Source organism: Clarias gariepinus, chromosome 3, assembly GCF_024256425.1.
Source record: "Clarias gariepinus isolate MV-2021 ecotype Netherlands chromosome 3, CGAR_prim_01v2, whole genome shotgun sequence".
Lineage (NCBI taxonomy): Eukaryota > Metazoa > Chordata > Actinopteri > Siluriformes > Clariidae > Clarias > Clarias gariepinus.
The window spans coordinates 36,379,728-36,451,041 of NC_071102.1; the positions used below are offsets into that span (position 1 = coordinate 36,379,728).

General features: G+C 39.1%; 4 protein-coding genes and 1 long non-coding RNA gene across 7 annotated transcripts; 2 read left to right on the forward strand and 3 right to left on the reverse strand.

The window, feature by feature from the left end:
- Nucleotides 1-6,190: 6,190 nt before the first annotated feature.
- Nucleotides 6,191-22,688, reverse strand: LOC128518494 (NACHT, LRR and PYD domains-containing protein 12-like). Its single transcript, XM_053491634.1, has 13 exons — nt 22,637-22,688; nt 19,845-19,987; nt 19,464-19,589; nt 16,886-18,658; nt 16,266-16,439; nt 15,858-16,031; nt 15,015-15,188; nt 14,255-14,428; nt 12,246-12,419; nt 11,486-11,659; nt 9,472-9,645; nt 7,045-7,218; nt 6,191-6,619 (listed from the first exon to the last, which is right to left on the reverse strand). The coding sequence occupies exons 2-13, from the start codon at nt 19,895-19,897 to the stop codon at nt 6,613-6,615; spliced, it is 3,351 nt and encodes a 1,116-aa protein (XP_053347609.1). The 5' UTR covers nt 19,898-19,987; nt 22,637-22,688; the 3' UTR covers nt 6,191-6,612.
- Nucleotides 22,305-23,790, forward strand: LOC128518497 (uncharacterized). Of its 2 annotated transcripts, none has more exons than XR_008357733.1 (3): nt 22,305-22,428; nt 22,826-22,995; nt 23,123-23,790. It is a non-coding gene; the product is annotated as an uncharacterized LOC128518497 (long non-coding RNA). The 2 variants fall into 2 exon arrangements; XR_008357732.1 differs by having other exon boundaries at nt 22,342-22,414.
- Nucleotides 23,791-25,526: 1,736 nt separating this feature from the next.
- On the reverse strand, nt 25,527-35,324 carry LOC128518496 (TANK-binding kinase 1-binding protein 1-like). Of its 2 annotated transcripts, XM_053491637.1 has the most exons (11): nt 35,151-35,324; nt 33,107-33,192; nt 32,428-32,648; nt 32,194-32,319; nt 31,989-32,093; nt 31,726-31,891; nt 30,786-30,979; nt 30,639-30,700; nt 29,995-30,116; nt 28,282-28,673; nt 25,527-27,683 (listed from the first exon to the last, which is right to left on the reverse strand). In XM_053491637.1, the coding sequence occupies exons 3-11, from the start codon at nt 32,638-32,640 to the stop codon at nt 27,555-27,557; spliced, it is 1,509 nt and encodes a 502-aa protein (XP_053347612.1). In that variant the 5' UTR covers nt 32,641-32,648; nt 33,107-33,192; nt 35,151-35,324; the 3' UTR covers nt 25,527-27,554. The 2 variants fall into 2 exon arrangements, with proteins under 2 accessions (XP_053347612.1, XP_053347611.1); XM_053491636.1 differs by lacking the exon at nt 33,107-33,192.
- A 3,978-nt stretch (nt 35,325-39,302) lies between these two features.
- Nucleotides 39,303-56,405, reverse strand: LOC128519661 (oxysterol-binding protein-related protein 6-like). The gene is made up of 22 exons (XM_053493474.1): nt 56,343-56,405; nt 52,715-52,915; nt 52,493-52,621; nt 51,541-51,594; nt 51,336-51,449; nt 51,065-51,244; nt 49,028-49,163; nt 48,720-48,838; nt 48,541-48,615; nt 48,289-48,451; nt 48,051-48,184; nt 46,254-46,346; nt 45,575-45,737; nt 45,091-45,380; nt 43,840-43,977; nt 42,362-42,425; nt 42,136-42,214; nt 41,814-41,958; nt 41,550-41,697; nt 41,282-41,408; nt 41,062-41,184; nt 39,303-40,177 (listed from the first exon to the last, which is right to left on the reverse strand). The coding sequence occupies exons 2-22, from the start codon at nt 52,817-52,819 to the stop codon at nt 40,069-40,071; spliced, it is 2,688 nt and encodes an 895-aa protein (XP_053349449.1). The 5' UTR covers nt 52,820-52,915; nt 56,343-56,405; the 3' UTR covers nt 39,303-40,068.
- Nucleotides 56,406-61,811: 5,406 nt separating this feature from the next.
- Nucleotides 61,812-65,274, forward strand: 42sp43 (P43 5S RNA-binding protein). The gene is made up of 9 exons (XM_053493021.1): nt 61,812-61,972; nt 62,113-62,210; nt 62,291-62,387; nt 63,097-63,185; nt 63,262-63,335; nt 63,420-63,500; nt 63,633-63,862; nt 64,060-64,113; nt 64,730-65,274. The coding sequence occupies exons 1-9, from the start codon at nt 61,835-61,837 to the stop codon at nt 64,970-64,972; spliced, it is 1,104 nt and encodes a 367-aa protein (XP_053348996.1). The 5' UTR covers nt 61,812-61,834; the 3' UTR covers nt 64,973-65,274.
- The last annotated feature ends 6,040 nt before the right edge of the window (nt 65,275-71,314 follow it).

Sequence of the window (71,314 nt, forward strand, 5' to 3'; positions counted from 1 at the left end):
TACCCTCCGCCAAGGGGACAGCGGAACAATTAATACTCCACATCTTCTGACTTTATGGCCTTCCCACTGATGTCGTCTCAGATCAGGGCCCACAGTTCACCTCGCGGTTCTGGAATACCTTTTGGAAGCTCATCAGGGCCACTCCCAGCCTGTCCTCAGGATTCCACCCCCAGTCCAACAGACAAACAGAGCAGAAAAAACAGGCACTCTCTGGTGAATGACAATGCAGGACGCTACCTCTTGGAGCAAGTTCGTTCCGTGGGTTGAATATGCCCACAACTCCCTACCGTCTACCTCCATAGGGCTGTCCGCGTTCCAGTGCTGCCTAGGCTACCGACCTCCACCCTACCTAGCACAAGAGGCAGAAGTGAACGTTCCCTCAGCTCAACAATTTGTCCACTGCTGCAAATGAACATGTTAACAGCAGAGACGCACCCTGCTGCGATCCTGAAGTTCGTACAAGAGACAGGCAAACCGCCATCGTATCAAGGCCCTGAAGTATCATGTAGAGGACAGGGTCATGCTTGCTACCATCGACATCCCCCTAAAAACACTGTCACGCAAACTATCACCTTGTTTCATCGGCCCTAGACAGTGAGTGAGTGAGTGAGTGAGTGAGTAATATAATAATATAATTTTATTAAAAAAAGTACTTTAGGTCCTGGTGGCTGAAATACTGCCTTATGTAGCTTACAGTTGTTTGAGAATGTCAGTTGTGTAGCTATTCAGGTGTAAATGTAAATTGTAATGAAAAAAAGTATAAGCTGTTGTCTGACATGACAAAAGCTTGTGTTGTCTTTATGCATGGCCATTAATGTAAACATTTAAATACAACATTGTTGTTCAAAGTACTGTACAATGGTATACAATACACTAAATATAAAATAGACATGTAAAACAATGACGGACAATCAACAAAACATAAACAATAAAGCGTAAAAAATAATAAAGTAAATCAATGTCTAATTGTTAATTGGATGAAAAGCCAAAAAGCGGAATACGGGCATGGTCAATTCAACACGAAATAAAAGCATGGATGACCCTTTTAAGGTCTTTCTTACACAGGAAAGATTTTACCTTGGAGAACAGCATCAGCTGGACAAGTCTAGCTTGACTAAAGAATTTATTTTCTTATTTATTTATTTAATCATTGTCCAACAGTATCCCCAAGTAGAAGTCAGGGCTCTGGCTGGACCATTCAAGAACAGTCACAGAGTTGTTGTGAAACCACTCCTTCGTTATTTTAGCTGTGTGCTTAGGGTCATTGTCTTGTTGGAAGGTAAACCTTCGGCCCAGTCTGAAGTCCTGAGCACTCTGGAGAAGGTTTTCGTCCAGGATATCCCTGTACTTGGCCGCATTTATCTTTCCCTCAATTGCAACCAATCGTTCTGTCCCTGCAGCTAAAAAATACCTCCACAGCATGATGCTGCCACCACCAGGCTTTACTGTTTTGACTGTATTGGCCAGGTGATGAGCGGTGCCTGGTTTTCTCCACACATATCACTTAGAATTAAGGCTAAAAGTTCGATCTTAGTCTCATCAGACCAAAAAATATGTTCCAGTGTTTTTTAGCAAACTCCATGCGGGCTTTCATGTGTCTTGCACTGAGGAGAGGCTTCTGTCAGGCCACTCTGCAATTAAGCCCCTACTGGTGGATGGCTACAGTGATGGTTGACTTTCTACAACTTTCTCCCATCTCCCGACGGCATCTCTGGAGCTCAGCCACAGTGATCTTTGGGTTCTTCTCTACCTCTCTCACCAAGGCTCTTCTTCCTGGGTAGCTCAGTTTGGCCGGACAGCCACCTCTAGGAAGGGTTCTGTTCGTCCCAAACGTCTTCCATTTAAGGATTATGGAGGCCACCGTGCTCTTAGGAACCTTAAGTGCAGCAGAAATATTTTTTGTACTCTTGCCTAGATCTTTGCCTTGCCACAATTCTGTCTGTGAGCTCTTCAGGCAGGTCCTTTGACCTTATGATTGTCATTTGCTCTGACATGAATTGTGAGCTGTAAGTTCTTATATAGACAGGTATGTGGCTTTCCTAATTAAGTCTAATCAGTATAATCAAACACAGCTGGACTCAAATGAACCATCTCAAGTATGATCAGAAGCAATGGATAGCACCTGAGGTAATATATGAGTGTCACAGCAAAGGGTCTGAATACTTACAGTAGGTAGACAACCAGAATGCCTATTACCGTCGCGCTCACCACCGTGGGAAAACGGTAGCAGCCTAAATAAATCAGTTGCATTTTAAAGTCATTTGTGAAATGACCGCCAGGTGGCGCAAAGTCACATTTTTCACTCTATGCAGTTTTAAAGATAATTAAGTCATAAAAAAGTGTTAACAATATGTTGTTTCGAAGAAATACTACAGTGATTTCCACATCTGAGAACTTTATACAACGAAAATGAAAAATTTTAACCAGAGATATAGATATTTATTGTATAATAATGAGTCAAAAAAACAAACATTTATTAAATGTTCTTTGGACAGACGATCAAATTCGCTAGCTGATAAGTTTATTTGTACAAAGAATGAACTGTTATAAAGCCTATCTCTGTTTGTATCTGTTTATTGTTATTTAAAAAAATACATTTAAACATACATAAAACTTTAAATATAGAAATAACTGGTAAAATAGACTTTCAGAATAAAACATAACAATAACTCAAAAAGACGCACTAAAAATGCTGTGTTGTTTCTGTAAGCACATCGTTGGGTGGTTTATGCTAAAACCACGTGCCTGCACTTTCCATACGAATTACATAATCTAAAATGTATTTTCCATAAGTTTAAAAGCAGACATTTCGCTTTCTATAAGTATATATTTTTTCACTTCTGTGAGGGGAGTATACACGGAGTTTCGGTTCATTTTCTGACGCACTCACCGAAAACAATACAGATTAGCGCTCCCTGTTTACTTTAATTATTTCACAAAATCATAGTTTTTTTGGTCATTGTGACGCCTAAAAATAGCTGTAGAATAATTTTATATAGTCTAAATAAAACTGCTTTTTTTAACGTGGGCTATTATTGTTTATCTCCTCCTCTTTAATTTACTACATAGTCTAATCAGCGCAGGAATTTTGTTTTCCTAAATAATATTTATGCAGAGGCTCTTGTCCTGGGTTGTTATTCTTTTAGTGTTACTGTGTGTGCTTTAAAATGGCAGACAACATTCAAATGCAAATTATTCACCCTCCCCAGGTGTGAATCAGCTGTTCTCACCTACACATTCAGAGAAACTGAAATGAACAGATCATATTATGTTTTATATATATTTTATATATTTTTTATAGTAAATGAACAGCACTCTTCGCTCCAATCCACTGAATGAATACACACAGCGGAGACATGAGGGAAATCTAATACCGTATTGTGTAGTGTCCCTTTTTTCGGCAGATTTTTCCGCTACCGCAAATCATTTTATTAACTAGTAATATATTCATTTTGTGAGTATATTAACATGTGCTTTCTCAACATTTCAAATGTTTTATTTAAGGGGCCCCTATTATGCCATTTTAAAGGTTGCTACTATTGCTTAATAAGTCTCTTTAAACAGGTTTACATGTATGCAAGGTCGAAAAACACTTTAGTTTTCTCTAAAAATAGATTTCATTTTAGCCCATTTCTAAATGATTCGTAAACGACTCGTGTGAAGCAGTTCGAAGATTCAGTCTGTTTAAACCCCTTCTTTCCGCGAGCCCTCACTGCTGTGATTTGGATGGCGCGGTCCCTTATGACTGGTCTACCACCACAGCGTGGGTCGGAAAACGAAACATCCATTACCATAACTGAACGACGGCTCTGGGGACCCGTCAATACATAGAAAAGATGGCCTCGGTTTTACCGTGTAACGACCAGCTAATTTTATATTGACTGTGGCTACAAAAATCGAGAGGCCTTTTATCTTTGTGTCGGTGTTGCGTTAAAAGGCCAAACACAAACAAGTAGATAAAGCAATCGTGTATTATACAAAACTAAATAAAGTAAATGAAAAAGGTGCACCACAACCAAACAAAGATATAAACAATATTTACGAACTACATATAATAAACGGTATGTGTATGTGAATGCGAGTGAGTGGAAAATGTCCGAAGTCTGTGTTATCCGAGTATACAGAGTATGGTTCGATCTCACCGAGAGGCTGATGACGGAGTGTGAGAAGTCCGGGAAATATGTCCAGTCAAAGATAATCCAGTTAAATAATCTTCGATGCATTTTCCCCTTTTTTTGCGCCTTGCCACTTCACAAGTGTTAATTTCAGTTTTGATGAATGGTGGAAAATAAACAGTTAAAAAGGATTTTGTGTGCTCTCGTTTTCATTGTTTTTTTATATTACAAAGTGTTTAAGCCAACCCGGCATAAATGCTCGGACAAATTAACAAGTTTGTGGTAACGTTAATTGTAAGATGTCGGGCAAGTTGTTCGCTACGTAGAACGTGGGCGGACATTATGCAAATATGTTACTGAGTGACGTGTAACAGAGTAAAGATAAATTTTTACTCAGATCCGTAACAGAGTAAAGATAAATTTGCTAACGACTCGTTTAGGCAATGTGAGCCGACTTTTTTTTTTTTTATAGACAAAAACTTCATTTATCGTGCACTGTCAGCGTCACAGATAGTGCAGATAGTTTATATAATAACTACACTACAAGCTACATAACACACTGCATGAAAGATCATATTTGAAAAAGCATAATAGGACCTCTTTAATAAATCTGTAAAAATTCAAAAATTTAACAATTCTGTGTTTTTCTGTCAATATAGGATGCTGTGTGTACATAAATGATTTTAGCAAAAGGCTGCAATAAAACAAAGTGAAAAATTAAAGGGGGTCTGAATACTTTTCATACCCACTGTAATTGTCTATTTTCTATAGGGATTTAGTCAACACCTTTTGACAGCAATGTAGTGTACGCCATGTATAATAACTGGAGGAATAAAAGTGAGCATTTCCTGAACCAGTATTCCTTAATGGGAATCCCCTGACATTGTGAACCTCATTCGCTCTTGTGGATTTGTTTTTTATAACAACAGAAGAATTTGTCCATTACTCTTCACACAGACTATTCAGGTGCTTGTTCAGTCAGTTATTTTAAGAGTGGACTATTGCACCATACTCCTGGCAGGTCTACCTCTGTGGATCATTTGTCCTCTGCAGTTGATCTAGAACGCAACTGCACAACCTGGTTTTAACTTTTCTAAATTCTCCCATACCACCTAACTTCTCTGCTCCCTTGTCATCCCTGTTGAAAATTCCCTCCAATCAGGCCTGACCAGGTAGAATTGTTCTGATTGAGATATATACAGAACACTTCTACCTGAACAGTTTTTTCTAACTGAGTTATTCTTGATATTATTAGCAAAATATTAGAGGACATGTGAACACAATCAATGAAGATGAGTGACCCAGTACCTGTGGTAGCCATACAAGTTTAACACAGCTAGTGGTTTGGATATTGAAGTTTAGTCTCTGTATTTCTGTTCACAGTTTTCTGTGCAAAAAAATCACTTATAAATCCACACCTGCCCCTGAAGAGTTCTTCTATCAGACAAGCATATAGGCATCAAGGGGATTTTTCTGCATTATGGTGAGAATTCTACTCTCATCAGCGATGGAGGGCTTCCTTTCTAATGGGTATGAAGCTTACCAGCAGCCTCTCTTTACATTAGGTTTGGCCAGTGTCTCTTACTGTATTATTTTGGGCTTTCAGCCTTATAATGGCTTGTTTAACTTTCATTGGCCCTCATGTTGACAGACCACATAAGCTTGAAAGTGACCAAGAATTACAAAAAGTGCATTAATATCTCTGTGGGAAAACCAGATTGTTGTTTTTTTAAGGTGTAAATCTGAAAATGTGCATGTGGACCACAAATTATTTAAGTTCCAACAAAAATGAAAATGTGGAATACAACTGAAATAAAAAAATATATATATGCCTTTGTCCAAAACATTATGGAGAGCAAACTAAAGTAATAAAATAGCATTATATAACATTAAACGCACATACACACACACACACTGCTCTTGATTAGTGTTGTCACGATTTCGGAATAAACATACTGAGCAGATGTTTAGAACACTAAGATTTAATTTTTTGAGATGAAATAAAGTCAATTAAAACAATTAAATTCCTGGATCCTGATTGCAGAAATTTATTTTCTCAAAGTGCCATTTTCATGTTTTATTTTAATGATTTCAATTTCATGTATAATTATCCTCAATAATTTTCTACACAAACATTTACCAATTGAATTTTTAAAAAATGCTTTAAACAATGTAAGGTTATAAAAAATAACACTGTATTTTGCAACAGAAATCCACCATGCTTTTTGTTTATTGTATTTGTTTTTTAAAATACATTAACTGTTTTGGGTTTGCAAATAGTTTTACACATAGTATTATATGGATATGTAGTGACACATATACACAAAATACAGTCCTAAAAGCTGCAATATTATAATACATATATAAACTGTAGGTCTTTTTTGTCAAACATAAAAGTCTAGCTAGATCTTTTTAAACAATCATCTAACGGGGCACAATGGCTTACAGTAGCACTGTCACCTCACCAGCCCAGGCTTGGCATCACACTGAAAATCCTTTACACCCTAAAAATATATACACAAAAAAAACATATACATTTGTATTCTAAATACAATGTTCAGTATAGCACAATTAAACAATGGCTCAATAAATATGTTTTACAAATCAGTAACTCTTTGTAAGACTAGGAGCAGGTACTTCACTAAACAAAACATTCAATAATGTGTAAGGGGTTTGACCCTCTGTGCACGGGCGGCACCATAAAGCACGGACACGAGGCGAGGTCTTACGGGGAAAAAAAGGGAAAAATGGGGGAAGGAAAGTGTTAAAGGAGGGAGGATGGAAAGAAAGAGTAGGAAAGAATGTGCTCGTGCAGATCTGGCATGTGGGCACAGGCTGATGAACGGTGGACAGCGGGCAGACACAGGCGCACGCCGTGACAAATGCTAATTGGTCTAATCATTTGTATTAATTTATGTTTATAACTTACCTCAAGTCCTGGAGTTTGTAATGATCATCATATTGAAGACTAAAAAGGAGCTTCTTTCCTGAGTCTCCAATATTATTGAAACATAGATCCAGTTCTCTCAGGTGTGAGGGGTTTGAGCTCAGAGCTGAAGTCAGAGCAGCACAGCCCTCATCTGAGATGTCACAATACCACAACCTATAGAACGACCATGACACACCAAAACAAGATGACAATAGTGAGAAAAACCTGGCAATAAACAATTTCATGTGTCCTGAAAAGAAAATAAGTTTAAAAACACAATAATATTAATGAAAATAATGCTAAAGAATTTGATCATTATATTGCCTTGAACAGAACCAAAATCATTACATGCAAAGATTAAACACTAAACGAATAAAAACTTGTTCCAATGTGTGCCAAAGGACTCTACTGACATCAGGGGACACCATTTCCATTATGGGTTATAACTTAGCCAGCAACACTGTTTGGGTAGGTGTTACATGACAAAGGACATCTACATTAATGGCAGGACCCAAGGATTCCCATCAGAACATTGCATGTTATGAAGCCCCATACACAGGGGCTAACTTCCACTGCCCATATGGATTAGTGAGCCTTTAACACCCAGTTGTCTAGACATCACAGATTGAGATAAAAGAAATGTTTAATATTGTCCTGTATTGTCCAAACATTAAAAGAAATGACAGATAAGAAGAAAATAGATTATCATGCTAAAATAGGTGGGATATATTAGGCAGCAGGTAAACAGTTATTTGTCAAACTGGCCGATATATCTTGAATTGAAATCAATAAAATAAATTGAATTGGATATATCACCTTTTGTACAGGGGCCACTGCAGCGTGATAATCTTTGTTCTTCTCATTATCTATCATTGAACCTGACTGAGAAACCTGACTTTGACCCCTGTCAGCTGTCAAACTACATGATGATATCAAACATTTTCTTTAATATCCAAGATCCTAGAAAAGGTTGCACAGCACTTATGCCCATACCTAATGAATATAGCGTTCATAAAAGTATCAGTGATGAATTAAGCCCCATCAAATCAGACAATATGGGCTAAAGTGGAACTACTACTGGCCTTTGATCAGGGTTGTGTATCCTTGGTAGTGTTACTTAAACTTGTGTTACTTAAGCTTTTAACACCATCAATCATACTATTTTTCTTAATGAACTATGAAATATTGGTTGGAGTTAAATTTACATTTACATTTAGGCATTTGGCAGACGCTCTTATCCAGAGCGACTTACAAAAAGGAATTAATTAAATTAATGTTCCTCTTTTTACTCGGGTCGTATTGTCGCCTAATTATTGTAGTTTGTAGGCCCACTGCTCTTTGCTCTATACAGTATGTTACCTCTGGATAATATTGTTTGTATACACAGAACGTATGATCACTTTACCCCTATCTTATCCATACTGCATTTGTATTTTAAATACTAACATTACTAGTATTTGTATTTTCCGACCACTCACTCCTATATGGATCAAAAGGTGCAGGCCATTTGTTAGTGCCTCATATAATGGAACCTGCACTGAGGGGCAGAGCTTTTCCTTACAAAGCCACACATAAATAGAACAGCCTCCCAATTAGTGTACCCTGCCTTGTGCCCCAAGTCTCTTGGGATAGGCTCCAGGCCCATCGTGACCCTGAACACAGGAATAAGCGATATAGACGCGCAAGCGAGTGAGCCCTGGGACTGAAATTGCTACACTGCAATTTTGCACTAAATTATTTTCTCTTCATTGAACAGTGGATAAGTTTAACAAAATAGACTTAAATTAAAAACCATAATGAATTTAGAAATAACTCTGATGCTCCTATTCTTAAATTTCTCATAATTTTATAAGTTCCTATTTACACAATTCAAATTTTTAACAATATACTTTATAGCTATTAAAGGAACATTATTTATATATGCACAGTGATTGCATTTTTTTATCAAATGCATTATTTAGTGTCATTTTAATGAGGATGGGTTCCCTTCCCTTTGTTTTCTCCAGGTGTTGTGTCATCTCAGGGAATGAATAGTTAAGTACAGAAGATTATGGTACCTATGTATCTTCATCACCTATGTATTATAATCTGTGCAATAGGGGAAAAAGTGCAATACATGTAACTTAGTGCAATATGCATATATTTTGGTGCAATATGCATGACTGTCTCTTGTGTCATTTGTATAAAGTGTGCAAAGTGTAAATTGTGTAATGTGTAAAGCACCTAATTTCATTGGACATGCCACCTGTTTCAGTGACAATAAAGATATTCTATTCTATGTTATCACAAAGTCTGTGAAAGAATTCATATTAGGGTCATCTCATGCAGCATGAGAAGTTATAACTGCACAAGTCAACTGAAATTGTACAGTGTGAACTTTGTTTTACTCTGAAGGAAGCCATGTGACTCTCAAAGAGATGATCTTACCTTAGTGTCTCCAGTTTACAGTGAGGATTCTCCAATACAGTAGCAAGATATTTCATTCCAGAGTTTGTGAAATTATTATTAGACAGATCCAGTTCTCTCAGGTGTGAAGGTTTTGATCCCAGAGCTGAAGTCAGAGCAGCACAGCCTTCATCTGAGATATCACAATCACGCAACCTGCAAAAAGAGAGAGTGGCACAACGACACTCAGTTAGTACAGAGCACACAAATAAGTTGAGCAGGAACCTCTTAACCAAAGAGTCAAAGCAGACTTTAATCACTATTAAATAGAAAATATCAATCATTGTGTTATAGAATCAGTTTGTCTACAACACAACCATTGATTCAATAAAAAATTATATCATCAAATTATATCAGTTATTGTCATGAGCTTTATCAAGCCAGTGTAAAAAGTGGAAGAAGGCACTGTTTTGACTGGGTTACTAATATCAGGCACTGATGTTGGGCAAGAAGGCCTGAGTTGCAGTCTCTTTTCCTATTCCCGAAGGCATTAATTAGGATTAAAATGCCTTAATGCTGGCCACTTAAAAAAAATATATATGCCACAGTTTTTTGCTTCCCCTTTGGCTAACCATGTCTTGCTTTACACAGAGGGGTATTATTATGCTGTAACAGGGGTAGCTCAGTGGTTAAGGCATTGGACTACGGTTTGGAAGATCCCAGGTTCAAACCCCACAACCACCAAGTTGCCACTGTTGGGCCCTGAACCCTCAACTGCTCAGATGTATAATGAGATAAAAAATGTAGGTTGCTCTGGATAAGAGCGTCTGCCAAATGCCTAAATTTAACAGTTGGGCTAGGCCTCTAAGTGAAATTATAACACTATAGTAAGTTCCTGACTTACAAAAGTATTTGAATTATGAATTTCCGCAGATACGAACAGACTACAGGTCTATGAACATGCAAACATATTGATTTGTGAACAAATTACGGAAGTAGCTCACATGGATTGGACAAAAAAGGATACTGTAGTGCACCAGGTACCAGTAAATTGTATGTGTGTGTCCGTGTGGGGGTGCGGGAAGTGAATCAGTCTGGAAGCACGATGATAGAAAATGGGTGTCCTGTAAAGCAGAGCTCATTTCTTCTGCAGCCATTCCCATATATTGCCCACATGTTCAAAGAGCTCCTGGAACGTTTCCAGATTATCCATAGAGGCTATCTTGGCAGGTGTGTTGTGTGGAAAAGACACTACTGGATATACAGATGGCAGGGGGCACAACTGGTAATGTGGGGGCCTGCAGGCAGCTTCTTGAATACCAGCTGTTTTCTAGCTGCTCCTGCACATGGGCACAGATCAAGGAGCACCTGAACTTGCCTGTCTTGATCTCACTGAGTGGGAAGGCTTCCATGGCAGTGTCGGAGTTTTCTTCATATCCTGGATTTTGGCACCACTGGGGAACCCAGTGTATAAAGATGTAAAAGAACACGCAAGAACAGGTGAAATTTCACATCAACTTTCCACAACCTAACAAAACCAAAACGGCTCAACAGAAACAGTACCAGACTAAACTCAGCGACATGGCTACGTCAGTCTCAAATCGCTGACTAGTTAGCATGTTGTTTCTTTATATAGTCACTATGCTGCTGAACACATAGAAGATGCCCAAACCATCCCCCCTACAAGATCACTGAAGGTTTGGGCTATGCTTGTATTGCAAAAAGGGAGGACAACTTAGAGAAATATACTCTAAAGGACAAGGGACAAATATAGGCAAGGCAATCTTTAATTCTTAAAATTGAAAGCAAATGTATAACTTAACTGTCAGTGGTTTTCTTATTCAATATTTACCAGCACTTGCCACACAATAGTCACAATGTTCTAGGTACTGTACCTCATGGCTGTCTATGCATGATCCTCAGACAAGCTTGAATCAAGGAAAGAATATGGCCTATAGTAACGCTATTTTTTTTTATATCCTTTCATCTGTATTAAAACAAAAATGTGGCATTGTAACATGAGTTGTACTCTGAAAGGGAGATTATACTACAGTACCTCAGTGTCTCCAGTTTACAATAAGGATTCTTCAGTACAGCTGAGACACTCTTCACTCCTGAGTCTCCAATTTCATTCCAAGACAGATCCAGTTCTTTCAGGTGTGAAGGATTTGATCTCAGAGCAGAAGTAAGAGCAACACAGCCTTCAACTGAAACACTACAACCACACAACCTGCAAAATAATGAAAAATTTCACTCCTAGTTCAGGAGACACAGATCAATTCAGCTGGTACTTTTTAGTTATACTTAAATTTTTTTCATAACCACTATGAGATACAACATATTTGTCATTAAGTACAGGTATAGTACATCTTAATTAATTGGAATATCATCAAAAAGTTCATTTATTTCAGTAATTAAATAAAAAAAGGGGAAACTCATATTATGTAGATTCATTACACACAGACTGATATATTTCAAGTGTTTATTTCTTTTAATTTTGATGATTATGGCTTACAGCTACAGTAATGACAACCCCAAATTCAGTGTCTTAGAAAATTTGAATATCATTTAAAAAGTTTAATATTGGAGACTCGTGGTAGTGTTAACTTTGTCAGCTATTTTAAATTGTAGTCTTCGTCCCAGGATAAATGTTGGGTTTTATTATATTCAGTCAATCAATCTTATCCTATTTTTGTTAGTCAATTTTTGGTCGCCCAAAAGTCTGGACATTTTAGTCTAGTTTTAGTCAGAGGAACCTTTAAGTATTTAAGTCTAGTTTTAGGGTTAGGGTTGTCCCCTCAGAAAGATTGTGTTACCTCAGTGTCTCCAGTTTACAGTGAGGATTCTTCAGTACAGCAGAGAGACACTTTACTCCTGAGTCCCTGAGTTTATTTCTAGACAGATCCAGGTCCCTCAACTGTGAGGGATTTGATCTCAAAGCTGAAGTCAGAGCAGCACAGCCTTCATCTGAGATTTCACAATCACACAACCTGCAGAGAGACAATGACACACTCATCAGTTCAGCAGCAACTTTTTGGAACAAAGACTCACAGTACAGTGGAAGCTCGGTTCACAAACGCCCCCAAGTACAAACAAATCGGTTCACAAAACCAAAAGATTAGCCTAAAATTTGTCCCTGTTCAAGAACTTCTCCTTGGAACACGACCCAAGGGAGGAGCTGTGGTATTGTATAAGGAAGTCTGGAGTGGCAGAGAAGTACAGTATGTTAGAGTGGGGCAGGACATGTACAGTATGAGAGCGGGAAGACAGTGCTGAGATGTGCTGTAGGTGTGACAGAAGAGTTCACAGTGGAGGTGCGTCTGCATCAAGGATCGGCTCTGAGCATATGAGCTGAGCTTTATAAAGGAGCTTATACGGTAGACCAGACAAAAGTGAACTGCAATAATCAATATGGGAGGTGACTAGTTCATGAGTGAGAATGGCAGTAGATTATGGGGTGAGGAATAAGTAGAGACGGGCAATGGTACCAGACATGAAAGAAACATGACCTGGAGACTCTTAATTCGGGATTTAAATGATAAAGTACTGTGAACTCACCAAGGTTTTTAACCTGGGAGGGATAGAAAAACATTTACTTTAAATACAACCTAAAATTATTATGCTTGGACAGATTAGATTCTAAATCTATGAAGAAAACGTATTTTGTATTTAGTTGGTGAAATTTGACTAAAACCATGTTTTTATTCCATATATCCAAGCAGCTGGTGAGACAGAAGAGTGAAATATCTAAATATTTCTACAAGGAGGAGAAGATAAATGAAAAACTAAAAGGGAACACAGAACTAAGACATAACCTTGGGGACACCAATGTTGACTGGGAGAGACTAAGAGCGGAAAATGTTTGGCTGGTGTGGTCGGAGAGGTGTGAGGTAAACTAGGCAAGGGGTGTACCAATGATTCCACTAGCTCTTAATCATTATCTTAAAAAACAATAAAATTGCCATTTGAAAGACAATGTCTAAAGAGAGCTGTATTTTTTTGGAGACATATATACACTATGTTCCAACTGATCATCAGAATTTGACCAAAGTAAAAGCAAAAACAAAAAAAATCTAAATAGTGTTATCCTAAACAAAAAAATAAACAGAACAGTAATAAAGCCAACAGAACATAATATATGCAAGACCCAGACTAGCTAAACATGAAAGCTTAAATAATGACACTAATTATGGAACTAAACCAGGACAACTGTGACCTGAAGCATGGGACCCTGAGACATTGGGTCCTGCCCTCCAGGGGTTATCACTTACACTTTCACACACATACACAAAGGAGCATATTAAAAAACATTGCCAGAGAACTGGTCCTATTGATCCAAGGAAGACCTTTTATGTCCAAACAAATGATGAATGGACCTTTTCCAACTGTTGCAGATTAATTAGAATTGGACAACCATCACCACACATACTGAAGGTCTAGTAGAATCTAGTCTAGTACTGTAGGAGTCTAGTCTAATCTCCTCTTTAGAAGATTGGCAGGAGAGCGCTTGGCCATGGCCAGGGAGGTATAGGTGTAGTATGAGAAACCATCTCATTACTGCTTTATAGTCAAGTGGGTGTGTGACATGTCAGAGAAAATAAATGCCCATTGTTCACAGGTACGAGGGGGTCTCAAGAAGTTTAGAGATTCGCACGCCACAGATCCGGTCACAATTTAAACAGCAACTAGTATGTGCTTAGTAATTAAACATAATACATTTTAAAATTGTACCTTTAGTCACAAAAGTAAAACTATTCTGGCTTACTATTAGAAAATGTGTCTTACTGAGAAGCAGGTCGTGTGACTATCAGAGCGATGAACTTACCCCAATGTCTCCAGTTTACAGTGAGGATTCTCCAGTACAGTAGAGAGACACTTCACTCCTGAGTCTCTGAGTTTATTTTCAGACAGATCCAGTTCTCTCAGTTGATAAGGGTTTGATCCCAGAGCTGAAGTGAAAGCAGCACAGGCTTCATTGGAGATCTCACAACTACGCACCCTGCAGAGAGACAATGACACACTCTTCAATATCAGTTCTCCCCATTCCCACTTTCTAAACCATGAGTATTATTATGGAGTTGTTTCCTTGTTTATGCTTTAACCACATGTACTCTGGAAATGCCATCAACTAGATTTTGCAGCACAGCTGTGGAGATCTTAGCTTATCCAGCATTAGGCACAATAACCCACTTTCATTGTCCTAGCACTCATAGTCAAGTGACTAGGAGAAATGGTATAAGGTGTCAGAGTTCTTAGCAACAAGTACAATAGGCATGCACATTTCTGTTATGCGAGACATGTCAGGAATCATGACCAGTCTGCAAACTACAAGTGACACGCACATATGCTATCGACAACTTACTGTATGTCAGAACAACACATAGTGTGGCCCCTCCTAAATGTGTGTCCAACAGTTAAAGATTGCAGAAACAGAGTGCAGACATTATGCAGTGTGACATAAATCAGAGACTCAGAAATCATTTACATAAATATGCTGATTGGTTTGCTTCTGCTTTCAGAACTCATTTGACTAATAAAGAGCATGGTGGGATGTCAGAATTACAAAACAATAGGGTCACCCGTACCTCAGTATCTCCAGCTTACAGTGAGGATTCTCCAGTACAGAAGAGAGATGCTTCATTCCAGAGTCTCTGAGATAATTCCGAGACAGATCCAGTTCTCTCAGGTGTGAGGGGTTTGATCGCAGTGCTGAAGACAGAGCAGCACAGCCTTCATCTGAAACACCACAGTGCACCACCCTGCAAAGACACAATGACACTCTTTACTCTCTCAATTTAGGACGCACTGATCAGTTCACCAGGGGTCACTGCAGTCTTTAATCTCTAATCAGAGATCTTTTTTTTTTTCCTGATCAGACCTGAGCAAATTTTGAAGCTTAAACACCTGTTTAAATGCAGAGGACTGCTATCCAAGGGCGTTATGACCTTGCATGACAGAGCACGTTCGCACACTTCTGCCCACGCTGTCGACACTCAGCAAAAACTTTGTGTAGCCACCCTCTTTTAACCACTTGTGTAAGAAAAGGCTGATGGCTCTCTTAAGGCCCTCCACAGTGAACAATGGGACTTCACGGATCATCAGTGGCCAGAGAAGATTTGGAAGGATTTCATGTTGGTACGTAAATCCAAGCCTTGAACTTCCCTGCCAAACCAAACTTATAACTTGTAACCAGTAGTCTTACAGGACATTTTACTTCCTCTTTTCTTATATTGACTACCAACAAACACACAACATAGATGATGAAAACCACAGAAACTTAATGCAAAACTAAAACATTATTCAGTAATTGATAGATCTGACTATAACTAGTAAACTTCTGTTTCAATCACAAAAGACACTTATAATGCTGAAAACAGATTCAGATAATTCAGTAAATCCTGGAATAATTTCCAGAGAGACAATCTTACCTCAGTGTCTCCAGTTTACAGCAAGGATTCTCCAGTACAGCAGAGAGACACTTCATTCCTGCGTCTCTGAGAAAATTCCTAGACAGATCCAGTTCTCTTAGGTGTGAGGGGTTTAATCTCAGAGCTGAAGTCAGAACAGCACAGCCTTTAGCTGTGAAACGACAACTACACAACCTGCAGAGAGACAGAGGTTGTCTTCACTGTCTCAAAATAAACATATTAGATAAAATTATGGGCTTAATTATTTATATTTAACACTTATTATGTTAAATATAAGACATCACAGTAAAAAAATAGACAGAAATGGAATGGGACGACTGTTTGTAGTCGTAATTTATAAAACAATATTTATGTATAAGGTCTTAGGTGAAGGTCTTAGATGTAACTTTCAGAGAGAGATGATCTCACTTCATTGTCCTCAGTTTGCAATGAGAATTTCCAACTCCAGGAGCAAGATACTTCAGTCCTGAGTCTTTGAATCTATTCGCAGACAGATCCAGTTCTCTGAGACAACAGGATTCAGAGCTAAGCACTGAGGCCAAACCAGCGCAGCCTCTATCTTTTACTTCACATTCATTAAATCTGTAAAGAAATACAAAAACAGTGAAATTAAACTAATGTATGGTTATACAAGTTTTTAAAATGTTCCTAAAATACAAGTATTAAATATAACAAATCTAAGTTGCTCATTGTGTAACATGCTGCTTAATGAATTACGTAATGTGTAGGAAAGACATAAAGCATGAATAAAACAAATCAGTCAGATCCAAAAGTATTTGGACAGTGACGCACTTCTGTGCCTCTGTACACAACCAACGTGCATTTGAAATAAAGCAATCAAGATTTGATTGAAGTGCAAACTTAAACCTTTAGTTAAATAAAATGCTGTATTAACTGTTTAGAAATTGCAGTCATTTGTTACAAAGATTATTTTTAACACTTGGAAATCCATCAGTATTTGAAAAAGGTATTTTATCTTCTATGTTGCTAACATTACCAGTGTAACAGTTATATTCAGCATTTCTTACTCAGCTCTTCTGGATGCTGCAACCACAGGCAGTAGCTTCAGGAGAATCTCCTCTGCTGTACAGTGTTTGTTGGTATATTTTTTTAGGATGAACTCATCATGTTCCTGTGCTGATGTCAGTAACACAAACACCACAGCTGACCACTGAGAAGAACAAAGATTGCTTTGTTGGAAATTTTCAGATTGAAGATAGCATTGGATTTCCTCAACTAGCGAATGATCATCTAGTTCATTCAGACAGTGGAACAGATTGATGGATTTCTCTGTTGGGGGATTCTCTCTGATCTTCTTTTTGAGGTAATGAACTGTTTCCTGGCTACCGTGAAAATTACTTTCTGATTGTGTCATAATGGTTTGTAAGAGGCTCTGATTGGATTCCAGTGAGAGACCCAGAAGAAAAGGAAGAAAAAGATCCAGGTGCCTGTTTTTACTCTGTAAAGCCCGATCTACAGCACATTTGTTTAGATCAGAGATTTTCGGAGCTAATTTTACTGGCTCTTCAAGAACATTTCTCTTTTCATTTCTGAAGGTCAGGTGGACATACAGAGCTGCAAGATGTTCCTGAATGCTTAGATGAACAAAGCAGTACACTTTACTTTGGTGAAGCTTCCACTCCTCTCTGAAGATCTGTGTACACACACCTGAATACCCTGATGCTTCGGTTACATCAATGCCACACTCCATCAGGTCTTCCTCACAGAAGATCAGGTTGCCTTTCATCAGCTGCTGAAAAGCCAGTTTCCCCAGTTTCAGAACAATTTCTTCATCTGCCTTTTTGCTCTTTGGGTACTTTTTCTTAATTATGTTTATCTGAATGATGAGGAAGTGTGTGTACATTTGCATCAGAGTCTTGGGGATCTCTCCACTCTCTGCTTCACCCAGAATTCTCTTTAAAACAGTGGCTGAAATCCAGCAGAAGACTGGGATGTGGCACATGATGTACAGGTTTCTTAACGACTTCAAGTGTGTGATGATTCTGTTGCTCAGGCTTTGATCACTGATCCTCTTCCTAAAATATTCCTCCTTCTGTGGGTCATTGAACCCTCGTACCTCTGTGACTCGATCAACACACTCAGAGGGGATTTGATCAGCTGCTGCTGGTCTGGAGGTGATCCAGATGAGAGCAGAGGGAAGCAGATTCCCTTTGATTAGGTTTATCAGTAGCACAGGCACTGATGCTGATTCAGTTACATCACACAATCTATCTGTGTTTTGAAAATCCAGAGGGAAACGACACTCATCCAAACCATCAAAGATGAACAGAACTTTGTACGAGCTGGAAATGTCTGTTTCTTTTATCTCTTTTAAACAAAATTGAAGGAGCTCCATCAGACTCAGGTTTTGGTCCTTTATCAAGTTGAGCTCTCTGAAAGGAAGTAGAAATATGAGATGAACATCCTGATTTGTTTTCCCTTCAGCCCAGTCTAGAATGAATTTCTGCACAGAGACTGTTTTTCCAATGCCAACGACTCCTTTTGTCAGAACGCTCCTGATGGGTTTGTCTTCTTTAGATAAAGGCTTAAAGATCTCACTGCATTTAATTGGTGTTTCCTCTGTTGCTGCTCTCCTGGATGCTGCCTCGATTTGTCTCACCTCATGTTCATTATTGACTTTTCCACTGTCTCCTTCTGTGATGTAGAGCTCTGTGTAGATCTCACTAAAAAGTGTTGGGTTTCCCTGGTTCGTTATCACCTCACTTACATGCTGAAACTTCTTCAACAGAGTGAATTTGCATTTCTCCTGAAGATCAGGATCAGTGGCTACAGAGTTAAACCTGTAAAATGGTAGCACACATTAATAAAGTATCAAACACAATCTGTGTAATTTCAGTCTATCATATAACTACTTGATATCTGTACTCAGCAAGGCTCGTGGTTAAGGTGTTAGACCGCTGACTAGAAGGTCCCTGGTTCGAGGCCTGATGCCACCTGTTGGACCCTTGAGCAAGGTCCTTCGTCCTTAATTGCTCAGATTAAATCAGGTGTCGATTTGGCAACTCATAACCGTGCATCCAAACACCTAATTTTATGTTTCCACGTGTGGATCATATTAATTAGTCGTATTAATCTGTGAGTGTCTTCTGCCACTAGATGGCATCATTGTATAAGGAAGGAGATGGTCGCAAGGTAAGCAGCAACAACATCGATAAAAGCGTTAATGCTTAACCTTTTGTGATTTTTCTCATAAATGTTCACTCACTCACACTCACTGTCTTTACCCCATCACAGGGCACACACATATACACACACCATAGGCAATTTGAGAATGACAGTCAGCCTAATCAGCATGTCTTTAGACTGTGGGAGGAAACTGGAGTACCCAGAGGAAATCCACCAAGCACGGGAAGAACAAATTCCACAAACACAGACCCGAGGTGAGGATTGAACACAGACCCTGAAGGTGCAAGAAGACAGTGCTAACCACTAAACCACCATGCCACCTAGCTCATAACCTTTTCTTGTTTTTCCCCTAAAACCCACCCAAACTTAAATCTGGAGATGGAATTGGTGCCTAAGCCAAAACCTTGTACTGCCCACGGATATATAATGTTTAGAGAAAAGAATGTGACTAAATGTTACCTGTGTCTAGATGAAAGAGCTTCATTTTTTAGTTTTAGTTTTTTTGTTGGAGGATCTGTACACCGATCACTGTTTATGGAGGCACTGCTGGGTCCTTCACAGTCTGAGAGATTTTCCCAGGATTCACTATTCAACAACACACATTTTACAAGAGTCATTTAACAATCAGTGAATAGCATGATGATACTGTAGTCTCTCTACATCAGCTTTTGAATGGAAATAGAAAAGGGTTAAGGAGTTTATTTCTTTATTTATCATTACTTTTATGAACACACAAATCTGTACTACACTGGTCTGCTAAGATTTTAGTCTATAATATAAATATAGTTCATAAAGTCCCATTACATATTTATGTTTAAGATACAGGTACAGTAGCTTTACCTTAATTTTAGTTGTGCAGATCCATCATGTTGTTTAGGATTAGAGTGATCCATGTTTTACTGTGTGTGATGAAATGTAATTGGTCAAAGACAGACAGCTCTGTATGACCAGGTCTGATCTCTTCTGCTGCAATGGGTTATAGTCTGCATAGAAACATACATAGACAAAAATTTATAAATTAAAGACTCAGGATGGTTTGTCCAGTTGCAGGTAATACAAGGCAGTGGTGCAAGTTTTGTGTTTTTTATCACAAAAAGACTAACAAAGTGCATGAAAATATATTTTAAAATCCAGAATGATAATAACATTTTAGCGACCAGTTTTCTATATATTTTCTGTCGTATTTTTTCATGTCACTGTGTGGGTTAAATAATCTCGTTATTGCCCTGATTCAAGTTTGTAAGTGAGGCAGAAGACTATGGTAGGAACGTCTCTAACTCCAAAGTACGAGAAGGAGGTAAATAGTGGACATCACCTCAGGTCACGGTAGGAGAGCAGGAAAAAAGCGCATGTCTAACCTCATACAGCAATGCAATTAGTAAAATCACTCACAATTTGAAATGTTACAGAATAAACCACAGATAATTTACAACACTATAATATTATACTCTATTGTACAGTTTCACAGGCATATTTCATTCTTCTGTTCTGTGTGAAATTATTAAGAATAATATATAAGCAATGCACACCCCAAGGGGAAATGGTTTAGTCCTAATTCTTAATTAGGGCTGTTCTGGTGTTCGTTGAATAAAAAAAATACATAAGAAAAGGTCAAAGCCATTAGTTGGCTACTTTAGTAAAAAAAAGAAAGAAAATGAGACACAGGCAAAAGATAATCTCTTTGTGAGTTATCTCCTTATTATATATGTAATATAATATGTAGATTATGTAGTAAAATAGCCTGGTACAACAGTTATGTTTGTTAACCTGCTTTGCTGTGTTGCTAGCTGACATAACAATGAATATAATTTCATATGCAATGTTTTATGCCAGGTAGCACGGTGGCTCAGTGGTTAGCACTTTTCGCCTTGCATCTTCAGGGTCCGGATTCGATTGCCGCCTTGGAGCCTGTGTTTGGAGCTCTCCCCATGCTGGCGGGTTTCCTCCGGGTACGCTGGTTTCTTTCCACACTCCAAAGACATGCAGATTAGCATTCTAATTGGTGTGCTTAAATTTCCCGTAGTGTGTGAATGAGCGTGTGAGTGTCTGAATATGTGTGTGTGCGCCCTTCGATGGATTGGAACCCCATCCAGGGTGTATCCTGTCTCGTACCCTAAGTCTCCTCGGATAGGGGTCCTTGTATACAGGATAAAGCGGGATGGACAAAGAGTGAGTAGGTAAGTGTTTCAAGTCAACTTTAGCACTTTTTTTTTTTTTAGCACAGTAAAAAAAAAACAGGCCGTACACACTACAGTCACTGCCTGAGGGTGAGATCAGGTGCCACATCACCAAATTACAGAGAACAGAACTATAGAACAGAACATAGCGCTGTGTACTGATAGATGCACTGTGATTAATTTAACTACAAAACCTAATGTAAACCAAATAAGCAGCAAATAATATGAACTATTTTATTTATGATAATAATTTTAATACATACATACATACATCTTACAAACACAAACAGTGTACTATAGAATAAGAGAGTAATAGATGAGGGCGTTTAAGCCAAACCGGGGGTAAAATTTCTCGTATTTCCGTTTTAGTTGGAGAACCTACAGTAGCTGTGTGTGTTTGTCCGTGTGTGTTTGTGTGTGTGTGTGTGTGTGTGTGTGGTTAGTCCGGCAGGCTAATGGGCTGCATCCGGAGCTCTGTTTCTGTCTAAATGAACTCACAGCAGTCCCAAACCTCACACTGTATTAGCAGAATTAGCATCGGGTTTATAAACGCTATGCTAGTTTAGCCTGGAGGCTAGCGCGGGTACAGGTGTTATGCGCTAACATGCCCCCCTGCCATGGATTGCCCCCCCTACATAATCGCTATCAAATATTGTATTAGAATATAAATTCTAGTTAATGGTTTACAAATTACAAATTACATGAGACAATAAAATAAAATAAGCAATATGAAAATAAATATGTTGTATATGAAAAAATAGATTTTTTTCATATACTGTACAACATGTATACTTTTGGATTGTTTATTTTATATTAAAAATAGTTTACTCTAATTTTTCATCATGAACAATATTTATTTTAATTGTATATAAATGCTTATTTGTATATTCATGACAAAGCCCTTAAAAATAAATGTGCCACAAAATAAACATTATACAATAATTTATATTCATGGTCTTGACGGCTGTCACAAAACTAGGGTTTATTATAATATTAATATCATATTTGATAATAATAAACCTATGAATTTATGTTCTACTATAATATTTGATAGCGATTATGTATGGGGGGGGGGGGGGGTGCAATCCATGGCAGGGCGCATTTTAGCGCATAACACCGGTTCCGGCTTCCTCTTCTTGCCGGCTCCGGCGCCCTGTATCCCGGTACCCGCCTCAGGCTCTACCGCAGTTCGAATAGCAGCTAAACCCCCATCCATCGTTCAGCTCTCCTGCTGTGTGTTTTACAATGTTCGTTAAATTTGTTAATGATAGAAATATAAACGTTAGTTTCGTTTTAGTAACGTTAGATAAAATATTAGTTTCTCCTTAGTCATAGGATTTGGGCTACATTTTGTTTCTCTGGTTAACGGAAATCGTGAAAAGAAAGCTACAATTAAAGTAGCATTACTGTATATATATATAAAGTAAGTATCTATTGTATGGTGTAATAATTTACCTCCAGTCAGCAGTCCTTGTTCCGCGGACAGTAAGCACACTTGTGTCAAGGCTTCAGAGACACTTTCACTTTCACATAAGCACTAAATACTATAGAGCAGAACAGGTTGAAATTATTTAGGCAACAAATTATCTTAATGTTATAAATGGTGCAAAATACTACAAACAATGTTTTTTCTCTTCAATACAGAGAGGTGGTATCAAAAGGTTTCAAGACTAGTTTTATAACATGACAACAGATGGCAGCACAAGCAGTCACAGAGAGCACCGACCTTCATAAGTCAGTGTGCCAAAAGACATCATCCTGTGTTCATTTGGAGGACATCTTCCCATGTCTGCGATTTCATCACGGACAGCAAGGTAGAACAAAGACAAACGTGAAACCTGTCCTCTCACCAAGCTCTCTTCACACATGAATTTCTTGCCAGAAACAACAATCTCACTTCTGAACCCATCCTATACTCACCACACTTGGCTCCTCTTCCAGATAATGAAGCTCCAGCTCGATGGTCGTCATTTCGACAACATAGCCGAGGTCCAGCTTGAATCGCAGAAGGTGCTTGACGCACTTCCAAAAGAAGATTTTTTTGGTCTTGTAAACATATCTAATTGAAAGTTTTTTAAACTACCTTGTATAAGCTTTCATAAATATTCAGCACCTCAATCTCAAGGATATTACCACAGACATCTAAGTATAGTCTTCTCTTATAAATTAAAATGAATTTTTGATCTTAGGAGGTACAGCGACATCTAGTGGTTAACAAAAATTAAAGCATCCATTCAATAAAGCACTATCACTCCAAGTGAATCATTTGATGTTTGTTCAATTTCAATGGAGATCAAACCTAGAGAACAATTTATTAACACTTACTTTTTATTTATTTTTAAATTATTGGTAATCTTTAGCGCTCTTTAGATGTGGTGGTGGACTTGAAATGAGACAATTTTTCTGTGCCATTGAGCGAATAGTGTCTGGGGTCTCTCCCATTAACTTTTTAACAAAAAGGTTCAAATATATGCCTTGACAAAATGGTTATTTTGGATATCAAGGGGTAAATTGGCAGGTGCTCAAGCACCCTTAGCACCAGCCCACCCCAACCCCTATTTACGTACAGTACATATCACAACTGATTTACCAACATTTTCTTTGCACTATTATTTTAGCCCTCGGTATGACATTCAATAAAAAATATATTATTATATAAAATATTATATATAATATTCTGTGATGACAAGATTCCATTAAAGCAAAACTCCCAGAGATGACAAAATGAATAAAGTTTTCAAAAGCTTTTACTGCCATTATTTACTGTCCTAACCACTAGACTTGTTGGTTTTCTTTATGTTTCCTGTCTTTTTTATTGCTTGCTTTACAATACAGTGGAACCTTCGATTACGAGCATAATTTGTTCCAGAAACAGGCTCATACTCCAAAACACTCGTAAAGAAGTAATGGAAACTTAAATTATTTGTTCTACTGCCCCAAAAAATAAATACATAAAAATAATTAATACAAAATATAAAGTAAAAATAAAAAAATTAACCTGCACTTTACCTTAAAAAAATAAAAGGAATAAAAGAAAATAAATGTTTCCTTTTGTGCACGCAGGCACTGTGTACGGAAAAACAGTTTTATCGGAAAAATTAGCAAGGGATATCGCTAGTCACAATCGTGAGCGCATACTAACGGAATCACTGCTGTAAAGTAAAAAAAACAAAAAACAAATGGACCTGTTCTTTACCTTTGAAAAGTATCGCGGCAGAGTGGAGTTTCTGTGTAAGGCAGAGAGTGTGTGTCTGTATGTGTGTGTGAAGCTGAGGGGAGGAGGGGGTGGGAGGAGGGCTGTAAAGGCGAGTGTGTGTGTGTATATGTGTGTGCGTGTGTGGGAAGCCCAGAGGAGGAGGGGGTGGGAGGGGGGTTGTAAAGGTGAGAGAGAGTGTGTGTGTGTGTGTGTGTGTGTGTTGGTGTGGAGCCCTCTAACACCCCCTCCTCCTCTCGGCTTCCCAAACACACACACACACACACACTCTGTAAGGCAGAGAGCCTTACACAGAAATACTGCTCTGTCGCAATTCTTTTTAAAGGTAAAAAGAAACACAACAGGCCGATACAGAAAAAAAATTGACCTTTACACTCTAATAAGACTTGCTCTCACTTACAAAATAAAATATGTTTCACACACACGTGGTCACAGTGTTATAGTAAACCGTACACGTGTGCACGGATGTTGATTATACCAGTAAGAGAGACGCACTAAGACCCAGCAGGGGAGACAATTACCTAAAATTCCGCAGCGCAAGAGGGAGAAAAACCGTTGGCACAGTTGTGATCAAGTGACGCTCGGCAACGAAACAAGAAGCGCATGCGTGATACATGATACTCGGTGCCTGAAACCAAGACAATGCTCGTTTTTCAGGTCAAAATGTATTAAAAATCTTTGCTCGTCTTGCGGAACACTCGTAAACCGTGTTACTCGTAATCCGAGGTTTAATAACTATTATATTAACTATTATATTAAATACACAATATATATATATATATATATATATATATATAACAGTAATAGCATTTCTTCACTCATATACACTAACCATGCCGTTTATACCATAGTGTTTTTAAATACTCAAATCCGATTGGTCAGAAGGTCTGCATTATTTTATATATCTCCATGGTTTGGTTTATTTTACAGTTTATATAGAAACAGCTTATTCAAAGGAACCTGAGCCAATTAATAAAAGTAAACTGTATAATCATTGATGTACAGACATTTCTATGAGACATCAATTTACAATTTACGGAGGAAGTCTCCAGTGCCAGCACTTTGTAATAGTCAAGGCTTTGGGGGAGGGGGAGGGGAAAAAAAGAAGAGTGGGAATAGATTTAATTTCACTTTATTATCATTGTTAGTGGAAGCATTATTTCCTGACAGAGAAGAAATATTTCATTATTTTCATGTCAGGCTTTAAACAGTCAGCAGTCTGACACGAGCCCTTCCTCTGAGTGTTGATCAACACAGAAATGCAACACCAACATGTACATTTACAGTTAGACTTCTAGCCAAAAAAAACAACATGAAAGCAACTCCTTAAGTCAACTGTAACTGTACAGCTAATATATTATTTAATATTATTAATAATCATACTCAGAACACACTGAGCGCAAACCCTCATTAACAGCAACAAGAAAACCAATGAGAGATCACATGAAGCGCTAAGAAAATGTCAACACTAAGACTTATATTTACTCACAATGACCCAGTGTTAATTACAGTGTTAATAAGAGTATTATTGAGAGTGTTAACGAGAGTTGTATTGCTCCATAATTAAGAAAATGTTCATTTCATGCTACAAAGAGTTGGGCTTCTGATCATTTCTGTGATCCTGAAGAATTAAAACTGCACAAGTCAAATGTTTCATTATAATATTAACACACACATACATTTGAAATATAAAAAAAAAAACTCCTAACATACACAAATTTGATCCGAACCAATACAAGGAAATCCTACAAGTTCATTAGTAAGCTGGTTATGGCTTGACAGAATTGGAAAAAATCACTTTAAATTTTTAAATGAAGATTAAATTGGAAAACTATGGCAGTGTAAGTGGATCTTAGTGGTTCTTTGGATGGTGTGTGCCTCTTCATAATGGATCACAGAGACCATAAATAAGGCCAAATCCAAACGGTTTGAAACTATTTAACTACAAACATTCCTGAACTGTCACGATTTCAACTAGTCAAGGACTGTTCTGCTACAAACTGCTAGACGTTCAGCAGGTACTCCACATAAATCATGAAGTCTGGAGACAGTTCGTTTAGAGAACAGGAAACAGTTTGTCTCAGGGTTTTGTAGTTAACATGTCGCAAATCCACAGAAGATTAGGGCAAGTGATGTCACAGTGATGAGCAACCAAGAACCATCAAGATTTAAATTTGAGGCCATAAAGATCGCTCTAGCAAAAGGTTTAAAAATGTGGTAAAGCTTACTACAGTGTAAATAGCTAATGTAACATACTAACTAAAATTCCTAACACCAGTCAACATTTACACTCAACACACCTTATATAACACCTCTGAATAGAGCCAGGACTCTTCATCCTCAACTCGTCCTCTCAGTGCAGTTCGTCTAAAAAATAGAGCGTTCACTAGGATCATACAGTGAATACGCAATAATGAAACTGAACTAGAGTGAGCTGCCGTGGTTAATGCCAAGATCATTTTGTTTACTTGTGTTGGTTTGTTAGTTATCATCTCAGTACAGTAAACTACAGCTTAGGCATTAATAAAATTAGTGTTATTACTATCAGTGTTATTTTAAGTTACAATATTGCGAGAAATATTATTTTGGCTTTACTTTTTAGCCCCATTTATGACATCCACCCAGAGATACAGTCACTAGTGATGACACTGCTGCATCCAAACATACTGTAGCTTAGAGCCCTCTACTGGCTACAAAGGGAACTGCAATAAAAAACATTATGAAGCCCTCCTATTAAAAATACTTATTGGAGTTAAATGGTTCTGATTTAATAGGGGGAGGGGCTTATTTCTGAAACAGACCAAAATAAATGTGTGATGATGTAGTAAGTCACAGTTTTCTTTAGTATGTTTGCAATGCAGATCTTCAGAACATTGGGCTGTGATTAATGAGAATCTTTAAAAATAAAACAGTATCGATAATGTAGTAGGTGTTTGGGAAGAACCGGATTTAGATTTAATAAGACTATTCCATTTTGTTTTCTATGTAAAAGTTAAAAAAAATAATAATAATGAAAACAAAGATTTTTCCTAAACCTCATCTGGTTAAGTGATCAGACCTACAGTGTGTGTAAAGAGATTAAAGTTCACAGTGTTACAGCACATATTTAGGAGTATTACAATGTGTGTGTCTGTGTGTGTGTGTGTGTGTATGTGTGTGTTATATTTTGCTGTTTTCCAGATGAGTGTCGATGTGTGTGATCAGAGCGTCTTCGGGAAAGCCAGTAGGAAACGAGAGCTGACAGAGGGGACAACTCCGAGAGTCGCTCTCCTCCTCCTCCATCCACAACTGAGAGAGAGAGAGAGGGGGGGGGTATTTCAGGAGGAGAGAAGAAAGGAAAATATTCAGAAGAGGAAACAGCAAAAACATCCACCAGTAGAAGACAGAGCGAGGACAAATTAAGAGAACAAAATAAAACATGAAAAAAAGAAGTGTGGAATAGAATAAAGGGGTCATGCAAGTTAAAGAGAAAATAAAGAAGAAGAGTGAATTTTGAAATAAGAAAAAAAGGAGTACAAAATCAATTTTAACTAAGAATGAGAAAAAAGATCTGTTTAGAAACAGATAAATTGAAGAAAACAAAAACAAAAAGAAAATAAGTGGAAAAAAGGGGAAAAAAACATTTTAAAACATAAAAGAATGAAAAAAAAAAAAAAAAGGAAATAAAACAAAAAATGTAAAAACAAAAGTTCATAGAAAAGAAAAGAAAAGTAGATTTTTTTAATTAAAGGAATATATAAGATAAAGAATCCTGTATTATCCAATAATTTAGTAAACTGTTTGAAATTATTTTGTTTACAGTCTAAACATAACTCTTTATTTGTCAAGCCACTTTAACTTTTCTCCAACTCTTTTGATGAATTTACAGAATTAAGGTCCTGCTCACTTTGATTGAGGGCCAGGACTGAGCGTGCTCACTGCGGGTGTGAGAGTGGGGTGGTGTCATCATCCTAAGCCCCAACCATTCCTCATCTTCATCCTCTGAGGACTGAGGAGGTGTGGCCAGTGGAGCAGGGGTGGAGTCAGGCAGCTGGAAGCTGAGTTCCAGGGCACTGTGGGCAGAAGATGGGCGGGGCCCAGTGGAGATTGGCCTGAGGTGGGCGTGGCTTGTGGTTCTACGCTTCGGGAGCGTGGAAGTGGGATTGTGGACGACGTGAGGAGAGACGGAGGGGTCGGCCATGTCTGAGTAACTACGGCGACCCTGGAAGTACGACCTCATTGGGTGAGTAGGTGGAGGGGCGGGGTCAGAGGGAGGGGAGGCGGGGCCATGCCTCAATACTGCAGGAGGAAAAGGAGAAGTCAAATTGCTCACCACACTTCTAATAATCAAGTTCACATTTGTACTTCAATCTTAAATCTTTTGTTTAGTTTAGATTTTACTTTGCTTTCATGTTCTCTCAAGTTTTATAAAGAGGTTTCTGGTTTTATAAAACTACACGTTCTCACTGTGCTAGGTATGCTATGATGCTCAACCCAATGTGCACAAGTAAAAAATCTTCCAGAGGCTTGTCTCTAGAGCTGTACATGTCTCTAGAGCCCTGGTTCTCCAGAGTAATTTTCTAGAACCTACTGATTTCTGCAATTCTTCTATAACAGTATTTTTTCCAAACCCTGCATTACTAGCCCTCTATGTGTCAAAAGACTGTATTTATATTACTCATGTTCAAGAAACCCAGTGTTTCCACAACTCCATTCCAGTAGCATTTGTTCCCAATGTCTGATGTTCCATGGGTTTATATTTGCCTAAGCATAAGTGCTAGTATTTTAGGTCCTGATGTTTTCAGAGCCATATGTGACTGTAGAGCTGTGTTTTTCTAGAATCCCCTATTTCTAGAACACTGTTCTTCTAGATCATTTTGCTCAACATCGCTCTAACATTTCAGAATTTTTTTTAAGAACATTTTATTTTTGAGATCTCAGTGTTTCCATAGCCTTGCAATTCTGAAGGCCTGTGGGTCTGGAGCTTTATGATTTTAGAGCCCGATGTTCTTAACGTAAAAAGAGCTGTTAGGCACAGAATGTTTGATAACTGCATTGATATTAATTAAGTAATATATACATCAGGTTATTGATTAAGATGCCAAACTTCAATATATTTCTTTTGATCTCAGACGCAAGACGGCTTTGAGACTAACAGTAAAAGATGGAACCGAACCAGAAACTAACGTCACTCAACTTTGTTCCTTGGCCTGATCTGAAGTCAATAGTTTATCAGAACAATCTCTGCACTAAAGGAGGAAATCAAACCTGCATGGAACATCATCAGCTCTGATCCATTTAGGAACGCTCAAAATCAGCAAATCAGAGGCTATGGATTTTAGCATTCGTATCCAAACTTTTAAATATACTTTGGCTGATGAATCCAGATGTCTGGCATGCACTATATTATTTTAGTTAGATCACACACACTACGACACACCCTCGGTCCTGGAGAACATCAGTGAGCAGGTGAAGAGGGAATTAATCAGAGAAACTGGACGAAGGATTAGTGAACGTTATGATGTCCTAGCTTCTCAGAAACTCAACAAGCTGAAAGGCTCGTATCACGAACCCCATGTACATTTATTAGCCCTGTGTGTAACAGCAGTGTATTATTTACTGGGACTGTTGTGATCCAGGGAACCGCGGTTCTGTCCCAGGATTCTGGCCTGTTCAGCAGCGAGCCTGCGGATTCGGCTCAGTTCCTCCACCAGCTCTGTGTAAGCCAGTGCCAGGTTCACCCTGTCACACACACAAACACTTATACAGTATTTTTACAGTGTAGCATTATATAACCATAATTGAAAATGATCTTTCTTTCACAGCATAAGTGTTTTATTCCTCTTACACCACAGCAACTTGCAATTGATTTAATAATCAAGAATGCCTCACATTTCAAGTCCTGTTAGTTCCTGTTGTCACTTATGTTATAGCAGCTATAAACACTCACTCCCTCACCACTCTTTCTTGTTACTTGTCTAAAATCGCAGCTTGTCATGTGACTGAGAAAATGCAAAGAAGCCTAAACTCCTCTGTCCTAAAGATGTATGTAATTGTACAGTTACAGCTTTATCTTTAACTGTTACAGAGCGCTGACACTAGAGACTCCTTACACTCATGTTACACAGACATCTCCTTATTTAAAGAAAACTTTACCCTATCAGTGTTCACATACAATTATTTTATCATCTGTACCCTGTGATCAGTAAGGGAATGAAATGAGCTGTAAGGTGATTAGTGTAGTGTTGATGTTGTCTCACTCACTGCTCATCTCCTGCCTTCGTAATCCACTCCACACTGCAGTGCTCACACTCCACATCCAACTCCTGTAACATCACCAATCAATCAATCAATCAATCAATCAACATTACAAATTTAGTTTTATATATATATATATACACACACACACACCTGTCGTTCTTTCTCCAGTCTGATCTCCTCCTGCAGACGCTGCAGCTCAGCCTTAAGGTCCGCCTCCCGCTGACACGCCCCTCTAGCCTCATGCCACACCCCCTCAAGCTCCGCCTCCAAACACTGAACCCTTAGGTCCGTGAGAGTGTCCAGACTGCGTGAGCTCTGCAGACTCGGCCCAGGACACTCCAACGCTGAAAACACACACGCGAGAGTAAGACCTCAGAAAACCATTTCCTTTAAAAGCCTTATTGTTTAAGAACCTAATGATTCCAGAGGTTTTTTTAAAGCCATTTGTGGCTTTCAGAGTCTTTTTTTTATAGCAGCCCATGTTTTTTCTAGAAACGTTGCTTTATAGAGCCCTGTTTTTTTATATAGAGCCCTATATTCCATTTTCCAAAAGCCCTAAAAATCTCGCTAGGCCTCCAATTTCTAGACCCCTATGCTTCTAGATCACAATGTTTTTGAAGCTCTATGTTCTTGAACTCTGTGTTTCAAAAGCCCTGTTTGTACAGAACCCATGCTTTTTTTTAGAACGTAATGTTTTCTGTTTTCCTAGGACCCCCCCCTTTCCCATTTAATTCCAGACAATTATGCTTCTAGATCACTATGTTCTTTATGTTCTCTAGAGCCATCTTTCTATAGATCCTGATGTTTTCAGAGTCTCATGGTCCCAAAGCCATGTGGTTCTGGAGTTTTATGAGGCACCTATTCTCTTTAGATGAAGCATATCTGCTTACAGGACTTTCCGGAGTTAGACCCCAATTTCCCTTGACCCCAATGTATCCAGAACCCAGTTTTTTTCAGAGTCTCTATGTTCTAGAGTTTTGTGGTGTCAGTGCCATACATTATATTCTTAATTACTGTAACTCTCTGATTTCACGCAGTATTACAGGCCATGAATGATGATGAGTGTGTGTGTGTGTGTATATATATATACCGCAGGGTGTGTCCAAGCTGGTGTACAGATGCAGGTAGCGAGTTTCTTTATTGCGCTGATGTGACATTTCTCTCGCTTTTTTCTTCTTCTGCAGCTGGAGCTCTCTCTGACCGAGTGCCGTCTCCAGCTTCCTGATCCTCTCCATGTGCTGCTCGGCCAGGGTCGTCTGCACACACAGACACACACAGATCAACCTGTTGATGACAAAGATCTAATCTCTCTTTCTCTCTCTCTCACACACACACACACACACACTCACTCACCATGTTATCCAGGTCCTTCTGAACGCTGCTCTTCTCCAGGTGAATTTTCTCATAGGCTTTGATCACGTCTTCCAGACGCTGCTCTTGAGCTTTACTCTTCTGAAGCTGAGAGAAAATATTTAAAAACTGTATTCCAGAAAGGTTTATGGTCTCTCTCTCTCTCTTTCTCGCGCTCTCTCTCTCACACACACACACAAACACACACCTCCTGCATAAGGGAGTTGATCCTTTGCTGAAGGTTGGTGTTTTCAGTCTGGATCAGTTCGACCTTCTCGGACTCACAGGAGCAGCACACACTCCTCTCGTCATCACACATATTGACCATGGGGAACTGAGACACACACACACACACACACACAGACACAGGTCAGAGACAGATGTTTCCTCACACCATTAACCAGCTCTGTGCTCAGTGAGCAGCTGGATAAGCTCCTCCCACCTTCATCTCATAGTTCTTGAGCTTCCTCCTGATGCTGCTGTTCTCCCGCTCCAGGCCGGCCAGACGCAGCCTGATCTCATGATACGCTGCAGCAAACTGATTGATGTCCACAGACAGAGAGGACGGCGGCCATCTTACTATCCCGCACACCTCCTCTCTCAGAGAGTCACTTCCTCCTTTAAAACCAAACTGTTCCCTCAGGAGAGACTCCATCACTCACACTGAGGAGAAGGAGCGAAAGAGAGAGAGAGAGAGAGAATAACAATACACCGATTTAAAAAAGAGAAACAGCAGAAGGGAAAAGGAAAGATGACAGAGACACAACGGAGACAAAGACTGATGGAGAAAGGAGAGATGATGTTAAGATGACAGAGAGAGGGAACGTACTGATTAGTGATGTTAAACTGAGCTTCTGATTTACTGATGATCCTCACAACCCCCCCAACACACACACACACAGTGTTATATGGTAACAATCTACATTCTGTAGTGTAGTACAGGGTTAACACACTTGTTCATTAGTGGAAGAGTTAATTATGGGCTATGTAAAACAAAATGTAAAATATATATATATTTTAAATATATATATGTACAGTATATATATGTTATTTAAAAAATTCTGTACATTGAAATATAAAAAAAAAATAATAAGAAACATTGGAACATGCCATTTCTGTACCTGAGGGGTTCCATCCAATATGTTATTACCTCCCATAATACTCAGGAATGGTCTGTTCCAGTTTGACATTGGCGGCATCCTTCACTCTGTTCATTCACACACACACATACACACACACACACACACTGGGTCATTATTACCCCCAGCACGTCCTGATTGTCTCCCGGATGCAGCTCTGTGCTCACGTCACGTGATTAATCTATACATTAATGATGCTCTTCTCCTCGCAGGCTGAGATCCTCTGAGCACTGAAGCTCTCTGAAACACCCTGCATGATCATAAACACCACTGCACACTGCTCTGAGTCTTATCTCGGAGTCTGATCCTCGCTGTAACCGAGTGACGCTGTGTGTCTGAGACTCGGCACTGCGTGTAAATACTCTACTCACGTCCGTGGAATAAACAGTGAGCAGGATTAATGTTTGTTGCTCTGGGAAACACATCCTTGTATGAATTTTATAACAAAAATACTGCGCGGCAGAGAATAGAATAGTGTTACAATAATACTGAGCAGGAAACTCAGGAGGGCACTGAGCTATTCTTCTGTTTCAGTTGTTGGACCGAACCATCTGGTCATGTTTATTACATTTATTATGCATTTTTAGCTTTAGGAAACAAACACGATTTTAGTGCATGAGTAGACTTTACAGAACGCTGATGCACAATGCCAGCAAACACTTGGACACACCTATTAATGTAATGTTTTTTTCTTTCTTGTGGTAATTTTCTACAATACTGAAGGCATCAAGACTATGACATAACACAACAGTCCGTCATCGCTTTAAGATGTGAAGCTTAGTGTGTCCAGAAAATTGCAAGGAGTTTGAACGTCCTGCTTTGTGGTCCTGTCTCTTCAAGTATAGTCGCAGGAAAGAAAGAACAGGACTCATAAGACTACAAAGGATGGTTCGGACTGCTGAAAGAATTGTTGGTGCTCGTTTTCTCACTCTTCAAAAATGATATATACCCTGAGTGAAGAAAAGGGCTCAACAAAAAGGCTCACTTTAGCCCCCTCACATCCAAGCCATCTTCTCCTTCAACTTTTGCAATATGAGCAATAATGAGCAATACCACGGTTATTTATTTGATAATACTCCACATCCACATTCCATTTCTTGTACAGTATGTGCAAACGTACTTGGCAATAAAACTCTGTTTTCCACCCACAGTGCTGAGCAGAACTTCATCTGAAGATCACAAGTTTCAGAGATCAGCAACTAACTAACAAACATCTCCTCAGATCAGAGCCGACAGAATTACTCCACAGAGCTCCAGCAGGAACATCTCAACATCTCCTGCTCAGAGATTAATTCTGCATGTAGAAAATCAGAAAAAGAAAGAAAACCATAGAATTCGATGGTGTGCAAACTTTTGATTAGAATACTTCTGAGCTAGAATATAGACTTGGTGCACAAATAATGTCCTGATGATGTTTTCATAACAGGCGCAAGGAAACACACAGGTTAAAACCTTTATTCTGCAAGGACTGTGGTACTGAATTTTGGCGCACACATGGAACTCCCTTCAGTAAAAACATGATATGGAGGAACAACACAACAGTGCCTAAATAGTACTATTAATACTATAAATTACACAAGTATGAGAGGATGCATGAGTGTGTGCGCAGCCCAGACACTGTGTTTATATAAAATTATTCAGTGTGTATAATATGTGCATTGAAGGATGCCAATATTTCTGGCATCGGGTGCATTTGACGAAATAGGAGCAGCTAAATGCACATTACTCATGAGTGTTGAAGCGATTAACAGTTTCTCTAACAAGTGTGTGAAAGATCAATGAAAAGCAAGGCAGGGGGGGGCGTGCACCTGGCACACGCTTTGTTTATCACCACGCAGCGCTGTAGTGACACATACGCGTATGGAGTGTCAACACACACACACACATTTCATGCATGCATGCACAGAATAATAACAGAAACAGCTACCATGGGCAGCACAAGAGCTTCGTATGTGTGTTAAACAGTAAAACCGGCGGTTCATCCCAGTGTCCCGTGGTTAGGTTTTCACTCGCGCCTTTTACTCACGGTGCTCAGGAGCGCGCGCTCCAAGCCTCAGCCGTCACCCGCCGCGTCTTCCGTGGTCTTTAAACATCAATCGCACATCAATCACCACCACTGGCGCGCGCGTGCCACAGATCAAAGGCTGGAATCAAATTCTAGTGTAGGTCACAAATCTCCATCGCGCACGCGCAGGTGAGCTCCGCCCCTTCACCCCTTCTTGACGCTTCAGCTGCCACGCGCGTGAACACTTTGAACAGTACGCGAGCTGGTGTGCGGGTGCGTTCAGATTAGCCGCTGTGCTAGCTGAGTCATCGCGTCCGCCATATTGGAAAGGTCATCAACCTTGTATTGAATTTAAAATCTTTATAACGTAAGAGTCTTGTTTGGCTGGAATCTCTTCAAATTTTATTGGATATAAAGTTTTATTATTATAGCCCACTGAGACCCAAATTCTCCTTACCATTTCTCTTTATTAGCACATTGAACATATTAACTTAATGTCTCCAAACAGGAAGAAGTTCGCCAAAAGTATTATAACTTAACAGTCCTCATATGAGGATCTTACATAGATATACAGTATAGAGAATGAAGTTGGTCTCATATCATTATATGAGGACATTCGAAATGAGGATATTCGACATAAAAACATCTACAATACAACATAAAAGGTCAAGTTTTGTTAATTTGTCATAATGTCGTGGAACACATTTAAGTAAGCTACATTTCCATAAATATAAACTACTAGACAGCAGCACGGTGGTTAGCACTGTCGCCTTGCACCTTCAGGGACCGGGCTTAATCTCTGTGTGCGTGGAGTTTGCATGTCTCCCCATTCTTAGTGGGTTTCCTCTGGGTACTCCAGTTTCCTCCCACAGTCCAAAGACCTGCAGATTAGGCTAACTGTCGTTCCCAAATTGGCCGTGTATCCCGCCTCGTGCCCCAAGTCTCCTGGAATAGGCTCCAGGTCCCAGTGACCCTGAATAGAAACCTAGTCGTTTTTTGTAGACAAGGCGTTAATTGCTGGAGATTTTAATATTTATTTTGAGAATGACGCTGTGCGTAAAGCATTTATGTCCATATTAGACTCAGTAGGAGTAAATCAGTGTGTAAGTAGGACCCACTCATAAAGCAGGTCACACTTTAGATTTAATAATATTCTTCGAATTAAGTATAAGATATTTTTTTACAACTCCATTGTCTGAAGTTATATCAGATCACTATCTTGTCTCAATTAAAGTGTGTCACAGTAATAATGTAAGCACAGCGCCGCACTACCGTACTAAACGTACATTTACATCAACTACTACAGAGAGTTTTATCAGTAATCTCCCAGAGTTACCAACTTTGATTAGATCACTGTCTGACCCCACAGAACTCGATCAGGCGACTGAATATTTAGAGTCGACATTCCGTTATACCTTGGATAATGTAGCTCCAGTTGAAAGAAAAATTATTAGAGATAAGAAACTCGCTCCCCGGTATAATGATCATACACGCTCTTTAAAATAGACCGCTCGAAAATTAGAACGTAAATGGCGTCAAACTAAATTGTAATTATTTCAAATAGCATGAAAGGAGAGCATCCTGAACTATAGAAAGAGCTCTTAGTGTAGCTAGATCAACGTATCTCTCCACTCTTATGGAAAATAACAAAAATAATCCTAGATTTTTATTTAATACCGTAGCCAAATTACCCAGAAATAAGACCACTGCAGAAATCTCCACAACAGCATTGTGTAATAGTGAGGACTTCATGAACTTTTTTAATAATAAAATTGTAAATATTAGGCATAAAATTGATGCTTTGAAACCAAACAATGTAAGTTATGCAGATGTTAAACTAGCCATGTCAGATTGGAACCTAAAATACTTTACTTCCCTTGAAGAGAATAAATTCATTTCACTCATCTCTTCTGCAAATTTATCAACCTGTATATTAGATCCTGTACCGACACATTTTCTTAAACGGATAGTACCAGCAATAACAGAACCCCTGTTGAGAATAATTAATTCTTCACTTAGCATTGGGTATGTTCCAAAATCTTTTAAATTAAAGAAGTAAGATTCTAGATCACTCTGTAACTTAAGATGGTCTTTCTGTTCCATCAAGTGCAACAGTAAAAGACCTCGGTGTGATTATAGATTCCAGCCTTTCATTTAAAGCTTATGTAGATAATATTACCAGGATAGCATTCTTTCACCTCAGAAATATTGCCAAGATAAGAAATATATTGTTGCTAAACGATGCAAAAAAACTAGTTCATGCTTTTATCACCTCTAGGTTGGACTATTGTAATGCCTTACTGTCTGGTTGTTCAGCTAGATGCATAAATAAGCTTCAGCTAGTCCAGAATGCAGCAGCGAGAGTCCTCACTAGAACCAGAAGCATTAAATGGTCTCGCACCGCAGTATCTGAGTGAACTGCTAGTGTCTTACGATCCGCCACGCCTACTTCGATCAAAGGATGCAGGCTGCTTATCAGTACCGCGTATTATGAAAACTACAGCTGGGGGCAGAGCTTTTTCTTACAAAGCTCAAAATTATGGAATAGTCTTCCAAATAGTGTTTGGGACTCAGACACAGTCTCAGTTAAATGGTCCAGGCTAAAAACCTATTTATTTAATCAAGCATTTTTATAAATAGTTTTGCCTTAGGTAAAGGAGCAGATGCTGTCCTCCCCACTCTCATTGATCACTCAGGTTTGTTGACGGTGAGGTGATTGGTTGCTTTACATCTCAGGGAGCCCTCATGTCTATGTTTCCTTTTTGCTCTCCCTTTTAGTTATGCTGTCATAGTTAGTCCTGCCAGAGTCTCTGCTTGCACTCTACAGTAAATATACATTTACATTATACATTATATGACCAGATCTAACTTATCTCTTCTGCTCTCTCTGTCGAGCTACACATGTCGTTCCTGACCTGCCAGTGATCCAGACTCCCTCTGCCCTCCGGACCTGTCTGACCCATCCTGGTGCCCCGCTTCTGTTCGGAGATCTCGTCACATGGATGCCCCGTGTGTCTCTCTGGGATGCGTCTCGTGTCTGGGTGATCTCTTGCTAGAAGACGGTTCTGGCCTCGACTGGTGTTGGCAGCTGTTTCTCTAAGGACTTGACCGTTCAATAGTTCAGGACTGGAACTTCATACAAGCCTACCCGAGTTTTCAATAACTAACTGGACTCCATATTAACCCCAACTGTTATGCTGAACTGCCTGCCAACTAACACACAGTATAAATGCAGATCAATTCCTGCTCTGTTTCAACTAAATGAGGATGGGTTCCCTGTTGAGTCTGGTTCCTCTTAAGGTTTCTTCCTACCACCATCTCAGGGAGTTTTCCTTGCCACTGTCACCCTCTGCTTGCTCACCAGGGATCTGACCATTTTGATTCATGCACATTCACATTCCATACAAACTTAAATAATTCTTTTGATTGTGTAAAGCTGCTTTGGGGCAATGCCAATTGTTAAAAGCGCTATACAAATAATATTGAATTGAATAAAGGATAAAGCAGTATAGATAAGCTAGAGTGAGTAAACTACTAGACTGTAAAGGGGCATGTTAACTTTTTCACACCTTAGTGGGGCATGAGTAGGGGAACAACCCCAGACAAGGAACTCAAACAGGGACAGTCTAGCTGCATTTCTGGACTATGAGAGGAAACTGGAGTACTTTGAGGTAAAAAAAAAAAAAAAGCAAACTCTACACACAGGCTCGAGCCAGGAGTCGAACCCTGGACCCTACTATGCCTACTAGTACTAACCACTATGCCACCTTTATAAAGAAAGCTGTCTGTAATTATTAGGAATGAGGATGTAGCAGGGTTTAATATTGATTAATTAATGAGCTCTTCTCACAGGTTGAGGTTCTGTTGTGCAGAAAGTAGCTTTTGTGTGAGATCAGGGAACTGCAGAAACATCTGCAAACATCAGCATGAGTTAGGAATTATACAGCAACTCACCAGCACACCTTGAGCTTAAGTTTGTTCACTCCATGTCCCTCCTGATCAATCAGCACTAAGCCCTGACACAATTAAACACCTAAACAAACCTTAGACACCTGGATTTTACCAAGCACACAAAGGCCAAGAGATTAATTTTTTTGCACTTGACAGCATTGTGTAGATATTTCTTAGACAGTAGTTAAGCTTTTAAATTAAGAAATAAAACAGACACTGTAATGGTTTATTTTCCCCTAAGTTTTATTCAGTTAATTGTGTATAAATACAATCAGAAATTCTTCACTAAAAACACACAGCTTTTCTTTTCCTTTAGCCAGTGCAGCTGAAAGGTACACACACAAAACACACAGGTTCATCAGTTCATTCCAGCCGGCGAAACATGGGACACCGGTTTCAGCTACACTTTGCTTTAACGAGACAAGGACTATTTACATAATCAGCAGGGCTGACACACAGGATAGAGGTCCGACGTGTTCAAATGCGCTTCATCGACATAATCAGCTTCATAAAGAACATAGTAAGGAGTCATGTGCCAGTTACAGTACTTAAGTGTAAACAACCAAAAAAAACTAAGAAAAGAAAGAAGAAAAAAAGAAAAGAACCCGACCTGAAGTAAACCTTTGCTTTAACAGTACAGGACATTTTTTAAATAAAACACCCAAGATAAAAACTAAAACGTTTTAAACAACCTTACATGCATGATCAACAATGTCTACGCTGAGGAATGAGGCAAGGAGCATCATGGAAATAAATAAATATCAGTATTCACTTGCTCCTAACGGGTGTCGTCACCGCACACATGCACGACTCATCAGCACGCCATTCCATTCCATCATCCCTTCGTCCACAAGCCGATTCGAATGAATCCGAATCGGTTCAGTGTTGGAGTCTTTAGAGGATTTCTGATTCAGCAGAAGTGATACATATTGCACTTTTATTACAAAAAAAAAAGAAGAAGAAAAAAGAAAATCTACACCCGTCGAGGTCACCAAAGTTCCAGATTATTAGTCTTTGCAAATCCAGGGCTTTCCCTGATCTTCCAGTAGGTTCCGTTAAAGACCCAAATCTCTCGGCCTGCCTCATCCACCGTTTTCCTGAAGAGGGAAAAAATGGCAAGCATGAATTTGGAGGTTGTAAAGCTTTAGCTTGATTTACCCACAATAGCTACAACATCATGTCAGGTAGGCCATGTAGGAAAACATTACAACTCAGTCACTAATTTTTTTTTTTTTAATGACTCATTAGCGTACAGAAATGAATTAGTGTTTTTAATGAATTGTTGTACGTTACATCCTGGACCATTGCACAAAGACACTTTAATAACTTTGCACACCTACCTTCACAACTACACTACATTTTACAGTTTTACGTTTACATCCTGGACCAGTGCACAAAGACACTTTAATAACCTCTGCACTAAGACACTTTGCTCTATGCATATTTGCACACACCGTACAGTACATTTCAATTTGCACAGTATATTTCTATTTTGTACATCATATTTCTATTTTTATTTTTAGTTCTATTTTTTCCTAGCACATTTCTATTTTTATTTTTAGTTCTATTTTTCCTAGTTTAATTTAATTTTTTAATTTAATTTCTATCGTATTTCTTTTATTCATATTTATTTCTTATTTGTAAAATTTAACTCTCTTTTAGGGTCAATGGCAGTCGTATAATGCATTTCACTACATTTCGTACTGTGTATGTTTGTGTATGTGACAAATAAAATTTGAATTTGAATTTGATTTATTTACAGGGTAAAAATCACTAAAATGGTGAGAAGACTGGATACAGTGTGTGTAGGAGTGATTGATCCTCTTTAACACAGACTGATTACATGAAGATTACACAGTCCTTGTGAGATTCAGAAGAATCACAGTGCTAACGCTCAAACTTAGCTTAGGCTAATTTCAGACTAGAGTTCATCTCTCTAAAATGATCTGCTACTAATCATAATGAAAAACACGAGGCTCACCTGAAAAAACGAGGGATGTGCTCTTCTCCTCTCTTAGCCAGTTCTTTCCTTCGCTCCCGCTGTTTCTCCTCCACCTCATCCTTTAACTTATCCGCTTCAGTCACTTTACCTTCCTCAAGAAGCCTGGAGAAAGAAAAGTCAGTAAATATTATTCTTCAGCCTTCTCCTCCCTCCCAAAACCTCAGGTTTCATTATGAGCTCTGCTGATGTAAATACACACCTCTGGTCAGGGCGGAAGCGCGTGTCTGTGGGTGGCAGGATCTCCTTCAGTTCAGGCGTGAGCTCGTTAAGCTCTCTGGCGTAACGTGAGAACCCATAATACTCAAAATAATCTTCAGGCTGAGGATCTGTGGATTACAAAGGAACAGGGAACGAAGGTCACAGGTTAAAAACTTCAGATTAAAGAGTTTACATGCTCACTGTAAAATGAAGCAGATTATTCCTCTAAAACTGATGCTGCAGAGAGGAGAAACAGTGACGAGACTCACTGGGCTTCCAGAGGCATTGTGGGTTGGGTAGAGTGTCGCAGAAGATGCCTTCGTGCCACGAGCCACCGAAACGATGCACCACGTTTCCCGTCTGATCCATAACCACACCCTGTACCTGGTTTTTGTCTTCTCCATCACCGTAGCGAGACTGTAAAGAGGCACAGTGAGGAAAAGTCCGAGCTAAATTATAAGTTATTGTTACCCAAATGCACATGTACACTGTGCATGCATAAATCGGGGTCTTACACACACACACACACACACCTTAACGAAAGTCATTTTGCAGGAGCAGACGTCGCTCTTCAGGTTTCGGATCACAACGTCGCCGTAGTGCTCGAGCCAGCGCTGCTGACTGAAGACATTGTGGATGCAGGTCACCACCTTGTTCCACTCGTAATGATCTCCGTACCTGGAACAAGCACAGAGGAACTCAGACACACATATACACACCCTCACAAGTGCATAGTTACTCTAATATACTCCAGACTCAATAACAATATTTAAAATTCACGTAATTTCTCATCACTTTTCCCTCACAGCTAAACTCCAGCAGGAACCACAGACAACTAATTTCTCAAGCTCTCACCTGGGCAGTGCGACATTCACCAGTCCTGTTGAAATGATCTCTACCGACTTCCCCCAGAATTTATTCTTCCACCTCTGATCTACAGGATGGAAAAGAGAACACTTTGAAAAGTCTGACGCTTGTGTCTACATGAACTAGCATTTAGGAAATAAATTATGCATCAGATGTCAGTAAGCAAACATATGTTTTTAGCAGTAACTAAATCAATCCCAGGTGAAACACTCACCTTGCCAGAATGTAAAATTCTCAGACTCAGCGTGGCAGGCAGAAACAGGAGGATGATGGCTCACCTGTATAACACACGTTCATCAGATCTTTAAATGCATTTAAACACCAGCAGACCGCTTTATAATAAAGAGTCACATGATCAGGATATAAATCAAAGTAACTCGATAAATACAAAAACATGCTGACTTCATATTACACTAGGGAATGTTATATTTTATAAAATCATATCTGATAATGTGTGTGTGTGTGGGGGGGGGGGGGGGGGGGGGGCGGGGGGAGATACCCATAACATGTGACCTATACAGTAAACTTTAGATTGTGAATAATCTGTTCTACAAGTGTTTTGCAAGACAAGCAAAAATTTGTAATACATTTTTAATATGTTTAAATTTAACAAGCGAGGTCTAGAAATACGAGTAGACGTAGAATTGTCATATATGCAGACAAAGCAACAAAGCTTCTCTCTCTAGAACACAGACAGTGTGTGTGGCATGTTTTTTTTTTTGCGTGTAGTGACTGTTCTTTGGTAACTGTGCTGCAACAACAGGCCAAGTGAAGAAAAAGGTTAAAAAGGCTGTAGTAGTGCCACAATACAATGTCACATTTTCATGAAATCCTCAAAATCGGGCAAAACCAAATGTCATCGAAAGGGTTCCTTGTTAAAGTCACACAAAAAGAAAAAGAATACAGTGTACCAACCGATAGCACCGATTCTATTAGTGATGGTGCAAGTAATATACAGTAAGTGTAGGGTCATGGACAACTGGTTCATACAGTCGGTGTGTAATACTGTCAGAATAAAGCGACAGGGTGGAATTCCCCATCCAGACGTGTTTTTCAGCACCAGTCTAACCTTCTATCGCCGAACTAATGCCAACTACAGGCTTCAGCTCACTGTAATAACGCAAGTTCCACTCATTTTATACACGTGTGGTGTGAAAACCTAACAATGTATGGTTTAAAGGAGGATCAGGACACGTGCAGTCAAAAGAACTGTAACGACGTGCAGCCCGTCAGCGTGTCGAAATAAAAGCAAGTCAGATGTCTTAAAATCAGCAAACAAACAGTCTAGCACTTCAACTCACCTAATCAGCATGATCATCTATAGCACACTCAATATTTTTTTTTGTTTGTTTTTAAATCAATAGAATATGCAAGTAGACATATTTTAAATTACACTCATGCAATAAAAAAGTTGCAGCTAAAATGGCAATGCACGTGGCCTGACCAAATCAGCACAACTCTGTAGTACACTCAGGGAGGTTATTCACCAAAAGTCATGTGTTGTGTACAAGACAAATTAAGAAAAAAAATCTTTTAGGAGTTTGTGCACAACATCTCTATTCTCTCGCCACCATGCCTGAAAAACACTTCCTAGACTTTCTAGGAGAAACACCGGATTAGGACTATAGGGTAGAAAGTAGGGGAAAGGACAGACGAGTGAGTAGAAAATAGGGAGAATAATTGTGAGTGTACCTGCTCGGCAACGTAGCGGAAGCCACGGTCCTCTCTAATGCTCTCATAGGTCTCCCCCAGCACGGGATTAAAGGGCTTGTAGCGATTCCTCCATGAGGCCCAGGCATAACCAGAAATGGAGAAAACTGCCATGTAAACCTAAACACACACAAAATAAGATAAAATCAGATAAATCATCATCACAGACACAATAACGTGCACGCATCTCCTTTCTAAAAATGTTATATTGCAAAAGACGACTATGTTCTCCTCCCCCCCCGCCCAATACTAAACAGCCTGTATTAAAAATTTATAAAAATATTCAGATTCAGTGTGTAGCAGCGTCAGGGTTCAAAACGTGAAAATGTTAAAAGAAAAGGTTTAACAAGAATGCTTCCATCATCATCATCAGATTAGATAAGGAATGCGTTTCACTTACACAAGAACCTTAAAACAATCAGCTGCACTGTTTTAACGCATGTACGCCACACATTCTTCGCACGCACATCTCATACTCACTTATTCAAACTATTACACTCTAGAAAAAAAATTTAAAAATAAAAACTTTAAAAATAACCCAGTAAATTAGTCTAAAATTAGAATGATTGCTTTACCTCAAGTGTATGATTTTAATTAATTACACAAGAATAAAGAGCGAGTCCTCAATGTCTATATAAATCATTAAATTAAGTCGAATACTACAGGGTGGGTAAAGTAAATAGGCATTAAAACTGGTAATGAAAAAAATAATAATTGTTCAAACACAACATATATTTTACTAGATATTAAACGCAAATTTTGAAATTTCAACATGGGCATCGGCCACTTCTTGGACGGCGTGTGGCCATCAGCTTTGCATGACAATTTTTACTGTCTTTATACAGGGTGTTGCATTCTGCCCTCTTACTGTACGCCACCACCTCTGCACGAGAACAATGGAATTCCGCACTTCATAATGCGCTCGCGACTGAACAGTCAAGCGGTCGCCCATCTTTGTTTAGTCTGCCTGTACTATGGACACGAGAAATATGAAATCCTGCTTACTATCGTCTATTCAGTTATCATCATGGCTTACGTAATAGTCAAAGTTCTATAGTAATTAAATTTTGCCTAGTTAATTTTTCACCCACCCTGTACTGAAACGATGTTAAATAGCCAATCACGTGAGCCTTTACAGAATCCAGAGTCACAGATGAGAAATAACACCGATCTAGACTGTATGATGTGGAATGGCCTACAGAACCCATCCTGGTGAACCCTACAGGATCGTACCATTCTCTGGTAGGGGTCATCAGTGCGGTTGGCGATGTCCAGCAGCTGTGAGTACTCGAGCTCCTCGCTGACCCTCTGCAGGAAGTTTAGCGGCTCATTCAGAGCGACAGGCATGGAGACGCGGGACAGGTCCTTCCCGATGTTGTTGTAGAGGATGCTGAGGATGCCGATGTGGCTGTTATCGGCGCAGTGAGCGGGCAGGACCGTTCGCCGACCCGTCTCCTTCGGCACGCTGGAGAGAACTTGCGGGGCGCTCGACACGCTCACGCGGTACTGCATGCCCACTGGCGCTGCACCATGACACACAGGCAGAGAGAATAAACCGGACAAAACATTTATTAAATAGATGTTAAATTTAAGTAATATTATATATAATATATATTTAATATTACTGATAATTAATTGAAAACTCCTCCTTGTGACCCATGTATTAGTGACAAATTACTTCCTGTCTGATAGATTAGAGCATTAATTAACGAGGTACCATTTGCTTCCTCTGGCTCGGAGTTGCTGGTGGTGACGTCGCTCAGTCCCGATTCGTCAGACGCCTCGTTTTCCGACAGACTCTCAGACACCAACACTTCAGTGGCGTCAAAATACTCGGCCATAGACTCTGCGACGGACAGCCTGCTGCGCGTCTCACAGCTCTGAGCGGAAGACACATCCATACACAGGGTGTAAATACACACAGACAAAACCAGCTCCTCTCAGACTCATCAGCTCAGACTACTCCGGGTCTGATGATCTGATCAATCTACAGTGCGGTCTTTATCTTGATTGATCAAATCAGTGTTGATTAGTTCTCTTTAACAGTAGTGCAGGTTTACGTTCTGATCCGGTTTGTTCACAGAGAACGATTTTAACGCTACTAAAACATCTTAAGCACGACACAGTTCACATCGCTTTCTTCAGTTTTTAGATTGAAGAAAGGGAATAAAGAGAGGCTGGTGAGGGAACAAGTGTTTATAGCTGCTATAACAAGAGAAAACAGGAACTCCTTCATTTGAAAGGAAAACACAATGGAACCCTCAAGATTTCTAAATAGTACTATAGATTTAATGCACCATGCCCAGTCAAAATTCAGTTACGCCTGAACAGTAAAACCTGACAGTAGTAACAAACAGTAAAATCATTCTGAACAGCTCTGTGATGCGAGCGCTCACCTGATCCTGCCGCACGGTGCAGAAAGACTCCTCAGTCGAATCAGAGGACAGAGACAGCGAGTGGACTTTCGTGAGACGAGACTGGAGCTCCAGCTGGAGAGAGAGAGAGAGAGAGAGACGCACACAATGAGTCACAACAGTGCCAACAAAGGTATTTAAAACATCTGTGACCCCACCCACTGACGGCCAAAATCTCACATCTGCACTTCCTGCAGGCAGAAACCATGATGTTACTGTAAGATTAAAAAGGAGGAGAAGTCTGCTGAGTTTTGTCCCCCTTCGCCCCAAACACTTTCTTTCTCCAGGTGAACTTGGGTTAGCAAAGTACAACAGATTTGCATGTCGTCTGATGTGGCACAGCGTTTTATTTATTTTTTTACTTTTGTTGGTTGTTTACGCGAGATGCCCTTCCGGGGGCCTGGCACTAAGAGTGCACCGGTTTATGCCACCCCTTAGAACCTGGGCCGTTTCTCCTCACTAGAAGACAAACCTGGCAGCGGCAGGGAAAGCGCTGCATGCTAGTCACTGGTCCACCAAGGAACCAAAGAAAACACACTTACACTGGACATCAATACAGGATTTACACACACAAAACGAGAAGCAGATTTAATGTTAAGTTTCTGTAATTATAAAGTACAGTTAAACACGCACACCACTAGTGATCAGAGAACCTGCTGCATGCTTTACATTTCTGGCATTTTATACACACACTAAAACAGCACAAACCAGTTTGTTCATCTTATTTTTATCCAAGTAGACGGAATTAGAGGTTTTGTTTCACACACAGGTGCGGCACCAAGTCCAGGGAGTAAAGCAGATATAGGTTTACACACACCCCTTCCACACGTTCATTTAAACAAGAAACATGCCGAAATAAACGACACTTAAATGTGAACCTCAGATTAATTGGACTGAAAGTCATACGATTATAGACAGATACCGGTCACGTTTACGCCTCTCATTTATTAACATCACACAACATTCTGAGCTTCATCTTACAGGCCTTAAAGGGGGAAGCTTAAACTTGCATCAATAAAATAAGATATTTAAGACTAGGTGGTTAATTAGCACAAGTATTGGCATCCTTTAAAAGAAGAAGGAAGTGTGTGTGGTTGTTTTGTGGACATGAGTAATGATGGCTGATTACGGTTTATAAACACACAGATTAAAGCCCGGGGACTACTTTTACAGGGGGTTGTTGGAGAAATTTCTGTTTTACAGACGTACTTTGTGATTTTAATCCCGTCCGAATCTGCCATGTCTGTCTCTCTCTCACACGACCTCTAAACATTCCAGAGCAAATTACCTACTGTTTTTCAGCAAACTCAGCGGTCCTCTGAGAAATCTAATCCCACCCGAATGCGATTGCCGAAATTTATTTATTTTTTTTTCAAAACGCGTTTCAAAATCTCTAGTGCACCGGTATTCAAGTCTGCGCACCAACAATGGACATAGAATCCACGCATCCTGGACATGTGGTCTTGTGCAACACCCACATGTAAAACACAGACACGCCTACCTCCATAATAAACACGGAGATGTTAGTCCCGTCCGAATGCATACATGAAATGACAGACGGCGTCTGAAAAAAATTCTAACTCAAACGTCGTTTGGAAAACTAGTCCCGTCCGAATAGGGCTTAATACAAAACCTTCCAGAACTCTTAAATGCAAAGTGTGTTGTCTCATTAGCAGAATGGTAACGCTAACATGTCAGCGCTTTTGAATAATGTAAAGGACTAAAAGAAAACATACCGCTATTTAGTGTTTAACATGCAGAAGGACAAAAGACTCTCACCTCAGACAGAGTGGTGCAGAGCGAGGCGAGCTGGTCGGAGGTGGACTGCCGCAGGTCCGGCCCGGTCCAGGCCTGTGTGAGACGCTCACGCTCCAGCGTCAGCGCTTCATGGATGGACTTCAGAGATGCGTGGACTGTTGATCCGTGCAGGCCAGGTTAAGTACAGAGAAGCAGGTCAAGTACTTGAAAGCTTTCAGGGTTTGGTGTATGAAGTGTGATGTGTGGTTAGTGAACTTACCTCTCTGAGACATTACGTGAATGTTCTGCTGGAGTTTCTTTCCCTCGGGTGATGTGCAGCCCGGAGTGGACAGCTGAGAGTAGACGTAATCCGGGATGGACTGGAGAGACGTACCGAGACCGGAGGACGAGGAAAACGTGTTGATGTAATTAGTGGCAGGAATCTGACAGAGAGGGAGGGAGGTTATTTATTAGTTAATAGGCAAGTATAAATCAGATCAGTATTTATTCTGAAGACGAGCGTGAGACTCACCATGCCGTGTGACATTGTACGATTGTGTCCCCAAACTTTACCCACTTTCTTCTTCGGCTTCTCCAGAGCCAGATTCTAAAAGACAAAAACACACAGTTTGTCTAAAGATCTCATGTCAGGTTTTATTATTAGTGTGTGTGTGTGTGTGTTATATGATCATAAATGAAGTGCTCGCTCACCTGCATGCTGATCCTCTTCTCCAGGTCCTGGCTGCTGATGGGCAGATCCCCCTCCAGACAGTGCAGCATCTCAATCAGACGTCCTAGTTCAGCCAGGTCCAGCTGACAGCGGACCAGCTCTGCAGGGGGTCAGAAGTCAAAAGGTAAGAAAGATGTTGGTTTTAATGACCTGCTTCTTCACTCCCGCACTCTTGTGGACTTCCACATAAAAGAAAACATTATGATGGACTCTTAATAACGTGCACAATTCTACTGTAGCAGTGCTGTGCGTGAGGGGTCTATAAAGTGAAGAAGAAGAAGAAGTTAACCTTGTTGGCATGCGTCAGCTCGCTGCGTTTGCTGAAGCCAAGCAGAGACTTTATTGTTGACCCGTGACGAGGTGAGAGACGGAGAACCCAGTGTGGTGGACTGGAACACAGACGCTGAGCTCTGGTACTGAGGAAGCTGGAGGGAGAAAGAAATATGACTAAAAATCTTCTCGAAACACGTTTATAACAGGGGAACTGCTCAACTCGGCTCATTGTACCTCCCAATGTGGAGATTTATTCTGGGGTGGAAATTGCAATACTGAATGTCTGATTAGTTAAAAGTAAACTTTACAAAATTACATTGTGCCCTAATTGTACTGCATATAGATAAAATTTTTAAAGAAAATTACCAAGGATTAAAGGGTGCAATAAATTTATTTATTTATTATTTTTTACATGGTCTGATTCTCTGCTGGTTTGCAGTTTAATCAATTGGCTTTAAATAAAAAAATCCTACTTTTTTTTCATAAGCTATAATATAAAGTTTGCTTAGACCCAAATTCCACTGCAGCAGCATCAGCAAAGCCAACAAACGGTTACAACCTTCCTCTGAACGCCACTGCTTTAAAAAGAGCAACAAACATTTTTAATAAAGAAACAGGTCTAACTGGACCACATGTTCATCATTATACAATCCCTCAGAGGAATTTTTTTGCAAATCTGCCACACCAAGAAACTTCTCACGCCGCTCCTTTAAACATTAGATAACAATGACGTGTAAACACTCAGACTTCAATACTATTGTAATGACCAATATTATGTGTCTAATGTGCATCAGGATGTAAAGGACTTGCCACATTCTTACACAACAGAAAGTAAATAAAACGCAACATGATACAGTAGGTTATAAAGGTTGGTCCTTCAGTAAAATATATTCACAAAAATAAGAAAAAAATAAACAAAAATGTACATACTGCTTTAAAATGTGAAACCTCTCAGTTCTTTACTTATTTATATAAAATTTAGCTGGTTCACAAGCATTATTATAATTCTTACACAAACCTCAAAATAGATTAAGTAAAAAAATAAAATGGTTAAAACTAAGTAATTTTACACGATAATAAAGAAGTGCATTTTAGGAAAGTATAACAAATACATTTTTTATAAAAAATTTTTTTTTTTTTTTTTTTTAAAGCTAGCACAAATTAATAAAAGCAAACCAAAATGATGATTTTATTTATTTAGTTAGTCGCACATGTGCTCTTGGCCGGTGTGTAAAACACAGGCCAATTTCATTATTTAAACTCCTATTAGATGTTATACAACTATAATGAGATCAGGAAGTTTATGTGAAGTGGGTTAGGTTCAGGTGGATGCCTGTGTAATAATGTTAATTTCAACAGAAATAATGATGAAAAATATTCAACCTTTTTTCCTGGAACTAAAACAAGACGTCACGGATATTAATACAGTTACGAAATCAGCATGCAATAGCGTTGACGAAAAAAAGGCGAGATTAAAATGTGGTTCAAAATGAATAAAACCATGTATCTATTTCTGTCAACATTTAATTTTCGTCACAATCCACTGCGATAGTGTTTATTCACTACGACATGAGCAGCAGTGTTTCCCGGGTCACGGCGTGTGGCATCATCAGGAGGAGTTTGCGCGCCCAGTGACGGGATGTTACAAGCTCAGTCATCTTTAACTCTTTGTGATACATCATCATTACTTGGGCAATGTGTAGTAATATCAGAGGGGGAACAGTGGGGAAACACAATCACTGAGAGAAATACCAAAAACCTGAAGAGACGCATTAAGGCATACCATAAAAATAACCCAGGTTTATAGCCTTTGTGGTAATTGTTACATCAGATGAAAGAGATACATTTTAAATGTTAAGATAATCATTTTGTGAAAAATAAAAGATATAAATAATAAGAATAAAACCAGCCTAAAATGTCCAGACTTTTAGTCAACTAAAACCTGACAAGATTGATTAAACACAATAAAAACTAACTGGGACATTAATCCCAGGACTAAGACTAAAATTTTAAATAGCTGACAAAATAAATGAGCGCAGTGACATCATCTCACCGTGTCCATCATGGCCCGGTTCCTGTGAGCCAAACTGGCCATGGCGGGTAAGGCGCTGCCGTTTCCTGCCGAAAACGCCTGCAGGACACCATGATGGATGCTCATCGCCTCGTTCTTCTTATAAATGCGGTGTGCAGTTAGTTTGGTCATCCAGATAAAGAAGAGTTCCTGACTTTTAGCCTGCAGAGAGAGAGAGGAAACACTAATTAAACATTTTTTTCTAATTGCTTCCCCAGACATGGACAGGACACGTACACGTGTATACACGCACCTTTAAGTGGATCAGAGAGTCCCCGGAATCCAGGTCGATTCGTCTGGACTTCTTGTTGACGGACATGACGGCGAGGCTGACGTCCAGAGCGGCGTTGTTCTTCCCTCGCTTCATCTGGATGAGGAAGAAAACAAATGTTTAATGTGTTACATATTAAAACTAATTATTACTCCTGAGAAATTAAAAATACAAATTAAAAACTCACATCTTGCAGAGACTTGCCATATCTGAGGATCCCCTTCTCCAACACAAAGTATCTCTGGAACAGAAAAATTCAATTAAATCCGAACATTTAATTACAAAATACACGGAATAACTCCAGCATGAGTGAAGCGTAGAGCAGTGCAGAGGTTTAACACTTGGGGCAGGCTTCATTTCATTTCATTCCTGTTATTACATTCACAAATATATATACGTTCATATAGACCACGTTCAGGGCCATGACGTGATACCTCATGGTAAATAAATTTGATTTTTTTTTTTTTATATCATGAGTATACAGATACATTTATAAACAATTCATGATAAAAATCTAACTCCAAGTTGATTCAATCATTTCACTGTTGAAAACTGATTTCTATGTGGTGTTCAAAGCGGCTTTATATACAATAACATTATGGAAATTATGGATAATAAAAATTATATTATATAATATATATATATATATATATATATATATATATATATATATATTTATTTCACTTATGTATGGACATTATGGGATGTTTATTTCAAGAATGTCTGAGAATTTGTTCCCACTCCATCATGTCAGGGAAGTTAATAATCAAAAAAATAGAACCATTTTATAAATATTTTATGGAATTATTAAATATCTGTTTAGTAGTAGCAGTAGTAATAACTCCAGGTCACGTACTTCTGATCTAAAAGTTCTAGTCTGTTTGGACATTGTTCACATTCATTGAATTCTAAGGAGGAAATCATAGCAACAGTTTTACTTTGTGATGGAAAACAAAAGACTGCGAGAGAAGGAAGCGAGTGCACAATGCTAACAGAGCTAATACAGCAGTCCGGTATAACAGGAAGTCAGCCATCATTCAGTCAGTTCCTTCAGCAAGACCAAAGTCACATAAAAAGCAAACAGAGATCAGAAAAAACTGGAATAGCTTCAATGAGGTACTTCTCAACGCGTCTCTCACCTTGTGCCAACCTTGAAGCGGATACTTCCTCTTTTTCATCAGGTATCCTTCACAAATCCCTGGAATGCTGTTATCAGGATTGATTGAGCTGCACTGGATGTCCGTCATCACCTCCCAGTCTCTGGAGAGCTGCATCGTTTTAAAATAAGTGACGGGTACAATAAAAACCTGGCACATTCTAAACATGTAAACATGTAGAGATGACCGAACCAAGACGCTCACCAGTCGAGAGGATCCGGTGCTGCTGCTGCGCGAGTGACTTGGCTTAAACGCCGACAGTGGCGACTTGTCCACGTCAGCGTGATGACAGCTCTCCATCTTCAGCATTACACACCACTCTGATACGTACTTCTACAGTCACGGTTTTATCACTTCCTCCTGATTCCTTCTAGCTCATCACACCAGGTGTATAAAAATTCTAAACTACAAGAGGAAAAAAGAAAAATATAATGTACACACAATTTGTTTGTTTTTAATCACTACACATGTAAAAGATCAAGAAACCCCAAACCCTGTTCAGTACAGTATGAAATCAGCTCAGATCACGAGAGATGGTTTCCTACAAACGTACAAGAACTAATCCTTGTCTCAGACTCGAGCAGGTAAACAGGGTGTGTTACGGCTCTGAAACAGAAACAGTGATAAACACTCTCGGGTCCAAAGCAGACTAGGACGAGCAGTTCTTAGGCTGAGACAGACACTCAGCACTTGTTTGGTGGACCTTCATACCGCAGATGCCGGAGCACTTTACGCATCATTTTCATCAGCAGATCTGAGAGCTGATCCCGACACCGGTGCACCTCGCTCCCTCCCTGCATTATAAATGAATGACTGAAATTCCTTCACAGTGACTGTGTATCGACTGGGAACCTGTTCCACAGCCCCAGTTTCGCCCAGTTCACCCTCTCTGATTAACCCACGCACAATAAAATAAACAAACACAAGAGCTGATCCAGTCCAGTGTGTACACAGACAGAACACTGAAACGGATCAACATGAGAAAACAAACAGCTTCCTGTTGGAATAAACACCATGGTGGCCATTTTAAAGAGTTTAAAGTCGTAGAACAACAATCATTCATAAATGACTTCAGTGCAGCAATCAGTGCGCTGCCATTATTTTAACACCACAAAGGGTTCGAGCTCTTGATTCCGATTGGTCAGAAGGTGTTTTCACTTCTCAAACAGCAGCTCAGGTTTATATTAGCGTACTCACGCTGATACGTTATCGCTTTTATAGTGAACAGCTCATTCACAGGGATGTGGACTGACACAATATTGAGACTTTTTTTTTTTTTAATGCAAGGACATTTTCATGTATGGAAACACTGACTTATACGATTTTTTTTTTTAATACGTTGCATTTGAAATGTCAAAATGTTGCAGTTTCTCTATACTCTTACAGGCGATGCTTTAAAATACTCACACACTGGCAAACAGCACAGCATCCTGATAAGTTAAACCTTTATTTTTCACATACACATAACTGCACAGTGAAAATCTTTCTGCAAACATCCCAGCGTGACTGGGGTCAGAGCGCACAATCAGACAGGGTTGAGGGCCTCGCTCAAGGACCCAACAACGGCAATCTGGTGAACCTGGAGTTTGAACCGCCGACTTTCCGATCAGCATCTCAGTGCCTTGAACCCTCTGAGCTACCACTGCCCTTTACAATGAACTAAGAGCAAATTGTTTGCTAAATTTGTTTAGTATTATAACAATCCAAAATTACATCAGAATGTTTATAAAATTCGGATACTTAATTTTTTTTTTTTTTTACATTTATTTCTATTTTATCTTTAGTTTAATTGTATTCTTCGAGTGCAATTTTCTTTTTACTGCAGTCTAATCTTTCTATTCCATCCTATCTTTCCATTATGAGTCACGGACAGTCACATAAGCATTACACACTAGATCCTTCCGTGTATGGTCGTGTATCTGACAAATGTTAACTTAAATCGTGATACGAATCAAATCAGCACTTGGGTATCCTTATAATATCAGCTATCAGATTCCTAAGGGAAGGATGCTGTGTAACTGTCAGAGGTAAAACTACTGTATAACCATGTTCACCCACATCTTCAGGAGGACAGAGTACTTTACACTTTATCGCAGTTTCTCAGCAACATAATGAAACAAGCTGTGGTTTTTTATTGTTTTAACTTCAAAAACTCTAACTTTAAAGAGAGGCTGGTGAGTGACAGTGTTTATAGCTGCTATAACGCAAGAGCATAAATAACATGGCAATGATGCACCAAGCAAATAACTGATATTAACATAAATGCCTGTGCATACTGCACATTCTGTTCCACAGCTGCAGTGCTGATGTGTTCGCAAAATTAATTAATTATCCAGTCTAATTTCAGAAATTGGGGCAGGGTCATTATTATGCATCTTAATCAAAAAGGCATGGTAATTTAGAAAAAATAAACAAACAAAACTGGATTAGGCTGAACTATTCCAGTCACCATGAGCGAGCCAGATTTAATCTGATGCCCAGGTGTACAGGAAACGTGTAAGATGTGCCGTGAAACATCTAAAACATCTAAACTAACCAGTTCGTCGGGGTGCAGGACCCTGGGCACTGTTCATAATTTTAACCCCAACTTAGAGGGGTAAAATGCAGAGTCATGTAACACAGAGAGCTACACAAGATGTCAAGCACTGAAGGAACATGAAAAATAATCCAACATGCGTCAGAGGAAGCAGGCACAAGCGACCAAAGTGCTCAGACTTGCTCAGGCACTCGTGCTGGAATGTGATCAGACCACACGCCGGTTTCATCATCCCCCTACCGAGCTTCAGCCGAGACTTCTTTACCTCATTCCTCACCATTATGCCGTTAGAATAACAAAAACGCTGGAATGCAACATTAATTCTGCTTATTGAGGAAATGCAAAATGAAATTCATACAGTAAACAAGCATTTAATCACAAAACAATTGATTTTTAATCACAAAAAGTTGATGAATTGCTGCTACACTAAGTGCTTGGTTTGAAGCACAAAACAGCTCGTAATTAAACACGGCATTATAACAGCTGATATGAGGAACAATGAGGACTCGTAAGCAGAAGTCAAACAAGATCTTCACTAAACTGTTCAAGAGCACGCTGACACAGCCTCATCACCTGTAACACTCAAGAGACTGAGTTTCCTGCTGGATGAGGAGAATATCACTACTACAGCTGATATGAGTGAGATTTCAGGGTTAAATCCTCCTGGAGGAGGTGTCCGGTGTGAGACATGAAACATGTCTTAACCCTTCCAGACGCCATGTTTAACATCACTTTAAAAAACCCAGAGAAAACAAAGCAGGATTCCAGTATCACCTCAGAGCCAGGTGTCCTGCTGCGCATGCGCAATTCATATACAACTCAGAAGAAAGCCTGATATCTAAAACTCTTTTACTTTCATGTTGAAAGCGTTCTCTGATAAGGTCGGGGGAATAAACTAACCAAAAAAAACAAAACAATGTTTCTGAAGATAAAGTGTAAAGATTAAAGCATTTCTCTGTGACGCGAAAAAAGCTCTCAGGTGAGAGGACAATTAACTAATTAAACTAGTTAACCTGTGAGGAAACAGGTCGAACACAAACGCCATGAAAACAGAAACCTGCAGTGTTTTATAATGTAAAACACTTAAACATTTTTTCATTTTTAAAGACAGTTAAATGAAGCGTGTGCAGGGATTTCTACAAAACACTCAATATACTAGCCGCATTACACTCACAAACAAACAATTATATATATTTTGTGGAGTTTTAAACACTAAGATGAGGGGGGAAAAAATCAGGTGATGGTGTGCGCGCGCTTATGTTATATATAATGTTTATGGGTGCGCGTGTTACTTACCTGTCCAGTTTGGCGGGAGGAAGAAACTCTGCTGCGCGAGACACACGCTCCTCGTGCTTTGAGCTCTCACCTGTCGCGTCAAAGCAAGCCACGCCCCCTGTCACGCCCAGACCAAAACCACATCGAGAGGGGTGTGTGCGCGTGCGTGCGTGCGTGTGTCTCACCTGCTTAGGGAAAGGGAACATTGTGGTTAAACGTGACGCTCTCTTTTTGACACATGTTCCACCTGGGATTCTTTGAAAATGATTCACAATGTTTTACTTTCACGCGCGATTCTTTATACAAACAGTTCCTTTTTTGTATACAGGACTGTGCAAAAGTCTGGAGCCACCCCTCCGCCTATTTCTTCATACAGTATGTTGCTTCCAAAGAACCAAACCTCTTATTTTAGTTTTCTAAATACACTGTCGGCGGCACGGTGGCTTAGTCGTTAGCACTGTCACCTTGCACCTCCAGGATCTAGGTTCGATTTCCACCCGGGTATGTGTGCATGGAGTTTTCTCCGGGTACTCCAGTTTCCTCCCACACTCCAGAGCCATGCAGATTAGGCTGATTGCCATTTCTAAATTGCCCATAGTGTAATGTGTGTAATGGATTGGCACCCCGTTCAGGGTGTACCCCTTCTCATGCCCTAAGTCTCCAGGGATAGGTCTCAGACCCCCTTCAACCCTGTATACAGGATAAAGCGAGATTAATAAATGAGTGAATGAGCAAACACACTGCAAATGCAGTCAGAGCATCTCAGTTGAAATAAGCCATGATGGAGCACTAACAGTCATGGACAGGCCTCCCCAAAACTAGTCTCAACATCACTGAAGCAGTGTGGGATCACTTTGAAAAAGGACAGAACACAAATCCAAAGAAGAGCTTTAAACAGTCTTTCAAAAACACTTGAGAACTATTCCTAAAGAGTCCAGGTTTTGTTATAGAATAAACAGGGGCCAAACCAAGTACTGAGTTTAAAGCTCACTCACTCACTATCTATACCGCTTTATCCAGTATTCAAGGTCCCGGGGAGCCACGAGGCGGGCTACACCGGGATACACAGGTTACATGAATGACACCCGGTGACACGCCCCAGTGCTGTTATCAGAATAGTGACTAATGTTGAAAAATGTTGGTCAGAAGGTTGTACATTGTTGCTTTAAAATAGATTCGCAATCAATGGATGTGCTTGTCCCAAGATAGAATAGGAGGGTTGTGCCAGGCAGAGCATCTGGGGTAAAGCCCCTGCTAAGTGTATATGTGGATCAGATGTGTGATGGAAGCAGCCAAAGCAACAGCATGAAGCAGGATAAAACTCACAGGGCCATTCGGAAGCACCGGGTTTCAGGGATTCAAGTGTTTGTGTTTGGGGGTTGGGGGAGGGGGGGGGTATGGAGTGTTTGATGTTGTAGTACCTAATAGACAGGTGCTGGATTTTCTATTGTTGTCTAGCCTCTGTGCACTCCGCCCAGGAGAACCATCACACAGTTGATACTAGAATAAACTCTGCTTTGTGCTCAGATGTGCCTTAGAGTCTGTATAAATAAATAAATGAATAAATAAATAAGTAAAAAAAGAAATGATGCTTATAACTAAGACTAAGTCAAGCCAAGTCATTTCCACCAAATACAGTTCAGTACAGTGAAACAAATCAACGTTCCTCCAGGACCAAGGTGCTACATACAGTACATACATCATGAATGAATAAACTAGCTAAGACACCTTACTAGATAACTAGTTAAAACAACAATTTTACACCACATAAGATTAACTCTGATCCAGATTGGGTTTAATCTTGGATTAAGGTATACTCTATCAGATAATGTGCAAACAGAAACCTGTTTAGCATTGTGTGTGTGTCAGTGATTTTAAGCGAGAGGAGCACAATGGAACCCAGTCTTTAAAACGTTACACACTGATAAGATACCTTGTCGCTACGCCTGAGGTTGGTGTTTATTTAGTGTAGAGTTCATGTGCAGTGTATATGAACTTGTTAAAAATCCATACATATGACTTATCTTTATCTTTATCACAGTTTAACTTCTACACTGAGCGTTGTTGAGTATAACATATTAACTTTCCTGACCTTATAATCCCTTTTACAGCCTCATCTGTTTGAAATCAAATGTTTTATCAAACTAATTATAAAATAAAATGGGATAAATTAAGGCGAGCTCTGTTATTGGAACTAATAACACATTACAGTCCATAATCTCTAACAGTGAAGATAAAATCAGTAGACAGCTCTAAATACTCAGCATCTGAGCATAAAGCGTTAGACCTTAAAGCTGTGATTTTCCCAGCTCATCAGGAAAGGTTTGGTTCTTTTGGTTTCTTATTAACGTGAAAAACGTGTGTGTACTGAAAAAATATTCTAAAGCAACCAATAATTTTAATTAAAATTCAACAGAGCCACACAAATTATCTTTTACCTTGTAGTTGCGACAATATGACTATAAAGTCCCTCTGAGACTTCATAATATAAAAAAAGCTTTTTTTTGCTTAAGTAGACCTTGGTAGATGGTAGACCTTCAGTTAGTAAAGCTTCACTGTTGAAGGTGACTGTGTTCTGTTTATCATATTTAGAATTTTTATGAATATATATATATATATTCATTCATACACTGCCTATCCTATCACAGGGGCAAAAGGCACACGGCTGGGTACACTCTGGACAGGGTGCCAATCCATCGCAGGCAAACACACACACACCACACAAGCACCATGAGTACACCAATTAGCTTAATCTGCACGTCATTGGTCTGTGGGAAGAAACCAAAATACCTGGAGGACACAAACCAAGCACAGGGAGAACATAAAAACTTTACACACACACGGCTGCAATCAAACCCTGAAGGTGCGAGGCCACATGATAACCACACTCTTGTAAATGAAGGTACAGTTTTGTACTAATGAAGTTACAAACCATTGTCACTGGGGCAGTGCCTTTTAGGGCCCCAACTGTACCTTAATATAGAGAAACTATTTTGTACCAATTCTGTTTGTACCATCAAGGACAGTTTTTGTACCATGAAAAACCAAAATGTACCTTTTGTTTTATAAACTTGCTGGTACATTATTGTTGTATTAATTAAAGGTACAAATCTTGTCCTTGAAGGTACCACAGTGACAAGCTCTTTTGTACCATCTAATGTGTTCCTTTGGGAATGATTAAAAAAAAAGTCACTTTCCTATTAAATAAGTCATTCAATCAATTTATTATCAGTGACTATGATAATGTATCAAAAAATACATTTATTTGTATAATGTATGCATAAAAAATACATAGTTCAGGTTTATAATAAACTAATATTTAAATAAAACACTTGTATTAGCTGTAAAACTTTTACAAAATACAATCAATCACAAATTGTACAGTATATAAATTACAATTTTCCATCTACAATATAACTTTTCAACAATACAACTTAAACTTTTAAATTCTTGTGGTCCAGGTTTCCATGCGGGCTGTCTCTAGCTTGCATTTGCTTTCTATCAAGAGGTGGCTGATCATTTTTACTGTCTGTTTAGGAAAAAAGAAAAAACAACAACATGAGCATGATAACACAATAAAATGAACAAATGTAAATTATCATCATCAATCACTAATGACCATGCATAAAGATAACACAAGCTTTTGGAACGTCATACAATTCCTTTTAAAACATTTTAATATAACTAAAATCTGTAAACTGACACCTGGGGATAGAACGTTTGTGCTAAATAACATTAAAGATAGCAGTGTCGTAAGCTAACCTAAACCTAAACCAAATAGCAACAGTAAGCTAAAGCTATCCAGAACGGGGTAAAATATATTACAACATTTACACCACAGCTGATATTCATGGACATCTGTAATCTACATAAGGCATTAGCTTAGCCACCAGGAGCTAACATGTTTGTGCTAAGCTACATAAGGCAGAATCTTAACATGATTAGCATGCTGTTATCTACATGCTATCCTAAACTATGTAACTGACACTGAAAGACAATGTCTCACATGAGTTGGCCAAAACAAGGAAAACTAAAATAAGATCAGTTTTATAGTATCAGAATAAGGATTATATAAGACTTAATAACTCACCCATGGTTACAGCTTGCTGGATTCTCCTCCTGTTTGAGTCTCAGTGTTGTTCTGAGAAAAAGCTAAACTCCTCCCACTGTCCAGAACAATTACTGTTTGTACCTTCAATTCAGCTGTACCTTAAAAGGTCAGAAAGTAGGTAATACTTATCGAAAAGGTACAAAACTGTTCTTCTTTATCTTTTTTTCTGAGAGTGCACTACACAACTATGTCACCATTATTTATTTATTTATTTATTTATTTATTAATATTTCACTATGACAGGATGGACATGTTAAGATTGATAATAGCAAACTACAAACACAATATGATAAAATAAGGAAATATAATGTGAGTGTAAATACTTTATGTACTTACAGCAGTTGTTAAAACCCAAGAAAAGACAATGTGATGTCACTGATTACATCAACCAGTTCCCCCAAAATTACAGGGTAACATAAATTTCAGGGAAGTATACAAAATGTTTATTATTATTAAAATTAAATGTAAAAAATCTAAATGACTTGTTTTATTAAAGAATTTGTTGAGCACAATGAATATATGGAAGCAAATTTTTCATTTTAAGAAAATGTTAATATTTTTAATTTAAACATGACAAAATCACACCCACAATAAAAAAACATGGTATAAAATGACGGGCAACACATTTCAAGGAAAATTTAAATGTACTTTTCAGTATCTAAATGTTATAATGTATATAATTTATAATAAAGCCTCATAATTTCATTATTTGTCAATAATGGAAGTTTCTAATGAGGACAACAAATTGACTACAGATATTAACTCACCAGTTTATTAAATGGATGTTTAAGTTGCTTTGTGAGCTTTCTTTGTGTGCTGGTCATAAACCTGTTTGAGGTTTAACACTTTTGTGTTTTTAGCAAATTTGTTTTCGCGTGCTTAATGTTTTTCCATGTCCTTTAACTTTTTTTAAAAAATGTTTTTAAAACGGTTGTGGGTTTGAGTTGCTTCTCTGTGTATTAAATAAAGGTGTAAGGTTTTTAGTGTTTCTCTCTGCGAGGTTTAGATTTTAAAAAAGTGTTTCTGGATTGAATATTGTTTTATTATGGGATGAGCTTTTAAAAAATTCTCTTTTCTCTCAATCAGAATAAACGTGGAGTATTTTTTTTTTTTTACCACGGGGTAAGAGTTCACCTAAAACATTTAAACACTTCACATTTATCAATCCCCATTCTTTCTCATTCACTATTACACTCTCTCATTCACTATTACACTCTCTCTCTCTCTCTCTCTCTCTTACACACACACGATCACACACACTAACAGCCCTCAGGTGACTCTCATTATAAAGCTCGCTAATAAAAGCGCGTGCACACCGAGATCGCGCGCTTTAGACGATCAGCATTATCCTTATCACACGAGCTCCGAGAAATAAATAAATAAAAAAAGAAAGAAAGAATAAATGACTGAGCAGCAGAAGTCGGTGAAAGTGGACGCGGTGCCGCGCCTGCAGCTCTTCAACTGCGTGCACGCGGACTGCGGCGCGACCTTCACGCGCAAGTGGCGTCTCGAGGAGCACGAGACCGCGCACACCGGAGCGGTGAGTTCTTAAAGAAAGCTCCAAAGCGCGTTCACACTGAGATCCGCTCTGAGCTTCAGAGTGCTGGTGGATCTCCAGATGCAATTCAGTAGTACATTTGGTGTGTGTGTGTGTGTGTGTGTGTGTGTTTCGCCCTCTAGCGGCCACACAAATGCCCCGCGGAAGGATGCGCGCACCAGTTCTCGCGCAAGTCGCACCTCAGCAGGCATATCCTCAAGCACGACGGCAAAATCTTCAGGTAAATCCCGGCACTAACCCGTTTATCGGGGACTAGTTACAGGGAGGGAGTAACTGCGTGACCTGTGTGTGTGTGTCCAGGTGCTCTATACTGAGCTGCGGGAAAACCTTCTGCAACAGGGACCAGCTGAGGAGACATGTCCGCTACACACACGGGGACAAGGAGCGCTACTTTAAGGTATGGACTGCCATGGATTCCCCCCAAAACACCCCCCCCCCCCAAACATAATCGCTATCAAATATTGTATTAGAAGATAAGTTCATAGGTTAATGTGAAAATAAATGTTGTACATGAAAAATATAATTTTTTTCATATACATGTTTGCTTTTATATTTATTTTATAATAAAATGAGTTTAGTCAAAGTTTTAATTATAAACTACTTTTATTATATATAAATTTTATTAGCATATTTATGATAAAGCCCTGAAAAATAAACATGCCACAAAATAAATATTATACAAGAATTTGTATTAATGGTCTTGATGGTGGTCATGTGCTTATAGTTTATTATAATAGTAATATATTTGATGATAAACCTATGAATTTATGTTCTAATATAACATTCTAATAGCGATTATGGGCAATCCATGGCAGGGGGCATTTTAAAACACAACACTGTAATTAACGTGAGCACTAAGTGCCTTGCATCCCACCCTGCTGAGAGAGCTCGGCCAATTTGCTCTCTCTAGGCCCTCGGCTGCAGCATCAACTGGGGATGATGGGGCGAGCACTTAACCACTGCGCCACTCGTGGGCCCCTTTTACAATTTTTTGTTTTGTGGTGTTTCTCGGGTCTATCCTCAGACACCCGGTATCTTGACATGTAAATCCTGTTAGTTCATTCTCTCTCAATCCTCACGTGTGAATGTGCACATATTTCCCTCAGTGCACGTTTCCTGCGTGTGCAATGACGTTCCGGAAGCGGCGCTTGCTGAAGCTCCACCAGGCGACTCATGGCGTCACTGCAACGTTCAGGTGGTCTCTGACATTACTCTGACCTCACTCTGACCTCACACTTTAGGAGCTTTAATAATTGCTCGTTTCCTCTCAGGTGCTCGAGGGCCGGCTGCCGTATGACATTCCGTTCTCACGTTGCTCGAAAAGCCCACGAGAAAACCCATACAGGTGAGAATCTAATCTAAGCATGTCTAGAAGGGAGAACTTGGTGATTTGGGACACACCACACACACCAATGTCTCTGTGAGGCAGGTTATCGCTGTCCTCATGCGCAGTGCCCAGTTGTGGAACATACCTGGGGTAAATTACTGAAACATGCAGCTAAACACCCAGGTGAGTCTGCGAGTCGCACCCTGCCTCTCACCTTCCACCTGCATCCTCGTACCTTTATCACATGGTGATTTGTACTGCATGACGGTTGAACGTGTAGGTCTTTGTAGCACTAAATAACATGTCTGTGCTCAGCCATACACACATGCTCCACATGCAAGAAGACGTTTGTGAAACATGAAGCATTGCGGCGGCACAAGCGCACTCACGCCCTGCAGAAACCTGTGCTGCTGTGCCCTAGCGAAGGCTGCCAGGCGTACTTCTCCACCACCTTCAACCTGCAGCACCACATCCGCAAAGTCCACCTGAAGCTACTGTGCCATCACTGCTCCTATCCTGGCTGTGTCAAAGCCTTCGCCATGAGGGTAACTACCCTGCCACACTAGCATGCCTTTATGCCTCATCTTTCTATGCTCTTTTTAATATACGAGTACATTAAACATGAAACAGGTTTCATTAGAGTTCTCTGTGGATGAGTGCTGCCCCCTGCTGGGCAGGGTGTCTTGTCATTGCAGTTTGTGTGCGACTTTGTTGAGCTATAATGGTTTCTGTGTTGTGTTAGGAGAGTCTGATTCGTCACATGTTCCATCATGACCCAGATGCTGCAAAGCTCAAGGTAAGTCACTTTAGTTTCATAAATACAAACATTTGTTGTGTATTTTATTTTTTTTTTAAGCTTTTCTTTTTAATGTTTGAGTGTCACTCATGGGGTTTAGTCTATGGTAGGATTTGGTCCAGTCTTAATGTTTTTAAATTTTTGTTTAACTTTAGTTTACTGTTGAGGTTTGTTTTAAAGCATGTTTTTTTTCCCTTGATTACGTGATCAAAAATCAGTGTTTTATTCTTCTTATACAATTACTGTCTAAACACTATTCATCAATCTATGGTTACAGTTAATGTTAAACATGTTCATTTGCTTTATAGCAGCTTTACACTCTTGCTCCCTCACCAATCTTTGTTCCCTCTTGTTGAGACAAAAATAAATAAATCACTGTTAATGAGAAATTGTGAAGAAGCATAAACTCCTCCTGAATTAATCAAATCTTCTGACCAATCAAGGAGCAGAACTTGGTGGTATTGTGGTGAGATTTTACTTCATGCAGACTTAAATTTGTACATTTTATAAAGTTAACTGAAAGCTAGATGAGTGTGTGGTGTGTTTGGCGTTTTGGCGCTTGAGATGATGGAAGTGGGCCATGAGCTCAGAACTAAACCTCTGGTTGTGTGTGCAGCGGAGACGGAAGCGGAGCAGCAAGAGCTGGCAAAAGCGTTTGGAGGGCCGCAGCCAGCGCTCTCTGGTGGAAGACAACCTGCGGCGTCTCTTTACGCTGCGCATGCGCTTCCCTCGCCGCACCAAGGTGGAGGCCAACCTGTCCGGGTTATTCAATGAGCGCAAAATCCCACACCATGTCGACCCCGAGGTGAACTTGAGCGACCTCTTTAACATCAAACCCTCTCAAAAGGTCAAAAGTTAAGCTCTGACAAACTTCACGTCAATGTTTAAAGTAGGAAAAAAGAAAAAGCTTTTTTTTTTTTTTAAGCCAGCAATCATTTTGAGTGAACATTTTTGGATTGTAAACCAGATGTTTAGTTTAAAGTAAAATATTAAAGCTGTAAAAATACAAGGGGTTTGAAGAAAAGTTCTGTATCCAGTGAGTTTGGCCTGTTTTCTGATTTACATGGATTTTATTTTGGTGCCAGTTCATAAACCTGATTCAAGTTTAATTTGTGTAAATGTCATGCATGACGACATTAATAAATGAGATGAAAGCTGAAATGAATAACTTGTTTAATTTTTAAACATGTTTTGTAGACAGAAATGTAACTTGGAGATAAGAGACTTGTTTTTGATAATTTGGTCTTATTTCCATATTTTATACTTTTGCATATGGACTTCCATCACCAACACCGAAGTGCCAAACATGGCCTGGTACAAAAAAATGGTTTTGGTCTCAGTTTACCTCCCCATCAGAAATGTAGGAGCGACCGCGGGACGGAGTGTAGGGTATGGATGACTGTTCAACCAAATGCATTAGCATATAAGTTAATGTTGGCACAGCAGTTTTAGCATAAATAAAATAAGTTAGCGAGCTTGTGGGAGGTAAGAGTTTGGTAGGTGTATCCCAGACAATAGCCAGGTGTTTACTTTGCAAGTTCATGGATTAACCAGAGGTGTAGGCAGAGTCATTTCCTGCCAAGATGCCAAGAGCTCTCATAGCGGAGATTCAGAAAACCTTTGGGTAATCTCATTGAGTGTTTGTCCAGCTCTTAGAGTATAACCAAAATAGGAGTATGAAGGAACTTCATGTAAAGTGTAGCTTAAACATGTGGTGTATAATCAAGTGATATTAAACACAATATATAAAGGTTGAAACAAAGTAAAAAAAAAAAATTTTTTTTAAAGTGGACTTATAACTATATTCCCATAAAATTAAAAATGGTGCTTAAGGATGTACATTAAAGTGTAAAATGGCTTTAAAGTTAACAATGTAAAAAAAATATTAAAGGGTGCAACAATACTGCTTTTCTGGTACTGATCATAATTTCTGGCTGGGATTACTCTGATACTGATCCTGGCTATTATTAAAATATGATGCTTAAGATGACCCAAAATTGTGTCAAAAAAAAAAAAAAAAACTGCTCTAATAAAACACTTGGTTTCCTGCTAAACCCCGTCTTTCCTGTAAACAAGGACATTTCCTGTCTCTGGATCTGTGATGCTGACCAGGGAGAAAAACTACTTCCTGTGTCATCTTTTCCATCAAGCAAATCAGCAGTGATGCGTCCCGATTATCTTTCCTTTTCTCCTTTAAGCGTTGGACATCCGAATGTCCTTTAGGAGCTCGGACGCTTTTACATTCATGCATAGGATCAAAATTACCTTATTTAGTCCAAGTAAAACTCTAATGTTAAACTTATTTTGCTAACTTAATGTTAATTTCTCTTGTGCTCTGAGAATGTTACGTAACTAAACAGCTGTGTCCCAAATCATCTCACTGAAAATAAGAGAGACCTACAAGTTAAGGAGCATTTCCCTAAGAGACAGTCATTGTTTTCTGCTGTAGGACGAGGCACTAAAAGTGCACATGGGGATATTCTGTATCATTTTTCATGTCATGTTTTACGTCACCATAACAAATTGAAAGCTGAAGGACAGACCAGAATGTCGAGCTGCTAGAGGACACTTCAGAGACATCTAGGAAACCAAACACAGACCAGGGACAATACATTGGGAAAGTAAAATGGCACTGTGTTACCCAGAGGATATTAAGCATCATTAACAAGTCGTAACAAGAACAGGTAATGATGACCATATAAGGAAAAAGAGGCATAGAAAAGGCCAGGCAGTGGAGTCTGACCTGATCCAGCCCCTCTTACCTGGTCCAGCGACGATCTGGTGTGTTTCATGGTAGGGCAGCGTGTGTTGTACAGCATGTCATGGGTTCGGATGAGTGGGAGTTGGAACAGGTCCGGCTCCACCCCTTGGACTTTTGGTTCTGCAAACCAGGACAGAGTGCATTGAGTACAGTGAGTTAGTAGAGACACAGTTAAAGCAGGTGCATGAGAACTGTGTCCTGAATCGCTCTTTCTGTCCCCTGTTCGAAAGACAGTAGGACATTAGTTAAGTGTAGTGTATGGTTATAAGTAGATATATGTACACACCAAAACATATACTAATAATTACAACATTAATATTTTAGAAACATACAAGAGATAATTGAAAAAATGTTTGCACCATATCTTATTTCAGCCTCACTACCAACATTTCCATTTAACTAGCAGCATCCCCCCCCCTACACTACCAGCATTCCCAGTACAACACCATCATTCTCACTACACTGCCAGGTTTCCAGACAAAGACTCTGGATCAGCCTCCACTCTGACAAGGTTAAAGAGCATGCTGAAGATTACCATATGAATAAATTAAAATCAGGTTTTTTTTTCAGGAGTGTTCTTATAGCAAATAAATTAGCCATTTTTGTGACTTGAATGAGATTTAGGCGTTTTCTGCATCTTCTCAAAGATGTCTCAAATGTGGCTCATTACCTTTAAATCTCAGAGATAGTTTACATTTGACTTGTGTGAGTCGTCTTTGAGACTTTAAGATTTTAGCTGTTTTCTCAATCTTCTCAAATGTGTCTCAGATATGGCTCATTACCTCTTTTGTTTTCCCAAAGCAGTGTTTCCCAGACATAAAGTATACAGTAATTGTAAACTGTGCATTTGGGTTTTCTGATATGCTCTTTATATTGAAGAATATATTCTGCAAAAAATGTCACTCTACAGTATATTGCACAATCCTGACTCATATACAGTATATTTATTAACCCATAATGTAAAGAATGGCCAAAAATGCTTTGAAGTTTAAGAGCTAGGGTTCTCTGACAAACAGTGCCATTTACACTAAAGTGTGTTTAGTACTTTTTTATATACTTCATCTTACTCTTTACATACGGGTAGATGGAGGGGAGGGTAAGTAGGTTGGATCTCTGAAATGAAGATATGTAGTTATATAGGTAACAACTAAAGTCAATTAAAAATTGCTTTGTAATAGATAAATGTTTTATTTCAAAATCTTACTTGTTTATTTAAAGAAAAATCCAACCATTATACATTATATACAGTGCATCCGGAAAGTATTTACAGCGCATCACCTTTTCCACATTTTGTTATGTTACAGCCTTATTTAAAAATGGATTAAATTCATTTTTTCCCCTCAGAATTCTACACACAACACCCCATAATGAGAACGTGAAAAAAGTTTACTTGAGGTTTTTGCAAATTTATAAAAAAAAAAATATATAAGAAATCACATGTACATAAGTATTCACAGCCTTTGCTCAATACTTTGTCGATGCACCTTTGGCAGCAATTACAGCCTCAAGTCTTTTTGAATATGATGCCACAAGCTTGGCACACAGCATGATGCAAACAATAAAAGTGGAGACTCCTTCCATTTGTCTTACATAAACGTCTCCTTACTTTTAGAAATCTTCACCATAACAGTGTTTTTTTCATCTGTTTTCATCCGTATACCCCGCCTTGCAAAGGAGCTGTCGCCATGAAAACGTACAGGTTTCGTTCTTATAATCAGCACACAGTATCCGTGTTAACACTATTAATCAATTGTAGCTGTAATTAAGGCGTCAGGATATAAACAAAAGCTCTCTGCAGATGGTTCTGATTTCTTACACCGAGACTCATAAACCTGCTGTGATACATTTACATAAATTTGCATTAAAATGATGATAATGAAAAACACAGAGTCAGAATAAATAAAGATGTAAATAGACATCAGTGGGGTGATGACAGAGGAGGGCAGAGGAAGCAGTAAATAATCACAGAGATGACACACAGTTGGAAACATACACACGAATAGGTGCATGCTCTATTTCTATGTCTCTACTGTTCTATTTTTATATTGTCTGAGAACAGCTGGAGTGCTTGGGGACCACACACACACACACAACGACCTGTAAAGCATACGTGACTTCTTTTTAGCTGCAGACGTTCATTATACATATAAATTTGCATAATAGTTTAAAGTCATTGAGTAAAAATTCCAAATAAGTGTCACATTTTTGCTTTAATCAGATCAATGATTAATCAGATTCCATGTTCTGAAATGAGAAACACAACAGATAAATGTGAACTGGTTTTCTACATGACCATGAACTCAATTGGATTTAAAAAAAAAATTTTAATCTTAATAAAACATGAAATTAAATATTTTGACAGAAATTAAAAGTTTGTAATAAGCAATTATGAAACAAAGTCTTTACATCCATAAAATTTTGTTTTCTGTGGAAATATAAATAAGTAAATTTGTTTTGTCTTCTGATAACACTTAAGTAAGGTGTACAAATGCGGTGTGGATAAAATAAAACTTATATGCGGTAATGTGGAAACTCCGCCCCCTCTCATGTCACTGGTTTGTTACAAAATATCATACGTTAATTAACACATTAAAACTCTGTCGTTTATTTCTCTCGCTCTCTCTGCTGAGGACGCCCTCATGTGGTGTCCTGGGGATGTGTCTGGTAACTAGGGACAGTTCCACTTGACCATAAAGATGGTCTTGGACTTGGCTGATGCAGACAGCTGTTTTCTAATGACTGCAGTCACTCAGTAGTTCAGGACTGAAATTCCCTCATACAATTTTGGACCTGAGTCTCCAATAACAACAGAAACCTGTTCTTAATCTGTTTTGCCTGGTTAAATAAAAGTAAAAAAAAAGACTCCATATTAACCCTTTAACACTCAATAACTTCTGTTATCCTGAACTTTCATCCTCCTAACACACAGTATAACATCCCTACTATCTGAAATCATCCAGTGAGGATGGGTTCCCCATTGAGTCTGGTTTCTCTAAAGCTTTCTTCTTATTGAGATCTCAGAGAGTTTTTCCTTGCCACTGTCTCTCTCAGGAACTATTTCCATATTTTTTTATTCTTCAAATAAAAAAAGGATGTGTGACACATATTATTTGTGACAATAACCATTGTTAAAAGCGCTATACAAACAAATAAAATTGAACTGAAATTGAATTGAATTTATTCCTCTTTTTCTTGGCTTCAGCATTCTCCAAAAACCTTTTGAACACATTTAAACCACTCACGGCAGCCTCTGGGTTGCACAGGAAGTGTCTTCGCTTCACTGATTGCGTCACAGAAAGAAGTGATATGAAATCAGAGAGCTACGTGTCGTGCTTTGCTCAATATATAAACGTTTAAAGCTTCTAAAATCAAGTTATATTACGGTTTTTAAATTAAACATCAACCAGACACCTTTATCCAGAGTGACTTACATTTATCTCAATACACATAAAAGTAGTTGAGGGTTGAGAGCCTCACTCAAGGGCCCAACAGTAGTAATTTGCTGGTGGGGTTTGAACTGGGGACCTTCCAATCAGTGGTCGAACACCTTAACCACTAAGCTACCCTTGCTGTAAAACATTCTTTTATAGACAACATTGTGTGTCAGAAAATAATAATTTGCCAAAATGAGTAAAAGTCTGTAAATGGTTTGTACCTCGTTTTACTATCAAACTGTTCATATGTTTATTATTAAATTAAATTCTGGTTTTGAGTTTTCACAGTGATTTAATCCGCAAAGACGCATTTTTGTGTTAAATCATTTTTGAGCAGATTACAAAATCTGACTTTATTCTTTTGTCCACTCAAACTGACACACTGATTTATCATCTGTTAGATATCTGACCCGCTTTTGTGCCCTGATTGCTACACAAACACACACACACACACACACACACACACACACTCTCTCTCTCTCTCTCTCTCTCTCTCTCTCTCACACACACACACACACACACACACACACACACACACACACACTGTCCTTGAATGTAAGGAACTTTAAAAGGAGGCCGGTCAGAAATAAATCTGTCTAAATTAAGAACTAGCTTAAAGCACAAAGCGACATATATCAAAGTCTCTCTCCCTGACACACACACACACACACACACACAAATCGAGACAGAAATCAGAAATCTGACTGCACCAGCAGAGAGTAAAATATAGATATGTTGTAATTTTATGTTGAGCTAGGTCACTCCAGATAGGTAGCTCCTGATGTGGCATAAAAAGTGTTAGCAAAATATGCTAGACGTGGCTAGCTAACAATCTATTAGGCTAGATAACAATTTATACAAACTAAGATAATTTAAATCAACGAACAAATATTTTTAGAGAGCTAACAATATATTTTCAAGCAACTCTCACACTTTGAACACTTATCTTACGTTGTGTAAATGATTTGTAAAAGACACTGTTTAAGGTGCATGAATGATAAAGCTC

Excerpts from the sequence above, each read along its gene's own strand:
- LOC128518494 (XM_053491634.1), bottom strand. The coding sequence starts at position 19,897 with ATGGATCACTCTAATCCTAAACAACATGATGGATCTGCACAACTAAAA. Across the intron at positions 11,660-12,245 it reads TGTAAACTGGAGACACTGAG|GTTGTGTGGTTGTAGTGTTT; the intron begins GTAACACAATCT and ends ATTATTTTGCAG. Across the intron at positions 7,219-9,471 it reads TGTAAACTGGAGACACTAAG|GTTGTGGTATTGTGACATCT; the intron begins GTAAGATCATCT and ends GTCGTTCTATAG.
- LOC128518496 (XM_053491636.1), bottom strand. The coding sequence starts at position 32,640 with ATGGAGTCTCTCCTGAGGGAACAGTTTGGTTTTAAAGGAGGAAGTGAC. Across the intron at positions 32,094-32,193 it reads TCAACTCCCTTATGCAGGAG|CTTCAGAAGAGTAAAGCTCA; the intron begins GTGTGTGTTTGT and ends ATTTTCTCTCAG. Across the intron at positions 28,674-29,994 it reads CCTGGATCACAACAGTCCCA|TATTGAGGCATGGCCCCGCC; the intron begins GTAAATAATACA and ends TTCCTCCTGCAG.
- LOC128519661 (XM_053493474.1), bottom strand. The coding sequence starts at position 52,819 with ATGCTGAAGATGGAGAGCTGTCATCACGCTGACGTGGACAAGTCGCCA. Across the intron at positions 45,738-46,253 it reads GCACCGTGCGGCAGGATCAG|AGCTGTGAGACGCGCAGCAG; the intron begins GTGAGCGCTCGC and ends TCTTCCGCTCAG. Across the intron at positions 41,185-41,281 it reads CGCTTCCGCCCTGACCAGAG|GCTTCTTGAGGAAGGTAAAG; the intron begins GTGTGTATTTAC and ends TTCTTTCTCCAG.
- 42sp43 (XM_053493021.1), top strand. The coding sequence starts at position 61,835 with ATGACTGAGCAGCAGAAGTCGGTGAAAGTGGACGCGGTGCCGCGCCTG. Across the intron at positions 62,388-63,096 it reads ACAAGGAGCGCTACTTTAAG|TGCACGTTTCCTGCGTGTGC; the intron begins GTATGGACTGCC and ends TATTTCCCTCAG. Across the intron at positions 64,114-64,729 it reads CAGATGCTGCAAAGCTCAAG|CGGAGACGGAAGCGGAGCAG; the intron begins GTAAGTCACTTT and ends TTGTGTGTGCAG.